Consider the following 72089-nt stretch of genomic DNA (forward strand, 5'->3'; position numbering starts at 1 on the left):
CAGGTGATTTCTAAGATTTTCATATTTCAAATCTGGGCATTAGTATCCAAGTAGGAAATGGACCTCGTTGACCACACATTCCCCAATTCAATCACTCAAAACCCTGGATCACTGTCTCTATGCACAGCCACTGGTAGTCCTTAAAACTAAAACTGTCAAATTAAGACTAGGGACAAAAATATTAGTGTTTGGGGTTTGAACAATCTTTTGCGGCTAAATAAAACATGCCAAAGCTAGAATATTATCCATTAAACTTTTCAACTCTGATTTAAGTCGGATTCATAGAATTTGAACTTTATCTATTCCTCCAGCTTCTGTTTTAATAAGTTGTATTGTAGATGTAAAAAAATGCAGCCTTCAGTATTTATAAAGTTCAGACACAGACCCCATTACGAATAGGACAGAGTGTATCTCCAAGGGCAATACCGCTCTAGTAAATTCTGATTGGCTTGGTGTTCTCACACACAGAATTATTGATGTAGATCCACCACTAGGAGTCATGGACTATAGTAGAAGTCACAGGGGCAGCCCAGTCCCCCCTTCATGCCCTCCTACCGAACTGGGGAGCATGTACACCCTAAGCTTCTTCTGATCCTATCCTGTTCATATTCCCATCCGACTTCCCAGTCCTCCTCACAGCACCTTGCTGAGGCCCCCACTCACATGTAGTACGACCCATATTTATACTTTTTGACGCAAAACTGCACAAATGCAGTTTTGAGTAAAAAAGTATAGTGCTGGATTGCGTCACTCCAAAGTGCCAGCCGGGCACCAAATTTATGGAAGGGTAGGCTAGTGTCTGGGAAAATGAGATTAGCTGGGTGGGGGTGGTGGTATGGGGGAAGGGGTTTTGCCTCATAAAACGATGCTAGGCTGGTTAGAGGCAGAATAGATGCACTTAACCAGCCCAACGCCATTTCCTGACCCAAAACCATCCATATCACATGACTCCTGTCTTCTAAAAGACAGGAGTCATGCCCACCTCCCCAGTGGCCAGCACAGGGGACAAGGGTCCCCTGGGCAAGGCCATTGCACCCAGTGCCATGTAGGGGGGCCCATTTCATGGCCTCCAATGGCACTTTAAAAATATTTTTTTAATACTTACCTCTACTTACCCAGGATGGGGTCCCCCATCCTCTGGTCTCCCGCTGGTGTGGTTGGGGGTGTTCCTTGGGCTTGGGGTGGGCACCTGTGGGCTCTTTCCATGGTATTTGACCATGGAAATGGATGCACAGGTCCAGTAACTCCTGCTCTGACCCAGGCATTAAATAATAGGGCTAAGCAGGCTTATCGCCATTATTTAGGCCTGCCTCCCACCGTGCACCATTTTTGCACAGGAGGATAAATAAGGAGCTAGGGGCTTTGAGTTATTTTTTGGACGGGAACGCCTACCTTGCATTTCATTGATGCAAGGTTTCATGCATCCAAAAAATGATATTGACACTAATATTTTGATGATAGACGGGTCTAGCGTCAAAATATGAGTATGGAATTATGTTTGCGCTGAATTTGCATAAAAAATTGCACAGATTCAGCGCAAACAGAGTGTAAATATTCTCTCAGCTACTTTAAGGTGATAAATATGAGATGAAAAGCACTTAAGAGCAAATTTATGGATACAGTAAATCCAGAGCATGGAGGTAATTCACCATTCAGGGTCCTACCGACTACACAACCCACCCCAGTATCTCCCCGCATTACTTCTGAAACTCGTAATGACGCCCCTAGTGTACATAGTTGAATTTACTGCGTAGTTTCCCATTTTTTCAGCATAAACCTAGTTTTGCAAATTCTTTGGCTTGCTTTTAGCTCACTATTTAGTTATTCTGCAAGAAGGGAAAACATGTTCCTTCTAACGCAGGATAACACCAGAATGAATTACGATTCGTGGATTCATACTGGGCTGTTTGCCTCCACTTACTTCATTGTTTTTCTTCAAAGTATCTCCGGTTCCACACTCCCATACAAGGAAGTTAGGCTCAAGGTGATGACACGAGCTGTCAATCAAAGCTCACGCTGTGAGGAAAGGTGAAATAGAAACAGCACCTGACTAATTGCATATAATTAGAGAAAGGAAAATAAAACACGAGAAACTGCAGTTTCGAGTTTACAAATAGAAATTACATTGACATGCACATCATATTGAGCAACCTTTAGGGTGTAATAAAAATCACACTTAGCGGTTAATTTGACATTAGGTTTATCCTGAAATAGCTTGTTGGTGAGAATATTTGGTCCTTTGGCTTTATAGCAGGTGCTGGCAAGATAAGTTCAAAAGGTGGTATTTCCTTCACATTCATCTTAGTGCATTTTTAAATATTTTTACATGAGCCCTGGCAACAAATGTTACTGTACCATGGAACAGTGGCCAATGTTCACACTTTGAAGAGCAACAGGTTGTTTTCGAGAGTCATTGTTAACAGTATATACGTTTTTCACAAAACACGTTCAGGCCAGGAATTTACATAGACATCACACAACACAGGTCATCGAGTAAAATCGCTGTACTATGTTGCCTGAATCAAAGAGAAGAACAGCACTAAATTTACTAAGAAGTGCAACTGTTCTGCTTTTTCTCTGAGCTAGCGCACTTTGGACTACCATGTGCCAATGAAGGCACGATGGTGACACAGTGAAAGGGTGTCTGTATTGTCTGAAGCATAGTTTTTCTTTTAGGAGGGGTCCCTAACAGTACACAAACTCTACTTTAAGGCGTTCTCACTTTGTGTGTGTGCTGTGCAATGTATCACAAATGCACAGTGAGAAAAACAAGGAGATATTAAAACAATCGTCCTCATTCTGTCTGCCTCGAAGTGGCTCAGGAAAAGGATTTTGGTACAAAATTGTGTATTCAATTATTTGTAGATAAAGATTTACATCACAACAGGTGGCTGCATCGGGACGACCATGCACCATCTACAAAACACCCCCTTCACACAAACTAAAGCAAGACAGCAGATTTCCCACCTTTATGTTACTTTGAGTTACAATCAAATGCAATTCATGATTTACGTTGGATTGTGAAATCCCACCTGAACGCTAAGATCAGGTTTGAGGTAGAAAAGTAACATAAACCTGACAAGAGACATTTATACATCTGGGCCTCATTAAGTAGAATTAAACAGTTTGCAAGGAAACGAGAAATGGGAACACACTAGCCACGTTTTGTGTCTGCCAAAGCTGCAATACATCCTAATTTTGCAAACAATCATCTTAGTTCAAGACATCTGTTTCAAAAAATCTACTTGTGACAAAATGCTTAAGACAAATTACTTTTTTGTGGCAAAATTATGGGGCATATTTAAGGGCCCTTAGCGCTATTCCAACACCACATTAGCATCATTTTGCGATGCTAATGTGGTGATAGAAGGCCAAAAGCACTGCGCCATATGTACAAAATGGCGCAATGCATGCATTGCACCACTTTTATAACCCTTTTCGCTACATAATGCCTGTGCCAGGCAAAATGTACGCAAAGGGGATGTTCCCCCATTGGTGGGGGGGGGGGCAGAAAAATGGCACAAGGAAATCCAAGAGATTTCCTTGCGTCATTTTTATGGCACTTTTAAAGCCTGCTCAGAGCAGGCATTAAAAAGAGGCATCTATTGGTTACAATGGGCCTCTGGGTGCTTTGTAGGATTACTGTTAATATTTTTGATGCTAATTCTGCAATGCACCGGACTAGAGGCAAACATTTTGATGCTCGTCCCCTAACTACCGCATGGTGCACCGTAGTTTAAATATGACGCACACATGGTGGCATTAGGGAGACACTAAGGGGCACAATAAAAGTGGGGCTGCACTGTATGCAGTGCCACTTTTCTAACATATGCCCCTATATGCCTCAAAAATGTTGAGTTGTAGTGAAGGGATTTAGGATTGTTTCCTACCTTTGATAGTTTTACAAAAAAACGTTTGAAGAGCATATATGGTTTGGTTGCTGAATCTTTAGCTGTAGGCAGACCTATTGTTTCCAATACATTAAGTGAACACATAGGGGGTTATTACAACTTTGGAGGAGGTGTTAATCCGTCCCAAAAGTGACGGTAAAGTGACGGATATACCACCAGCCGTATTACGAGTCCATTATATCCTATGGAACTCGTAATACGTCTGGTGGTATATCCATCACTTTACCGTCACTTTTGGGACGGATTAACACCTCCTCCAAAGTTGTACTAACCCCCAGAGTGCACTATGGGTGAGCCCCTTAGTTAGGACTGAATGACTCTATTGCGTCTCTCACTTCACTACTCCTGATTTAATGAAATATGTCTCTATTCTTATGTTTGTTTCACAAAGGAATATTTAAATTTTACAGCATTTTGATTGGCTCAAGTCTCCTTCCTCTGTCTTTTAATTTTAATGCATGTCATGCACTATTTTGTCTTGCTCTCTCTCTCTTGGTCTCAGTCTGAGCTCACCCTCTCTTTTTACTCCATACCTCTCTTTTTTGCCCCACTCCAGGTCCCCAAACTCATGGAAACACCGGACCCCTTCAAAGTCATTAATTGGGACAGAGAGATTCTCCCCAACATTTGAAGATGACTCAGCCAAGGATAAATAATGAGGCACACAGACAAACATGCATGAGAGAGTAAACATAAGTAGAAACAATTTCACCATGGGATAAGACATGCAAGAGACACCCTTGCATCACAACTACTAGGTGAATGAAATGTCATGCGTGAAACATCTGTGCAACCCAGATACAATAGAAATCAGAGCATGAAAAGACAATGTTCTGAGTGAGAAGGTGATTAACAGAATACCACCAGATGTTTACATAGACAATACAATGAAATAACACAAAACTCTAGACCAACACCATGTGCTCATCTCCACCGTCTCTCAATAGAGCAACCACCCAGAGACCAGCATAAATGGATTCAAACACTACTGATATCCCATCCATGGATTTAGGGGCCCATTCTACCAATTTCATAACCCAGACATCAAACCAAAAGGCATGAGTGTGGACTGAATGAGAAGTATTCCCAGAACTAAAACACCCATTCTCAAAAAGAGAAGCAAACTCAAAGAGAAAACCTTAACAAGTTATAAATAGGGGACAAAAATCCAGGATACACAAATAATCTAAAGATTAATACTCAGATCCCCAACTGCATGGGAAATGCATTAAAAAGTATAATTAACTAGTCAAACAATAAGTAGATATTAGATGATACCCACGTCAAGAAACAAACAAAAGGGTCTAAAGTAATCAGGCAGATGGCCTAAGGCCATTCCCAGTCCCATAAACTAAAACACATAAATATCTAATAGCTACAGAGAAAGATAATGCATGACCAGCCCCACCTCCTAAGAAGTGAAAAACATAATTACTAAAGAATGAGGGGCATATTTATACTCCATTTGCGGCGGAATTGCGTTGTTTTTTTGACGCATTTTTGACGCAAAACTAACTCCATATTTATACTTTGGCGTTAGACGCGTCTGGCGCCAAAGTCCATAGAGTTAGCGTCATTTTTTTGCGTGGACACCTACTTTGCGTTAATTATATGCAAGGTAGGTGTTCCCGTCTAAAAAATCGACTCCGAGGCATGTGCGTCGGATTTATACTCCCGGGCAAAATTCAAGCCCGGGACTGGGCGGGTCAAAAAAAATTACGTACGGCCGCTTTTGCGCCGTTTTTTAGCGCCTGCAAAAGGCAGGCGTTAAGGGACCTGTGGGCTCTGAAGGAGCTCAGAGGTGCCCTCCCATGCCCCCAGGGACACCCCCTGTCACCCTTGCCCACCCCAGGAGGACACCCAAGGCTGGAGGGACCCATCCCAGGGACATTAAGGTAAGTTCAGGTAAGTGTTTTTTTTCATTTTTTTTTGTGGAATAGGGGGGCCTGATTTGTGCCCCCCTACATGCCACTATGCCCAATGACCATGCCCAGGGGACATAAGTCCCCTGGGCATGGCCATTGGGCAAGGGGGCATGACTCCTGTCTTTGCTAAGACAGGAGTCATTTCTATGGGTGTTGGGAGTCGAAAAAAATGGCGCAAATCGGGTTGAGGCGAAAAAATTGCCTCAACCTGACTTGTCCCATTTCTTGACGCCCAAGCCCCATATCCCCCTACGCCGGCGCTGCCTGGTGAACGTCGTTTTTTTACACGCACACCAGGCAGCGCCGCCGGCTAACGCCGGCTAACGTCATTGATTAAATACGGCGCCCGCATGGTGCTTCAGAATGGCGTTAGCCGGCGCTAATTTTTTTGACGGAAAACTGCGTTAGCGCAGTTTTGCGTCAAAAAGTATAAATATGGCCCTGAATTTTAAAGGGTACTCACATCCCTTTATGCCATCAACGTGGGCAACACAGTAAATAAGTCTGCAATCAGATTAATCTCAGACTGGATCTCAATGCTCAAAACTCAATGGAGGGGTGGGAAAGGCAAAAAGGAAGGAAATCACAGTGAAACAAATGCAACCCATAATTTTCCTCCATCAAAACCTATTTCAGTATACACACACTTACTTGAGACCCAAAACATAATCAAGGGAAATGGCTTCCAAATCATAGGCTTTTTAAAGAAACAAGTCAGTGTCTTCTTTGTTGTTCAGTTACATCTGCAGGGTTCCTAACCAATCCAGAAAGAGAGGAAATCAGGTAGAGGAGTGATGTTGGAAGCAGTATTTGCCATGGAAGAGCTATGGACTCAGATAAAAAAAATCCAAACAATTTCTTGAAGGTTAATCGCAAACATGTTTTGTCCAGAGTCCACTGTCATACACCTGGCTACACTAAGGGCCAGATGTAGGAAAATCCAATTTTGCGACTTGCAAATTACGAGTCTGACCGACTCGCAATTTGCAAGTCGCAAAATGGGATGTAGAATGGTGTCTCAGACACCTTCTGCGACTCGCTATGGGGTCGCAAAGACCCACCTCATCAACATTCATGAGGTGGGTCGCATTCTGCAACCCCATAGCGAGTCCCTGCACTTACAGGGATGGTGGCCTGCTGTAGTCAGCAGACCTCCATGTCTGTGACTGCTTTATAAATAAAGCAGTTTTTTTTCTTCATTTTGCAGCCCGTTTTCCTTAAAGGAAAACGAGTTGCAAAATGAAAAGTAAATCAAAACCATTTGGTTTCGTTTTTTTCAGAGCAGGCAGTGGTCCATAGGACCACTGCCTGCTCTGAATTTTTTTTTTTTTCGACATTCACAAAGGGGAAGGGGTCCCATGGGGACCCCTTCCCTTTTGCGAATGAGTTACCACTAGTGTGACACTGGTGGTAACTGCGAGTTGGTTTGCGACCGCATTCGCGGTCACAAAGCAACTCTGAATTGCGATGCAGTCACAAATAGGAAGGGAGCACCCCTTCCTATTTGCGAGTCGCATTCCCAAATTGCGAGTCGGTACCGACTCGCAATTTGGGAATGAGCATCGCGTTCGGCCGTTTGCATGCTGCAAACTGCGATTGTTGCAGTTTGCGACATGCAAACGGCCTACTACATCTGGCCCTAAGTTATTTATGGATTTGATTCTCAAGTTGATGCTACACCTACAGATGAGGACCTCTGAAAATATTTCTAATTGTGGGCTTCATCCTAATGGTAGACAAGCATGAAATTAAATGTGGACAACTCTGGTGGTGAACCTGGAATACCTGGACTTCAATAAAATTTTGTGGGACCTACAGATATAGCAGGACACACTCTGGACCTAAGTAACTAAATTAAGCACTCAAAATAGCAAGGTAGGAAATGTTTAGTAAACCACCATATTTTGTCATGTCCATCACTGGTAACCTACGACTTATCAACATGAAACACATCCAGTTGTTTCTCAAAAAACAACATGTTTTCAGGGGCTGACAGATTGACAAAATACAAAAAACACTCCCAGCACATATACAATCTCGTCCAAAGTGAGCCAGCAGATCTAAATGAAACATTGATTGGAAACTCTCTATTATATAATATATGGAGCACTTTAAACAGAATGTCCTCCTTCATGATGGGAAAAACAGAAAAAAGACAAATAGTAAAAGGAAGAAGCCAACATGTAGATGAGAGAAATGAGTGTGAAACAAACATGGCAAGGCAGGCAAAATCTGATAGAAGAGGCACAGTGGAAGCTAGAAGGTGAATACTACACCAGCAACATTAATGAGATACCTTATCAAGCAATCGAAGTCTTTAACAACATCTGCAAACCAATCAACCACAAAGTTATGACAAATACCATATCTGCATAACAATCATCCATATAGGAGAACTGAGTTGTTGCCTATGGTTAGATGGTGCACACATTAAAAAAATTGTGATGGCTTAAAATTCTCCTGATTTTCTTACAGTACCAATTGATGCAGTAATTCCATTGGTGCCGAAGAACAGATAGCCCAGAAATGTCACCCTATCCAACAATATTTGCTCCACCCTTGAAATCATCATTCTGCACTTTCAAATTGGTAAATGTAGATCTGGTAAGGGAACTGTTAGACATAATCAAAGCCTCCAACCAGTCAACAAATCCATGTACAACCACATTATCAATACATCTGCATAAACAGTTTCTCAAGAAATTAAAAGCGTCACCAAGGCATCTCTGCTAAGATACTTGCATCTGAACATCTCAAACAAGCATTTGTCATCATTTGCTTGTAGAAACCAACAGTGACAAAAGCAGTCCCAAAAGTTACAGGTTTGAACATAAAATCAAAGAAAGTAATAAAATAATTCCACAAATACCAAATCCAAAACATGATATTACACAGTTGACAACTGATATTCAGTTCCATTCCAGGAAGAAGAAACTACAATGGCTGACATTAGAGAAGACCTTCTCAACACATATTGCGTGGTCAATTAAGAAGCGCTCATCCTCTTGGACCTTTATGTGGTATGTGATATGAATGATTACGTCATCCTTTTCTGTAGAATAAAATATAGGCAAGAGTCACAGACAAAATGCTGTATTATATCTGATTGTTCCTTCTCAACTTTGACTATTAAGAATTTGTTCTATGCTTATTTATCAGGCAAATCTTCTGAAGTGCAACCCAAGAATAATATTTATTATCTCTTAGGACCTCTATTTTTGAAGACATATTTGTTTTACTTATAGTGAGTAACTAAACAGTGCTGTCTACATTCCACAGTGCGTTGGGATAAGCAACATCACAGAATCTCTGACCCACAGCTACTATTAAATGGGAGAAAGCTCTATGTGACAACAGGTTTCCCTGAAGCAAATGCTCCCATTTTCATGGTCACTTACTCATGGAACTTATAAACTCCACTAAGATATATGAGACATGTAGGAATAGCTTTGGTTCAAGTTTATTGTTAATTCCTGAAGAAAACATGGCAGTGAAAGCAACCAAATACAAATATCACTGTTTCCCCTGGCCGTACCTGTACATCAAACAGAATGCAGGGTGTAGTTCACCAGGACACTAGTCATGCTTCACTTTGAACATCAAATTGGCGTCTACATGGGTTGAACCAAAAATATCTGGACCAACTATGACACAGGAATTAAGTTTATCCCTTAATGTGATGAAACAGGACTACATCAAAACCTATAAGCACTGCAGACAATATCTATTTAAGATAACATCACAGAAGCATTCTAAAAAATAGAAGAAGTGTGCTGCATGCCATTTAGGAACCTCTTTTTAGAAAATTTACTGATTGCTGCTAATCAAATTTCTAAGGGCTCAAATGTAGAAGATGGTCCCTATGAGTGCAAGGCCCAACATTATTGAACACTCTTCCTTATATCACTCAGGTACAGACACATTATTTACTCTTTCTACTTAATACAGAGCCATTCAGCCTTTCGCATGATTGAGATCCATTCCATCAGATATCCAGGTGCCTGCTGAGGTATGAAGGGTGTGAGAGTTCTCTGATATTTAGCATGCTTCGTTTATCCATCCTATGGACGATAACAGATTCCTCATCTTCATGCTTTTTTGGAAGAGAGACAGATCATCTATTTACCAATGGAGAGAGTCTTACTCTAAAAACAGTGGTACAGCAGTCGTTTCTAAGAAGAGTCCTCTTGTACTCTACTTAGCATTGATGATATGGTATTGTAATGTCCAATGATTGGTGGGTGGTGGTATTGTTGACCCAGGCTGTGCATTTATTTACTTTCAAGAACCCTTGCCCATGACTGCTGGCAAAACGCTTCTAACTATCAATCATATCACATGCATCTCTTCCCCGTCATCATAATCACAACTTAATTCATTTTCTATTGTAAAAAAACAATAGCTAGCCCAGACAACAGTGTCAAACCTGGAGCACTTGGTGCTCAATGACACACAACCTCTGCTGTTGATGCTGGCTTCATAAACATCCCAACTGTAGTTTCTAGTAGCTGCTCATGCTGGCTGAAGCCCTCTCTCAGTGCACCAACCGCAATGCAACTTCAGCTTCCCTGAGTGTGTGACAATATTCAGCAAAGTGCTTTTTACACACTGGGTCCTGTGCAGTACAGGTAGCATAGTGGTAGAAGTTGCTTCATACAAGGCAAGATCAGTATGTTGCTAAAGAGCGCATACTAATGCATACAACAAAGAGTACCATAATTGATCACTAGATAAATCAGCTAAGTGCACCTTAAACACCAGACATCGGTGACACTACCACTAGGCTGGAGTGGCGATGTTTCAGAGGGAAACCTGTCATGAAACTATAACCAGTTAGGAGAGGAATAAAAGAAAGGAAAAAAAGCAGCCACTTGTGACCAACAGAATGGACCGAGTGGATGGAAGCAATGTGCAAAGAAAAAAAAAAGTTTAAGATGAGCCTATTCCTAAAAATCAAAAGCGATACATTACACAAACCTAGAAGTAAATTTTTGTATTGGCTAAAGTCCCCAAAATGACTTAACTGACAATATTCACAAATGTAGAAATCAAACACAATTATACAATAATGGGTGGGCTTTAAACACACCTTTTACACATATTATCATTTGTATCATCTAAATTGCTTTCTGCATGGAGTATTAACTAATGCCACACTGAAACACATGAAACTTACTTCACTTTGTTTTCATTGTCACTCGATAAAGATTGAGACGTGATACGTTTACTGGCTATGTCACCTGAGGGAAGGAAGGGAGAGCAACAGTGAGTAGCGAGGGGCCTAGCAGCAGTGTGCAAATGCTGGGCTCTCACAAAGAAAAGGAAGTGGCTATTTACACATCTGTCAGCCAAACAGTACATAATCTCTGGTATTTACCCAGTAGCCAGCAAAATACATATACGCCAACAGACTCAATTCAGGCAGGAGACTCCCAATTTTTCAATGAGGAAAATTCATCCCACTGCTATTTTGTTTTAAATCTCCCTCTTTCTGCTGTCCCAAGGTTGGCATGTATGAACATTACATAACCTCTACTCTTTAGCTGCCACTGGCTAAATAGGAGAGATTATGAACAATTTGACTGGCTGCCAGATAAACACTGTGGAGATATTTATTTAGCCAGCCAGAAAGTCCAGACCTAGTGTGACCAGGATTACATGGTACATGAGGGTCAGAATCAGGGGATCCTAAATGAGGGTAACAAGGAGTAGATGAACCAAGTTGACCTGCAACATAGGAACTAGGAGTACTAGTGCAAAAGGGATGAAGAAGATCAGGTCCAGGAGGACCATTACTTGGAGGACCATGGCAAGTGGACCAGGCTCAGATGGTTAAGAAGAAGGTGGAACAGGCAAACCAGATGACTGCGAGGACTAGTAGGACTGGAATCGAGCAGGAGGAAACAAGGCCAATTGGACCACATCAGAAGACCCAATACATGAGGACCAAACAAAGGAGGACCAGAGCTAAAATGAGGAGTACATGGGCCACGAGAAGAAGCAGAAGAATTAGGAATATGTCAACCAGAGGACTAAGAAACCAGGGAAACAGACCCAGGAGGATTGATGGACAAAAATTAGGGTGAAGGAGATGAAAAGGTCCAGGACAAGGAGACAGTGAAATATGGGACCCAGAATCCAAGGATTAGGTTTTGGATTACGTGAGAATGATTGGCTAGACCGACAAGTAAGTACAGGGCCAGAGAGGTCTAGGACTAGCATGAACAAGAGATCAAGGAACATCAGAACTAGAAAAGGCTAGGACAATCTGTGGTGGTCCAGAACATGTTTTGTACAATCTTGAGGCAAAGAGCAGAAAAACTATGGCCAGAAGGATCAGGACCAGATGGACAAGCACAATGAAGATCAGGACCTGGAGGGCAATTGCCAGCAGTACCAAAAGTCCAGGATAATTAGGACCGGGAGTAGGAAGATCAAATGAACAATCACCAAGGGCACTCAGAAGACCAGAGCAAGGAAGACAAGGTGACCTAAAGGCATCATAAATAGGAGGCCTGTAAATAGGGCTTAGCTGAGCAAGAAAATTAGGACCTAGTGGGACAGAGCAATCATTACAAGTAGCAGGACCATGGTGAAGAGGATCATATGTAAGAAGGTCAACTAGAATATTAAATATCAAGGAGAATGGCCAGTAGTTGCCAGGATGACCAAGACCAAAATGACCAGGAACAGGAGGAGTTGAAAAATTAGAAGCTGGATCAAGAGAGTCAGATGTAATGGCTGCAGTACCAGTAAGCCTAAGAGGACAAATAACAGATCCAAGAGGACCAGGAAGACTCAAACCAGGAGGACAAAGACTAAGAGGGCCAGGACATGATAGGCTAGATGGTCGAGATCCTGTGATATCAGGGCTAGGAGGTGCAGGGTGAGAAAAAGCAGGACAAGATGACCAGGGCTTAGAGGACCAGAAAGAAACAGAGCCAGATGGGCCAATACTGACTGAACCAAGGATGGCTAGAATAGCTAAAAGGCAAGGTTTCTGATAACAAGACAAGAAGGACCAGGATGAGCAAAACCAAGGAGTCTGAGTCTGAGACTGCATGTGGACGGGGTGCATGAGAACTAGGCCTAAGAGAGATCAAACCTTAAAGACCAGGACCAAGAGGTTCAGGGCCAATGGGCACATAATATCAATAATGAGAAGGACTTTGAAAATAGCATAAACATCACCAGGAGTGTCAGCAACCAGAGCCAGAAGACCAGGAATCAAAGGAATAGGAGGACCAGGGAGATTAGAGCAAAGAGAATTAGGACCCTCAGCACCAGGACTGGACTGGAGGACCAGGGTGAGGAGGAATGTTGAAGATCAGGATTAGGGACATCAGGGTGGAGATGACCACACCCTGGAGTTCCCAGCCACAGGGCTAGGGTCAAGGTGGTCAGAAATGTGAGAAACAGGATGGCCAGGCCCAGAGTAAGAAAGACAATGATCTGTTAGTGTAGAAGTATGAGGAAAAGGAGCAGGAGACTCAGGAGTAGACCCCAGAAGACTGGGACAATTAGAAGCATACGGATTATGGCCAATAGGCCCAGGGGACCACAATAAGCAAAAATGATGAGAGGGCAGTCCCAAGGATACCAGTAGGAACATCAACAGAACTGGAGCATGGAGGATTAGAAAGACTAGCCCCAAGAGGTCTGGGAACGGGCCTAGGAGTGCCAGCAGGACCATGACCATAGGACCAGCACCCATAGTTGCACATGGGGCAGACGACCAGGACGTGGGGAAGCAAGGCTAGGGTGAGAAAGATCAGGAATACCAAAACAACCAGAGCCAAGAAGTCTAAGCGGACTAGACCTCGATGTCTAGAAGGACCTGGACCAACATGACAAGGCTTATAAGGACCTAGAAAAAGAGAACCAGGATAAAGAGGGCCCAGACCATAGGATGTAGTGCTGGAAGGATCATGAGGACACTGCAAAGGGCAGGAGGAGCAGGATGATCAAAATCAGGAAGATAACAGATAAGAGGGCAAGGCCTAAGAGGACCAGAGCACAAGAGGCCAGGTGAGATGAAAGGAGCAGAAGGACCAGGAGCTGATGTACTAGAAATCAGATGAGCAGGTTTAGAAGGATTAGAATGACCAGGTCAAAGGGACGAGGGCAAGTAGTAGAAGAACTAGGGGGCATATTTATACTCCGTTTGTGCCGAAATTGCGTCGTTTTTTTTTACGCAATTTCGACGCAAAACTAACTCCATATTTATACTTTGGCGTTAGACGCGTCTAGCGCCAAAGTCCATGGAGTTAGCGTCATTTTTTAGCGTGGACACCTACTTTGTGTTAATTGTATGCAAGGTAGGCGTTCCCGTCTAAAAAATCGACTCCGAGGCATGTGCGTCGGATTTATACTCCCGGGCAAAAATCACGCCCGGGAGTGGGCGGGTCAAAAAAAATGACGTACGGCCGCTTTTGCGCCGTTTTTTTGCGCCTCCAAAAGGCAGGCGTTAAGGGACCTGTGGGCTCTGAAGGAGCCCAGAGGTGCCCTCCCATGCCCCCAGGGACACCCCCTGTCACCCTTGCTCACCCCAGGAGGACACCCAAGGCTGGAGGGACCCATCCCAGGGACATTAAGGTAAGTTCAGGTAAGTATTTGTTTTTAATTTTTTTGTGGCATGGGGGGCCTGATTTGTTCCCCCCTACATGCCACTATGCCCAATGACCATGCCCAGGGGACATAAGTCCCCTGGGCATGGCCATTGGGCAAGGGGGCATGACTCCTGTCTTTGCTAAGACAGGAGTCATTTCTATGGGGGTTGGGAGTCGTAAAAAATGGCGCAAATCGTGTTGAGGCGAAAAAATTGCCTCAACCTGACTTGCCCCATTTCTTGATGCCCAAGCCCCATATCCCCCTACGCCGGTGCTGCCTGGTGTACGTCGTTTTTTTTAACGCACACCAGATGGCGCCGGCGGCTAACGCCGGCTAACGTCATTCAATAAATACAGCGCCCGCATGGCGCTTCAGAATGGCGTTAACCGGCGCTACTTTTTTTACGCAAAACTGCATTGGCGCAGTTTTGCATCAAAAAGTATAAATATGGGCCTTGGAGTATGGGCCTGAAAGGACCAGGATGGTCAGGAAGAACAAACCAAGAGGATTTGGCAGACAAAGACACCAACAATGAGGTCTAGAAACAAAAGAATCAAGCCTAATTGGTACAAAACAAAGAAGAGAGCACAAACTGTGAGGCTCAGGAATAGGACAACTAATGCAAGGCAAACCAGACTGAGAGTGAGGAAGAATAATAGAACAGGAGCTGGAGAATCAAAAGGAGATGGGCAGGCAACCAAAGCCAGCAGGACAAGAGTTAAGAGAACCAGTGCAAGGAGGACGAGTGGGACCGCAATCAATGGGGAAAAGAAACATCAAGTCACAGAGGCCCAGGAGAACCAGAAGCTGGCATACCAGAACAAGACGTATTGGGTTGAGGAGGAAATGGAGGACAAGGAGGACCAGGAATACAGGAGTCAGAATGATTAAGCTGAATGGCTAAGAACAGGATCAGCTGAACAAGGAGTGTTAGCAATGGGTGAACAAATTAGTGAAGAAACAGGATGACAAGTGTTGGAAAGTGGATTCTTGGTAAGGGCAGGTAGGTACCTACACTTAGCAATAGGCTACAAACCCCAGCTAGGTCCAGTCAAAGTCTCAGTAAATTAATCCTTGCTCATCACTTGGTAGCTTGGCCCACGAGCAGTTAGGCTTAATTTAGGAGACAGGTGTGTAACACATTTATTATCCACCATACAGTAAATAAGTAAAACACAACACACATTGACAATTCAACAATAATTGATAAAAATGTGTAAATATTTTTAGCTTTAAACTGACATTAAACAACAAAACTCCAATGCAGAGAACCATATATATATGATTTTTTGAAGATTAATTGTAAAACTAGAACTTAGAAGCAAATAGCGATGAAAGGGTTAAAAAAGGTCACACTTGACACGGACAAAGTCCAGAGTTCAGGCCACCAGCCAAGGGTTCAGAGGCTCTGGTTTGCCTCTTGGGGTCTAGGACTGCACCTCTTCAACTTATGGAGTTTTTTGCAACATTTGCTGCCAATGTCTCAAAACGTCGGGATCTTCTTACAGAGGTCCTTTATGGTCCTTCAAGTGTCCACAGACTTGATCCAAGATTCCAGAAGCTCTAAGCTGCTCCTTGGGATTTGGGACTACAATTCCCAGAATGCACATGGTCAGAATCCTCAAATGGCCACTGGATGCTGGTCAGCTGGGCTCTTCTTGCAGGACTTTATGTGGGGGACTCTGGCCAGCTTCTTTGTACCTGCGGCTTACAGGGAGTCTACTGCTGGAGTTGCAGAAGCAAGCAAAGTCATTTTCTTGTTGAAGCCCAAGGTGTGCAGCTGGTGCAGTCCTTGTGAGTGCAGTGTCCAAGTGCAGGCCAGGGGTCCAGCTGGGCAGTCCTTCTTCTTCCAGTGTCTTCTTCCAGCAGGGATCTGAATTGTGGGGCAGATCTGTCATATTTATCCTTGCTCCTGGAGGTGGGATGCAGGGGGGTGCTCCTGTCCAATTGAGTGCAGGCCACCACCCTCTTGAGTGACGACTTCCTGGGAAGTGTGGCAAAAATCAGTCCCAGGGATCAACATTCATCAAACATCGAAGATGCCAAAATTCAGTCTTAGAGTTTAGAACTGGCTGAGTCCATCCACTGGTGTAGCTAAATTCCCCTTAACACACCCCTTTTCAGTCCCTCTCCTAGTCATCTAATCCGGAAGCCCCTAGCTGTCTGCGGCTGCAGGAAATGGGGGAGGTCCAATTTCTGTCCCAAGTGGCTTTTCCTCCTTTGGCTACTTTCCCCCCATCCTGTTCTGCAGATTCTTCCTTTGTTTCAGACCAGGTCACTTCACGCTTCATCAAGGCAACCTGGCTCAGGCTGCCAGAGTCTGACCATTCAGGAAAGGGCACTACAGGGCTGAACTTGTTAACTTTCAGAAAGAGTTCTAGAACTCTTACCCTGTGCTAGTTATATTAAATTCAACAAAAGTTGTTGTATTTTTTTATAACAGTTAGGGGCTGATTTTAGAGACCCTAGCGCCTCCTTGCTCCACATTAGCGTAATTTTTTTTTACACTAATGTGGCCCAACAAGGCCAAAGTTGCTGCACCAAATTTACAAAGTGTCTCAATGCATGCATTGCACCACTTTGTAATCTTTTGCACTACAATTATACCTGCACCAGGTAATAATTTATTTGCGTCATTTCTTTCAGCACTTTTAATGCCTTCTCAGAGCAGGGGTTACAATGAGGCATGGTTTGTTTTCAATGGGCTTCAATGAGCTTTGCAGTATTAACGTTAAACTTTGTGACGCTAATCCTGCAAAGCTCTGAACTAGCATCAAAAAGCTTGATTTTTTGATTATTCACTAGTTCCTCTAAATACCGCCATGGTGTGCCGTATCTTAGATACAGCACACACATGGTGGCGTTAGGGGTGTGCTAAGGGGCGCAAGCAAAGTAGCGCTGCACTAGGTGCAGTGCCACTTTTCTTAAATCAGGGCCTTAATTTGGAACTAACCTTGCAATATTTGGCTCATCCCTATGTAAAATAGGACTTTATTATATTAAAATAAAGTCTCTCCATGTTAGCCTATGGGGCACTTTGATTACAATGGGGAAAACACATCTGTCTGTTTTTCCCTCACTAGGATGTATAAAACATCTTTTATAAATTCCCTGCTCATAGTTACACTGCACCCAACCCTGGGGGCACCTAGGGCAGACTTTAGGAGTGACTTATATGTAAAAATAAAGTAGTTAGGAATTTGGGAGTACTTTTAACTCCAAATTCGAATTTGGGGTTAACTTTAAGTGAAAAGCGGCCAGCAAAGCAGGCCTGCCTTTAAAATGACACCAGGGACCACAGTAGTGCGCCCAGGGTGCCCTATCTTCTCTAGGATCCCATAACCTACATGCCCTACCATATACTAGGGACTAATAGGTAGGTTGTCATAGCCCATTATAATTATGCTTAATTTGCATATACCATTTTGAACAGTGTACTGGCCCTGGGACTGGTTAGCAGTGCCCAGGGCACTGTCAGAGTCAGAAAACACCAGTAGCAGCTACAAATGGAGGCAAAAAGTTAGGGGGCTTCTGCAATCAACAATATTTTCCCACATCAAGGAGCAGGAAGACCAGGACCAAGAGTATCATGAAAGCTGGAGGAGGACTATGAGGACTAGACAGGGCAAGAACAGGATGATTAGAGACAGTAACACCATCAATAAAATTAGGAAGATTAGGTAGATTAGAAGGACTAGAATAAGAAGGACCGGAACAGGGCTTGGCAGACCAGAGGTGTCACAACCATGGGGACCAAGACCTGAAGTACCAAGTGTGGCAGAAGGACCAGAAACTGAGATAACAGGACCAGGCTAGTTAAGCTCAGGTGGACCAGGGCAATCAGACCTAGAAGTACCAATTAGACCAGACCAGGACAACAATCAACAGGTCCAGCCCAAGAGTACCTAAAAAGGAGGAACAGGACTCATTGATGCAGTACCTAGTGGACCATGAAGACGGGGACCAGGGCAAGGAGAATGTGGATAACCTGAACCAGGAAGACTAGGGCCCATATTTATACTTTTTTTGCACCGCATTTGTGTCATTTTTGTATGCAAAAACAGGGCAAACTTCCAAAATACAATTGTCTTTTGTACATTTGAGCCGATTTTGCATACAAAAAATGGCGCAAATGCAGCGCTAAAAAAGTATAAATATTTGCCTAGGAGTGCTAGATCTAGGAGAATCAAGACAACCGGGTTAGGTGCAGAAGGACCCAGCAGACAAGCAGGACCGGTGTGAGGATCAGTAGTACCAAGATCAGGAGGTCCAGGAAGGGCAAAGAGAAAGGCTAGGAAGATAAGTGTGAAAAAGGATTAGTACTAGGAACACCTAATTCAGGAAACTATTACCAGGGTGACGAGAACTAGTTTGGCCAGAACCATCATGAGGATCAGGAGGACTAAAACAACTCAGAAAAGAAGGACTGAGAACTGGACCTCAAGTAGAACCATTACCACAAGTGAAGGCATGAAAGAACCATGAGGATAAGGAAGAAGACTGGGTACAGGAGGACAACTATGCAATTCTATGCCACCAGTATTATAATATCCCTTTTATAAACCATTCTCATCCATTCTTCTTATGCTGTCACCTTCAACAATACCCCACCTTTTTTAGCCCACATACAGGCTGGTAAGTATTTGCTGATAATTCAGAGCATGTAAAGTGAATACAAACCTATCTGATGGTGCCACAGTAGTTTGAGGCAGGATATGAGGGAAGATGGACTGAAACATTCCAGAGGGCCTAGAGATGGGTGAGTGATAAGGATTGTGGCCCATCAGGAATGGCAGGAAGGATTTCAGAAACTCAGATTGTTGAAGTCAGCAAAAGTGGTAAATGATTATCAAAGAGGGTCAAAGGGCTATGGAATTTAGCAAAGGGCTAACGATGAGCAGAAAAGGAGGTAAGGGAGGATCCAAATAGATCATCCCAGATGCCTCAAAGAGGGATTCTGAGTAACAAAGAACTATGATTGACAGCTGTGATAGGTCTGGAAATCAAGACTAGCAGGGACAACTTCAATATTAAGTGCATGGACCATTGGCATGCAGGCCATCAGCAGCCCTTGGTGAGAGCTTGGCATTGTGTGCGCTGCAGTACAGGGGAGCAGACGTATAGAGACCCAGCTGATGCACCGCTGGACTGACATCCTGGATCGAGAGCAAGACCTGCTCGACCTTCTGGGTGTAGAGGTTGCAGACCATTCTCAGAAAATTCTATTGTTTTTCAAATAGAATGCTCACACTCATAGGTAAGTTCCGTTTATGTGATTGACTAAATATATTTATATATATATATATACTCACTGAAAAGACTAAAGTAACAAGTGCCAGTGCCAGAAAGTAACTTTGGGCAATGAGTTATAGTTTTTAACATAAGTATAACTGTAATTATAACTGCTGAATGTCTATGATTTGTATGGGTAAAACTTCAGCCTAACTATAACGCCCCTGTAACCTTTTTTGTTTTCAGTGAATATATATATATAGGAAGTAGAATTAAAAAATCTAGAAAATCACTGAAAAAAAACAAAGTTTACAGGGACATTATAGTTAGACTCACATTTTACATGTACAAAACCAGTGAATTTCAGCAGTTATAGTTAACTTAGCTAACTATAAGTTGCACCCCCCAAAATGCACTGCTTATGACCTCACATATTACATTACTCATGACATGGTCTGTGACATAACTGATGACATCACTGATGACATCTTAAATGGCATGACTGATGACATTACTGATGACGTTATTCATTGAGTTTAAGTGGTTGTATAGATCTGTGAGTCTGAGTGGAAGTGGCTGTACAAGTGACTGAGGGCGTGTTTGCTTGTATGAGTGAGCGACAGAGTGTGATTGTGACTGTATCAGTGAGTGAGTGAGTGAGTGAGTCAGTGACTGTACAAGCAAGTGATTGGATGTATCACAAGGTATTTGCATGAGTGTGTGGATGTTTCAGTCTCTTCATGAAACAGTGAGTGGATCTGTAAGTAGCTATATTGGTTACTCACTAGATGTTTTTAGCAACACAAAAGGATGATGGAAGGAATGCTGAAACTTTTCAACCACTCACCCCCAGTCACTGATCTGGGTTTAATCCATCGTTCTTTTGCTCACCATGCCACCTTAGTTTGGACCCAGCCATATGCTAATCAGTCTTGACACTGTTCACCATGGGAACAGTCCAGTCCAAACTGCCAGGCCAGGTCCTCTGTGGACCGGAAAGAAGCTTCCTGGGACCGGTTTCAGGGTATCACCCTTCATCAGCCTGGCCAGCTTGAATCCAGTGGCACAGTGAGCAAAGGACCCACGTCTGGGCATACTCTTCCCACTTAGAGAAACTTTAGCAATACAAAAGGATGATGGACAGAGTGCTGAAACCTTTCAACCACTCACCCCCAGTCACAGATCCGGGTTTAATCCATTGTTCTTTTGCTCACCATGCCACCCCAGTTTGGACCCAGCCATATGCAAATAAGCCTTGACCCTGTCCCCCATGGGAACAGTCCAGCCCGAACTTCCAGGCCAGGTTCTCCATGGACTGGAAACAAGCATCCTGGGATCGGTTTCAGGGTATCACCCTTCATCAGCCAGGCTAGCTTGAATCCAGTGGCACAGTGAGCAAGGGACCCATGTCTGGGCATGCCCTTCACACTTAGGGCAACTTTAACAACACAAAAGGATGATGGACGGAGTGCTGAAACTTTTCAACCACTCACACCCAGTCACAGATGGATGGGTCAATGTATGCATTCATGAGAGAGTGGGTGTAAGGCTTTCTGCATTGGTAAGTAAGTAGGTTTGTGATTTGTTGCAAGGATGATAAATGGTTGTTAGTGATTGTATTGGTTTGGGAATGGGTGAGTGAGTAACTTTATGGGTGACTAAGTGGGTGTATGAGTGGCTGCATACAGAAGTGACAGGGTGCATCACTGTCTGGAGAGTGAGTGGTGTGTTACTGTCTGAATGAGTGACTAACTGGGTGTGTCAGTGATTGCACAAGTGAGTGACTGGGTGTGGTAGTTGTACAGGTGAGCTACTTTGTGTGTAAGATCTGTCTTGAAGAGTGGGTGCTTGTGTATGTGAGTAGATAGGTTAGTGTGTGGGTGTGTAACTGCTTGCATGGGTGGGTGTGTGGTATATTAGTGGTTGTGTGGGTATGTAATATGTTTTTTTAGTACTTCTTCAGGTGTATGAGTTGGTGTCTGAGTGACTATGAGTGTGTGTGAGTGGGTGTATGAGTAGCTGTGTTGCTGTATGAATAGCTGAGTTAGTAATGCATGGTGAGTGAGCCGTTGTGTTAGTAGCTGTGTGAGTGAGTGAGTTTGTGTCTGTCAGTAGTGTTATTGGGGTATAAATGAGTGTGTGAGTAGTTTTGTAGGTGGATGTGCAATTGCTTGTATGGGAGAATGTTTGAGTTTTTTTGTGGATGATGTAATCAGTGATGTCATTTGAGACGTTATCAGTGATGTCAGTGACTGTGTCATGAGTGATATAATATGTGAAGTCATAAGCAGTGCATTTCAGGGGTGCATTTTATAGTTAGCTGAGGTAACTATGACTGCTGAATGTCACTGGTTTTGTACTTGTAAAATGTGACTCTACCTATAACGTCCCTGTAACCTTTGCTTTTTCAGTGAATTTCTATGTTCTTTATATTAAATTCTCTAACTATAACATCTATCTAACCTTTGATTTTTGTGTGAATTTAAATGGTTTTTAAATTCTATTTCCTTATTATAACGTCCCTGTAACCTTTGTTTTTTTCAGTGAATTTCTTTGTTTTTTCAATATGTTGTAGTTTTAATTTTATACAGATCTAAAATATAGGGCCTGTCTCTGTGGGTATGAGATAGCTGTGGAGGGTGGCTGTGGGTGTAAGTAGGTGTTAGAGTGTCTGTATGAGTGTGGGTGTGAGAGAATTGGTGTGTGTATATGTAATGAGAATATGTATTTATTTTTTCAGATGTGTAAAAAATTTAGAGGAAGAGCAGTCTTCTTTATAGAAAATCAAAAAATGTTTTGAGCATAATTGTGATTATGGTATTTCAGTATGTTGCTGTACTAGCATATATTTATATGATTAATTCAATAGTGAAATTCACTTTTTAGTGCTTTTTTCTTCAATCGCGTCGTCATGTAAGTTGTGTTCTTCACGATTAATCTCAACATTGGCGTATTTTTTAAAAGTTTCAAGTAGTTGTATACAGACTTTTTACTCAATCTGTGACAAAAGTAGTTTATTAACTAGTTATGGAAAATGTTGACTGTAGTTTTTGATTAACTGAAAAAGGTGTATTTGCTGTAGTTTGTTTACTCGCGTCGTCGTCAGTCATTGCGTTCATTGCAATTAATTTCGACGTTAGCATGCTTTTAGGGAGTTGTAATGAGTACTAAGTCAACTTCCTACTAAAAGTTTGACATGATTAGTTTAATAATCAGGTTTAAAAATGTTGTCTGTGGTTCTTATTTAAATAATAAACTTGTTCTTGGTTTCTTATGTCTAATCGGGTCCTCGTCGGTCGATGCAGTGCTCGCGCATAATTGGAAAATTGGCATGGTTTTGGAAAGTGGGAACTACTTATAAACTTATTTTCAATGTAATCTTATATATCAGTATTTTATTATAGTGGTTAAAAACTAATAATAGTGTGAGTTCTTCAATTTTAAACAAGTTCTTTGCTTTCTTTTTCGTTAAATCATGACAACGTAGTTCATCGAGATTGCATCATTATTCGTGACAGTCACATGATCTCCAAATGAAGAGCTTTGATTGGACAACACTGAATTCAGTCAAATTCTAAGGAAGACCACATTCTGACTTCACATTTGGTTTCAACCTGCAGCGGGAGAGGAAGCTGCTTTTTGCTGTGCTCAGTCTACTGATTATCAAGTAGCTTTTGTTTATTTTTTTTGTTTATTTATTTTTTATAAAAATAACATCTGGTACTTCCCAGCACTTAGAGGAATAGCTATATGAGCAATCTTCTTCAGATGAAGAGCTTTCCCAGAGGAAGCAGTCAATTGTCTGGAAATTCTTTGTAATCCCTTCAGGAGAGAAGACAGTGGCCAAACTGGTAAAATGTACAGCTTGTGAAAAAATACTTTCAAGGGGATCAAGCAAAAGGTATTCATGCCCAACAACAACCATGCTTTAGCATCTGATGGCGTATCACAACAGGCGGTATGTAAGAGCTGCAAGGGAGAAAAAAGCTGGAGAAACATCACCTTCCATTGGACCAAGACCATCTGTAGGAGAAGTTGTGCCACCACAGATAGATACTCAGCTTGAAGATATTGCTAAAGAATGTAAGGAGTGGGGAGCTTCTTCCATGATTGTAAAACAATACCAACTGTAGGTGACCAGAACAAATTACAAAAGTTTCTGAAAATCACAAAAAAATGTAAAAACGTTCCAGAAATGGAAAAAAATGGTTCTCTTTAGAAACCACCTTCCTTGGTCAAAAAAATATGAGCTATATGTGTGCATGTGTGTCTGTATGCAGAAGAATAAAGTAAAGAGTGCTTGAGTGAATATATGGTTGGGTGAGTGCATGAGTGCATGAATGATTGAATGTGTGAGCAGCTGTGTGCTAACATGTTTGAACGTGTGAGTGCATGAATGTATGTATGAGTGAATGCATGAATGTGTATATGAGTGACAGACTGAGTGTATGAGTGTATATATGGGTGATTGCATATCTACATGAGTCCTTGTATGAATGAGTGACTGATTGCATGAGTGCATGTATGGCTGAATGAATGGGAGTTTGAGTATATACATGATTGAGTGGTTGAGTACATGAGTGTGTATATGGGTGATTGCTTGAATGGATGGTTGCAAGTATGGATGATTTAGTGAGTGCATTAGTGTGTGCATGAGTGAGTAACTGAGTGTCTGAATTTGTGTATGGGTGATTTACTGGGCGAGTCAGTGAGTGCATGAGTGCATATATAGATGAATGAGTGAGTGCTTGAGTGCATGAGTGAGTGACTGAGTGTATGAGTGTGCGTATGGATGATTAACTGAGTGCATATGTGACTGAGTGAGGTCATGAGTGCTGCATAGGTGAATGAATGAATCTATGAGTGGTGTATAAGTAAATAAGTAGTTACATGAATTGTCCTTGGGTAAGTGACTTTGGTGGTCATTCCAACCTCGGCGGTAAAAGGCGCTTACCGCCAGACAGAAGAACGCCAAAACACCGCCGCGGTCGCGGTAAACCGCCACGGTCATTCTGACCCACACTAGGCAAACCGCTAAAATACCGCCATCCACAAAAGTCCGCCACACCAAAGGTAAGCGATAAACTGGCGATGACCGAACCTCCACCGTCACGCCAACAGAAATACGCCCATGCCATTACGACCCACGAATCCACGCGGCGGTCTTTCAACCGCGGTATTCTATTGGCGGTACACACCGCTGCGGTCGAAATACACATACACCTACAAAACACTATCACATTGGACAATTCGAAATACACACACCTGATACACATACACACACCACTCCCACACACCCAATACATTATAAAACACACACCCACATCACCCACAAACCCTTACGACTAGAAATATCGAACGAAGACCAGAGAGAGACACCACAATCTACAAACAAGCATCCACAGGCACACAATACCAATACCCACAGAACTTCCACGCACCTCACACAACACACCACTAAATAGCACCCCACCTATCACTACACACTCCACCCCACACATCATCCACACCACCCCATGGCATCTCAAAGACACCCCAGGTTCTCAGATGCTGAACTCAGGGTCATGGTGGAGGAAATCCTACGAGTAGAGCCCTAGCTGTTCGGGTCACAGGTGCAGCACACCACCATTGCCAGGAAGATGGAGCTATGGCAAAGAATAGTCGACAGGGTCAACGCTGTGGGACAGCACCCAAGAAATCGGGATGACATCAGGAAGAGGTGGAACGACCTACGGGGGAAGGTGCGTTCCATGGTATCAAGGCACAACATCGCGGTACAGCGGACTGGCGGCGGACCCCCACCTCCTCCCCCCGAATTTACAACATGGGAGGAGCAAGTCTTGAACATCCTGCATCCTGAGGGCCTCGCTGGAGTATCTGGAGGAATGGACTCTGGTAAGTCTCATCTTCACTACTTCATCCCCCCACCCCACCTGCATGCCAACTCATACCCCCACCCTCACCCCCTTCACAACTACCCCTTGCAAATGTCTCACCATCACAACCCACCCATCCCAAAACTTAGCCCTGCATGCGGCCCCAAAGCATGGACACCCATCACCAAAGCATGCCCAATGCACGTACCCATCACCCCCCCCCCCCAAAACACTGTCACAACAGCCCCCACAAAGGAATGCCAGCACTGGGGTACACGGGCACCCACCCATTGCACGCCATTGGCACACACAGAAGCAATAACCATACTTTTATACCCCTGCAGGACCCGAACGCCAGGTCACCGCGCAGGAGGGTCCACAAATGTCCCCTCCACCCCCAGAAGAGGCCCACAGTGATGACAGCAGCTCTGTCTCCCTGGATCTAGATGACCAGCCCGGTCCATCGGGGACCTCTGGACAGTCGGTTCCCCTCAGACAGGCACAGGCCACAGCAGACCTTCCCCCCTCTGGGAACACCAGCACAGCACCCACCCAGCGGGCCCATACCTCTGTCCCCAGGACACGTCAATCAGCGGTGTGTCCACCCCTACAGGGAACCCAGGCTAACCCACCACCCCAACAACAACAGGGACCTGGGGGCAGTGGTAGTGGGCATACGGTCCAGGTTACGGAGGCCCAAGGAAACAGGGGAACTGGGAGGGCAGCTGTGCGACAGGGGGGGACAGGCCTAGGGAACCCACTCTCCACGAGGCCCTCTCCTCCATCATGGGAGCATACCACCACTCCCAGGAGACGATGGCGACGGTCCTGGCCAGGTTTCAGGAAATCCAGCTTCTGCAGGAACAACAGTATATGGGGTTCAGGGAGGAACTGAGAAACATCAGTACCGCCATGGGTACCATCGTAGTGGCCCTGAATGAGTTAATCTCCACATTGCGGACCACTCTGGCACCTTAAAGGGCCCCTGACACTAGCATGGACCAAGAACTGGCTACCACCTCCGCCGGCGCTAGTGGACAGGAGGCCCCGACAGAAGACCAACAGGCCACCAGAACCCCACCCCCTGCAGAAGGAGAACCACCCCGCAAGCGGGCCCTGAGATCCAGGAAGAAGACAGAGTAACATGTCAAGACCCCCGCCAGCAAAGGATACCGCCCTGATTGTCATCCCACTGTCCCACATTGTCACCCTGTCCAACCTTAAACTGCCCCTGCTCCACTTCCCACAGGCATTTGGACAATGCACCTGTGAACCTGATAGTCTGGACTCTGCCATGGACAATCCTCCACCATCACCCCTCACCGATTTCCAACCACCCATCCAAATTAGAGCACTTGAATAAACACACTTATTGCACATAAACAATCTGGAGTCTGTCTGTGATTTTAACAAATGTATTAGACATGACAGTGCCAAAATTGTTATTCACATAGTGATGCAAAAAAAACGCTGTCACACAGCTGTAGTCCATGGAGAAACTAAGCAGATGTCACGCAGTGGGGTCCACAGCTCTGAAAACGGAAGGGAAAGTCACAACACAGTTACCATACACTGGGGAAAAAGTCAGACAGTAGAGAGGTAGGAGTCTTTAAATAAATGTAATATGCCGGTGTGTACTCTTACCTGTGTGTCACTGAAAGTATTACTCTATTACTGTGTTCCTGTTGTCTATGTCATCCTCTTCGGCTTCCTCTTCTTCACTCTCCACAGGCTCCACAGCTGCTACAACACCACCATCTGGACCATCCTCCGGCAGAAAAGGCACCTGGCGGCGCAAAGCCAGGTTGTGAAGCATACCGCAGGCCACGATGATCTGGCACCCCTTCTTTGGTGAGTACATTAGGGATCCACCTGTCATATGGAGGCACCTGAACCTGGCCTTCAGGAGGCCGAAGGTGCGTTCTATCACCCTCCTAGTCCGCCCATGGGCCTCATTGTAGAGTTCCTCTGCCCTGGTCCTGGGATTCCTCACTGGGGTCAATAGCCAGGAAAGGTTGGGGTAACCAAAGTCCCCTAATAGCCACACACGCTGCCTCTGGAGTTGCCCCATCACATACGGGATGCTGCTATTGCGCAGGATGTAGGCGCCATGCACAGAGCCAGGGAACTTGGCATTAACATGTGAGATGTACTGGTCTGCCAAACAGACCATCTGGATATTCATCGAATGATAACTTTTCCTGTTCCTGTACACCTGTTCACTTTCTCTGGGGGGTACCAAAGCCACATGGGTCCCATCAATGGCACCTATGATGTTGGGGATATGTCCAAGGGCATAGAAGTCACCCTTCACTGTAGGCAGCCTGACCTGTGAAGTGTGACAATGGGATGTGAGGTCAATGCGCTGGCGTGCACACCGTGGCGGTAGGCGGTCGAAGACCGCGGCGCAAAGCCGCATTGGTTCACATTGAATCCTATGGGTTTCAGGAGCCAATGACGATGTGCGCCGGCGGTCGCGGTACGCACCGCCGCGGTACGCACCGCCGCGGGCGTGACCGCCATTTTCTATCAGCTTAATCACTCGATACCTGATCTTCCACAGGAGAGGACCTACACTGCAAGTGCTGCTGTGACCTCGGTCTGGAAGAGACAATGGCTGCTGCGACTGGGGAAAGGGCCCCTGCCTTCACTTCTGAAGAATTGGAGAAACTCGTGGATGGGGTCCTCCCCCAGTATGCGCTACTCTACGGTCCTCCAGACCAACACGTAAGTACACTGGGACCATGCTTTGGGGGCAATGCCTGGGTTGAGTCGGGTGGATGAAAGATGGTGGGGAGGGGAGCGATTGAGTCATGCATCAGACGACAGATGAGAGCATGTGCCACATGGCAAGGGTGGGGATGGGGGGCCACTCACATTGAGCATGCAGAAGGTGATGACAATTTTTCTCTCCCTGTACATGTCACATAGGTCAGTGCCCACCAGAAAATCGTGATTTGGCGTGCCATCGCCAAGGACGTCCGGACCCTGGGGGTCCACAACAGACAGGGCACCCACTGCCGGAAGAGGTGGGAGGACATCCGCCGCGGGAGCAGGAAGACGGCGGAGGCTCTGCTGGGGATGGCCTCCCAACGTAGGAGGGGTGCCAGTCGTCAATTGACCCCCCTAATGTCCTGGATCCTGGCGGTGGCCTACCCCGATTTGGATGGGCGCGTGAGGACATCACAGCAGACACAAGGGGGTGAGTACAGTCTCATTCTGGTGACTTTGCGCGCAGTGGAGGTGTCTGGGTGGTGGAGGAGGGCTGTGGGTCTCCCTAGGCCAGGGCGAATTCTGTAGGCTGGGCCCCTCCGTAAGGCATGGCCCTGTGCCCCCACCCCCCACCTCTGTCGGGTGCCAAGTTCAGGTATCCATGGCCCTGTGTCATCTATGTGTGCAGTTGTCGTCGATAGGCTTGTAGGCCATGTCCCACGGATTGCGTAGTGGACCCCAAGGGCGCGGCGTAGTGCAGGGGGCTTCTGTGTCTGTCTTGTCCGCCAACAGTAGCGGTAATCCATGCACTCAACATGTCTTTATTTCCCCCCCCCCTATTTTGTGGCCTTCCTGTTCATGTGTGCATCAGCATCATCAGGCGGAGGAGAAGTGGCATCGGAGCACGAGGGAGCTGCATCTCACATGGCCATGGCGGGCCATGCAACTGAGTCGGATTTCACCAGTGAGACGGAGGGCGAGGGGAGCTCCACAGCGGGGACTCGTGCTGATGTCAGTGGCAGCGACTCGTCCTCTGAAGGGAGCTCCCTTGTGGTGGCGGCAACATCCGTGCCCCCTGCAACAACAGGTACAGCCGCCACCCAGCGCACCAGCACCGCCCTCCCAGCAGCCGCCCCTCAGCCTTCGCCCCGTGCCCGCTCACCCAGGAAGGTGGGCATCTCCTTCGCCCCAGGCACCTCCGGCCCAGCCCCAGTCACCCCTGCTGCCCTCAGTGAGGAGGTCATTGACCTCCTGAGGACGCTCATTGTTGGGCAGTCTACCCTTTTGAATGCCATCCAGGGTGTAGAAAGGGAGGTGCACCGGAGTAATGCATACCTGGAGGGCATTCATTCGGGTCAGGCTGCCCATCAGCGATCGTTCAACGCTCTGGCCTCAGCACTGACGGCAGCAATTGTCCCTGTCTCTAGCCTCCCCCCTCCAACTTCCTCCACCCAGACCCAATCCCCTGTACCTCTGCCTATCCCAGACACACCTACAGACCAGCCTGCACACACCTCAACACCCAAGGGAAGCTCATCCAGACATAAGCACCACACATCACACAAGCATTCACACAAGCAACATCCACATGCAGACATACCAACAGCCACTGCCTCCACTGTGTCCCCCTCCTCCTCGTCTCCCTCCTCCCTCCCTGTGACGTCTCCACTCACACTTGCATGCACAACATCTTCAGCCAATACGTCCATCACCAGCACACCCACCAGAAGGGCCACAGACGACCAGGGAAGGGTGAGAAGGGCAGCACGCCCGACAAGTCCGGCAGCAGGCCAGCTGCCCAGGAGTGCCCCACCAGCCCCCTCCCAGGTGTGCAGGAGGACACCCAGAGGCCCGGTACGGCAGCCCAGGAGGGCCCCGCAAGCCAACGGACAGATGGGCAGGAAGGCCCTGCCAGCCACATGCCAGGTGGCGAGTGACACCCATGCCTGGGCCGGAACCGCTGAACTGGGCCCTTTCAATCAAACACCACTGAACTGGGCACCGCCGTCTCAAGCACCGCTGAACTGGGCACAGCCGTCTCAAGCACCTCTGAACAGGGCACCGCCGTCTCAAGCACCGCTGAACTGGGCCCTTTCAATCAAGCACCGCTGAACAGGGCACCGCCGTCTGAAGCACCGCTGAACTGGGCACCGCCGTCTCAAGCACCGCTGAACAGGGCACCGCCGTCTCAAGCACCGCTGAACTGGGCACCGCCGTCTCAAGCACCGCTGAACTGGGCAACGTCGTCTCAAGCACCGCTGAACTGGGCACCGCCGTCTCAAGCACCGCTGAACTTGGCCCTTTCAATCAAGCACCGCTGAATAGGGCACCGCCGTCTCAAGCATCGCTGAACTGGGCACCGCCGTCTCAAGCACCGCTGAACAGGGCACCGCCGTCTCAAGCACCACTGAACTGGGCACCGCCGTCTCAAGCACCGCTGAACTGGGCCCTTTCAATCAAGCACCGCTGAACAGGGCACCGCCGTCTCAAGCACCGCTGAACTGGGCACCGCCGTCTCAAGCACCGCTGAACTGGGCACCGCCGTCTCAAGCACCGCTGAACTGGGCCCTTTCAATCGAGCACCGCTGAACAGGGCACCGCCGTCTCAAGCACCGCTGAACTGGGCACCACTGTCTCAAGCACCGCTGAACAGGGCACCGCCGTCTCAAGCACCGCTGAACTGGGCACCGCCGTCTCAAGCACCGCTGAACAGGGCCCTTTCAATCAAACACCGCTGAACTGGGCACTGCCGTCTCAAGCACCGCTGAACTGGGCACCGCCGTCTCAAGCACCGCTGAACTAGGCACCGCCGTGTCAAGCACCGCTGAACAGGGCCCTTTCAATCAAACACCGCTGAACTGGGCCCCGCCGTCTCAAGCACCGCTGAACTGGGCACTGCCGTCTCAAGCACCGCTGAACAGGGCACCGCCGTCTCAAGCACCGCTGAACTGGGCCCTTTCAATCAAGCACCGCTGAACAGGGCACCGCCGTCTCAAGCACCGCTGAACTGGGCACCGCCGTCTCAAGCACCGCTGAACAGGGCACCGCCGTCTCAAGCACCACTGAATTGGGCACCGCCGTCTCAAGCACCGCTGAACAGGGCCCTTTCAATCAAACACCGCTGAACTGGGCACCGCCGTCTCAAGCACCGCTGAACAGGGCCCTTTCAATCAAACACCGCTGAACTGGGCACGTCGTCTCAAGCACCGCTGAACAGGGCACCGCCGTCTCAAGCACCGCTGAACTGGGCACCGCCGTCTCAAGCACCGCTGAACAGGGCCCTTTCAATCAAACACCGCTGAACTGGGCACCGCCGTCTTAAGCACCGCTGAACTGGGCACCGCCGTCTCAAGCACCGCTGAACAGGGCACTGCCGTCTCAAGCACCGCTGAACTGGGCCCTTTCAATCAAGCACCGCTGAACAGGGCACCGCCGTCTCAAGCACCGCTGAACTGGGCACCACCGTCTCAAGCACCGCTGAACTGGGCACCGCCGTCTCAAGCACCGCTGAACTGGGAACCGCCGTCTCAAGCACCGCTGAACTGGGCCCTTTCAATCAAGCACCGCTGAACAGGGCACCGCCGTCTCAAGCACCGCTGAACTGGGCACCGCCGTCTCAAGCACCGCTGTACAGGGCACCGCCGTCTCAAGCACCGCTGAACTGGGCACCGCCGTCTCAAGCACTGCTGAACAGGGCCCTTTCAATCAAACACCGCTGAACTGGGCACCGCCGTCTCAAGCACCGCTGAACTGGGCACCGCTGTCTCAAGCACCGCTGAACTGGGCACCGCCGTCTCAAGCACCGCTGAACAGGGCACCGCCTTCTCAAGCACCGCTGAACTGGGCCCTTTCAATCAAGCACCGCTGAACAGGGGACCGCCGTCTCAAGCACCGCTGAACTGGGCACCGCCGTCTCAAGCACCGCTGAACAGGGCACCGCCGTCTCAAGCACCGCTGAACTGGGCACCGCCGTCTCAAGCACCGCTGAACAGGGCCCTTTCAATCAAACACCGCTGAACTGGGCACCGCCGTCTCAAGCACCGCTGAACTGGGCACCACCGTCTCAAGCACCGCTGAACTGGGCACCACCGTCTCAAGCACCGCTGAACAGGGCCCTTTCAATCAAACACCGCTGAACTGGGCACCGCCGTCTCAAGCACCGCTGAACTGGGCACCGCCGTCTCAAGCACCGCTGAACAGGGCACCGCCGTCTCAAGCACCGCCGAACTGGGCCCTTTCAATCAAGCACAGCTGAACAGGGCACCGCCGTCTCAAGCACCGCTGAACTGGGCACCGCCGTCTCAAGCACCGCTGAACAGGGCACCGCCGTCTCAAGCACCGCTGAACTGGGCACCGCCGTCTCAAGCACCGCTGAACAGGGCCCTTTCAATCAAACACCGCTGAACTGGGCACCGCCGTCTCAAGCACCGCTGAACTGGGCACCGCCGTCTCAAGCACCACTGAACTGGGCACCACCGTCTCAAGCACCGCTGAACAGGGCCCTTTCAATCAAACACCGCTGAACTGGGCACCGCCGTCTCAAGCACCGCTGAACTGGGCACCGCCGTCTCAAGCACCGCTGAACTGGGCCCTTTATCTCAAGCACCGTTCCGCTGGGCCCTTCATCTCAAGCACCGCTCCGCTGGGCCCTTCATCTCAAGCACCGCTCCGCTGGGCCCTTCATCTCAAGCACCGCTCCGCTGGCCACTGCCGTCTCAAGCACCGCTCCGCTGGGCACCGCCGTCTCAAGCACCGCTGAACTGGGCTCTTCATCTCAAGCACCGCTGGCCCATTGGCGGAAGGGGCGGGCCCGGATCTGTGTCGGGCAGGGCTGCACGAAGCACTCTGGGCACTAGTCCCCCTCCAGTACCAGTGGAGACTGTTATCCACTTGAGAGACTGTGGCTTTGCACTCCCCAGGATTGGACAGTGGGCAACCCACACACTGTAGAGACTTGAGAGACTGTGGCTTTGCACTGCCCAGGATATGGCAGTGGGCAGCCCACCCACTGTAGAGACTTGTGAGACTGTGGCTTTGCACTCCCCAGGATGGAACAGTGGGCAACCCACCCACTGTAGAGACTTGTGAGACTGTGGCTTTGCACTCCCCAGGATGGAACAGTGGGCGACCCACCCACTGTAGAGACTTGTGAGACTGTGGCTTTGCACTCCCCAGGATGGAACAGTGGGCAACCCACCCACTGTAGAGACTTGTGATACTGTGGCTTTGCACTCCCCAGGATGGGACAGTGGCCATGGAGGCCCCTCGTGGATCTGGCGTTGTGTACTCATGTGGCTGAGGTGCCCCCCCTTCCCTTCCCCCTGAGGTGCCTGTAGTTTTTCTATCTGATGCCCCTGCAGTGTTCTCTCCGTTTAGGTCAGGTATCTTGTGTGGGCCTTGCCCATGTGATTTGGGCCCAGTGGTCCACGGACAATCACAGCTAGAATTATCGAACTTTTAATATTTATGTATATATTAGTTTTAAATGTGTGATATTTTTATAAGGCAATAATCCAATATATTCGACTGTTTATGATCTATTCCTTTTGTCTTTGCATTCTTTCGGGGGGGCTTAGGGGTTGTAACAGTGATGTATTGCTATGCATTGATGTGTGTGTTGTAGTGGGTGGGGGTGGGTGTGTCGCGTATGTGTGTCCCCGTAATATTTTCTCCTCCCCCCTCCCCTGTGTCGTAGGTGCAGTACTCACCGTTGTCTTCTGCACCGGCGTTCGTGCTCCTGGTAGAGGAGCAGGAATACAATAGCTGGTAGGATGTGTAATTCGGGTTCCATGCTGTTCGTGGGGTGTATGGAGGTGAGTGTTTTCGGTTTGAAATGTCTGTTTCTGCCGTGTTTTTATCGGCGGGGCTACCGCCCCGGAAAAGGTGGCGGATTGGTGGGTTGTGATAGGGTGGGCGGTACATTGTCTCCCGCCTGTCTGTTGGCGGTGACCGCCGCGCTGTTTGTTTGTCCCACCGTGGCGGTCGGAGTGTTAAAGTGGCGGTCTCTGTTGGCGGTTTCCGCCAGGGTCAGAATTCCATTTTTTTAACCGCCAGCCTGTTGGCGGGTTAGCCGCCGCTATAACACCGACTGCCAGGGTTGGAATGAGGGCCTATGTGTGTGAGTGGATGCATGGATGAGTGAGTGAGCACGTAAGTGGTGCATGATGCATTCAGTAAGCGTACAAGTGCATGCATGGGTAAGAGAATGAGTGTGTGAGTGGTGTATGTGTGACTGAGTGACTGCAGAAGTAATGTATGGGTGAGTGAATGAATGTATGGGTGGTGTTTGCATGAGTGACTGATAGCACAAATGTTGCATGCGTGACAGAGTGTGTATGACTTCATGTATAAATGAGTGAGGATGTGCATGAGTTGTGCATGGTAGCTATAAGTGAGTTCATGAGTGTGAATATGGGTCAGTGGCTGAGTGTATGAGTGCTGTATGTATGAGTGAGTGAGTGCATGAGTGGTGCATAGTGCACTAAGTTAGTGCACGTATGAGTGAGTGAATGAGTGCATGAGTGTTGTATGAGTGAGTGACTACAGAAGTGCTGTGTGGGTGAGTGAATGAATGGGTGTATGCATCAGTGATTTAGAGTATAAATGTTGCATGACTGACTTACTGTGTATAGGTGCATGTATGGAGAATTGAGAGAGCTCATGAATGTGCATGGTAGCTTGAGTGAGTGCATGAGTGCATATATGGGTGTGTGAGTGTATGAGTGCTCTATAGGCGAGCAAATGAGGGCAGGAGTGCTGCATGGGTGAGTGAATGAATCTATGCGTGGTGTATAAGTGAGTAAGTAATTGCACAAATGGTGCATGTGTAGTTTACTGTGTGTATGAGTGCATTTACGGATGAGTGAGTGAGTGCATGAATGGTGTATGTGGCATTGATTTAGTGCAGAAGTGCATGTATCGGTGAGTGAATGAGTGTGTGAGTGGTGTATGGGTGACTGACGGACTGCAGAAGTGTTGTATGGGTGAGTGAATGGATGTATAAATGGTGCATGCGTGACTGACTAAGACTACAAATGTTGCGTAGGTGACTGTGTGTATAAGTGCATGCATGGATTAGTGACGGAGAGCATACGTTGTGCATAGTTGCTTTACTGAGTGCATGATTATGAATATGGGTGAGTAACTGATTGCATGAGTGTTGGTATGGCTGAATGAGTGAGTGCTTGAGTGTATACATGAGTAAGTCACTGACTGTATGAGTGGGTGGGTGATAGACTGAGTGTATGACTATATTTATCGATAAGTGAGACAGTGCATGAGTTTGTCCATGAGTGAGTGACTGAATGTCTGAGTGTTTATGAGTGTTGTGTGGGTGCATGAGAGTGTCAATGAGGGAGTAAGTGTATAAATGTGTGTATGCCTGACTGACTGAGTGTATAAGTGTCTGTATGGGTGAGTTAGTAACTACATGAGCGTATGTTTAGGTGAATGAGTGATTGCTTGAGTGCATAAGTTGTGCATAGTAGCTTTACTGAGCGCATGAGTATGAATATGGGTCAGTGACTGATTGCATGAGTGTATGTATGGCTGAATGAGTGAGTGCTTGCGTGTATACATGAGTAAGTCACTGACTGTATGAGTGTGTGGGTAATAGACTGATTGTATGACTATATGTATCGATGAGTGAGATAGTGCATGAGTTTGTTCATGAATCAGTGACTGAGTTTATGAGTGTGTGTCTGAGTGTTTGTGTGAGTGCATGAGTGTGTCAATGAGTGAGTGAGTGTATACATGTGTGTATGCCTGACTGACTGAGTGTATATATGTCTGTATGGGTGAGTCAGTAACTGCATGAGTGCATGCATAGGTGAATGAGTGAGTGCTTGAGTGCATGCATGAGTGAGTAATTGAATGTATGAGTGTTTGTATGGCTGATTGGCAGAGTATATGTGTATGTATGGGTGAGTATGTGAATACATGTATGGGTAAGTGCTTTCATTTGTTCATGAGTAACTGAGTGTTTGACTGTGTGTATGGGTGATTGTATGAGTGCTATAGTGCCTGTATAAGTACGTGAATGAGTATATGAGTGCATGTATGGGGCATGACTGCGGGCATGAGTGAGTGACTGAGAGCCTCATTGTGAGTTTGGGGAGCTGCGGCAGCCACCCGCCAAACTCTTTGGGTCGGAAGAAGACCACCAGTTCGATTTTCCACCCGCTGGCCCTATTATGATTATTATTAAACAGCATTCCTGCATTCTGAGCTAGCAGGAAACTACCCACAACATTGCTGCCAGCTCGTAATCGAGCCGACAGCAATGTTGCAGTGCCTCGGGTGCGACAGCACCCATTGTGCTTTTCACTGCCTGTAAATCAGGCAGTGACAAGTAGGACAGGGCTGCCCATGGGGGCCCCTGCACTGGTCATGCCATGTGCATGGTCAGTGCAGGAGCCCCATGGGACCACCGGCTCCCCGTCTCTGCCAGCCTTTGCATGTCAGAGGAACCACCATGCAAATTGACGGACACTGGACTCGTAATCCCCAGGGCAGCTCGGCTTGCATCGCTGTCCTGGCAGATTAAGACTGCCAGCACTGCCAGGCTCTCGGCTGGTGAAAAAATGCCGGTGCCGGCGGTTGGACCGTGGCGCTTCCACCATGGTCATAATGTGGCTGTCAGACCACTGCATTGGTGGTGGTCCGACTGCCACCATGAGTCTGGTGGTCCTAGGACCACCACACTTGTAATTAGGGCCTGAGTGTATGAATGTGTGTATGGCCATTTGAGAAAGTACATGAGTGCTTCTATGAGTGAGTAAGTAAGTGCATGAGAGCATATATGGGTGAGTTAGTGAGTGTATGACTGTGTGTCTGATTGACTGAGTGTATGAGGGCATAAATGGGTGACTAAGGACATCTACAAGGGTACAAGAGGGTCTGTGTGAGTTTGTGAGTGGGTGCATCAGTGTCTGAGTGGGTTTGTGAGTGGGTGCATCAGTGGCTGAGTGGGTCTGTGAGTGGTTGTGTCACTGTCTGTGTGGGTCTGTGAGTGGGAGCATGAGGGTCTGAGTGGGTCGGTCAGTCGCTGCGTCAGTGTCTGAGGGTGTGTGTGAGTAGATGTGTCAGTGTTTGGGTCTGTGAGTGAGAGCGTGAGTGAGTAGGTTTGTGATTTTGTGTGTGAGGGTCATAGTGGGTCTGTAAGTGGGTGCGTCAGGGTCTGGGTGGGTGTCTGAGTGGGTGAATGAGGTTCTGACTGTTCAATGAGTGGGAGTATGAGTGTCTCAGTGTGTCTGTGTGTGGCTCCATCAGTGTCTCACTGGATCAGTGAGTGGGTACATCAGTGTCTGAGTGGCTCTGTGAATGGATGCATGAGTGTCTGAGTGGGTCTGTGAATGGGTTTGTAAGGGTCTGAGTGGGTCTGTGCTTGGGTGTGTGAGGGTTTGAATGGGTATGTGAGTGTATGCATGAGATCTGAGTGGATTTATAAGGGGGTGCCTGAGTCTGTAAGTGGGTCTGTAAGTGTATGTGTCAGTGTCTGAGTGGGTCTGTGACTGACAGCATCTGCATCTGAGTGGGTCTGTGAGTAGGTGCATGAGTCTCTGAGTAAATGGGTGCCTAATTGTCTCAGAGGGTCTGTGAATGTGTGTATGAGGCTCTGTGGCCAGACCCTGCAGCCAACCTCCCTAACCACCCAACCCTGGAAGAGAAAGTGAGTGATTGAGAGAGAGGGACCGGAACTTTATCCTTCATTTAAGCCGTCCCCGGGGCAATCTAAGCCCGGAAAGGAGCGGGGACCCAAGTGAGGGCGCTGGGCCGCGCCCTGGAGAGGTCCGGTGCGCGCCTGCCCCTGCGGCTGCACGACGCTACGGAGGGGCATCCCGGACTGGAGCCGGAGCCCGAGGTGACCCCCCCGCCCTCCCGGGGTCCGTCGGTGAGTGGAGGTGCCCACGGGGGAGCTGCTGGTGAGAGGGGCGGGGCCGACGGAGGCCTGGGCTGCGGACGGGTGGGCCCTCCCCACCCCCTCTTCGCCCGGATTCGTGGGGGTGTGCTGAGGCCGGGGAGAGTGGGATCCGGCTGCCCTGGCCCCTGAGGCGATTTAAGGACCGGGGTGGGGGAAGGCCTAGCGGAGAGCTGGGGCCCCTGCCGCGGCGACTGCGAAACAGGATTGCCCTCCTTGGTGGAGGAGAACGCTGGGCATGGTCCAGGGAGCGAGAGGCGAACAGGAGGCACCGCTTATCCTGCGATAGGGCCTGGGGCGGCACCACGTGAGAGCGGTGGAGCTGATTGGAGGCCGGGCCCTATTTGATGGACCCTGAAAGGAGAGGCATCGGAGCAGGCCCGACGACGCCCCGGGGGTGAGGGCACCTGGGCCTACCCCGGTGCGGACGAAACACTGAATTATGACGGACAGCCCCTGATCCAAGAGGAAGGTATAGTGGCATGGCGCGTGTGGTGACTCATTGGGAACAGATGGCATGGACCTGTGCACCCTTGTAAAAGACCCCCTGGGCAGTGACCTGTAATGTGAGCTTTGTCTATGTGATCCGTATCAAGCCCTGGGGACGAGACTGCTGCGAACGGGTTGGTGATACCCCCACGGACTGGCGGGGTGCATCCGTAGGCCTCTGATGAACTGGAGAGCGAGAACATTGACTCTGATGCCACTGGGCTCGGGCCTGGGAGCCATAGGGGCCTTGGATAGCGCTTGGACTAGGAACTGTTGAGCTGGTCTCTGGTTCATCCCCTAGTGGAGCGGTCGCCCACACGCCTAATGTCCCCTAAGAACCGCCACAAGGCCAGAGATATGGACGTCACGGCGGCTCCTGGTCATGGTGGGGGAGATGCGCAGAGCCCACCGCAGACCCAAATGCAGGACACCCTAGATAAAATCCTTGGCGCGATTGAAGATACTAAATTTACACTGCAACACGACATCAATCAGGTCGCGGTTGAGCTGGGCCTCCTGAGGGCCGACCACCACAAGTTGTCAGACAGAGCCAAAGAAACAGAAACCACGTTGGCCGACATCGCACCAAAACAAAAAGACCTGCAAGCCGAATTGACGCACCTCAGGGACAGAATGACACGCCTAGAGCAAAGAGCAGAGGACGCAGAGGGGAGAAGTCGTCGGAATAATGTGCGTGTGGTGGGTCTTCCGGAGGGGACCGAGGGTTCTAATATGGTGAAATTCCTTGAAAACTGGCTGAGCACTGTAGTGGCGCCGGATGAGCTGACCCCCTTCTACACTCTGGAAAGGGCACACCGGGTGCCCTCGAGACCCTTGGCTCCGGGCAGGCCCCCACGGGTGGTGATCGCAAGATTGCTACACTACAGAGACCGGGACATACTACTGCAAAGAGCACGAGAAGGAGGCCCGTTTAAGGTGGCAAATGGCGAAGTCACACTCTTTCCAGACTTCACTGTAGAAGTACAAAATAAGCGTGCGTCTTACATCACAGTCAAAAGGGCCCTAAGGAATGAAGGCATTCAATACTCACTGTTATACCCAGCCAGACTGAAGGTAATACTAGACGGTAAAACATAATTTCCTCAGTCCCCTGAGGAGGCATGGGAATTACTGGAAGCCCGTGGAGTACAGACGGAATGGCAGGTGAGGGGAGGATCACTTGGGGGAGGATCACTCCGACCCCCCCAAGGGCCACGTACCCGAAGTCGACACCGGGGGGCACCCTCCGGAAAACAAAAAGAGAGTGGCAGAAGAGCGGCATTGGAAAGAGCGGCCCGTGTGAGTGGAGAGGGGTCCCCCCTGGAGTGCTCTGGATGAGATGAGACCGTGATGTCGTCGGCGGGGGGCTCGGGCAGCTACGTACGAGCACCAATAGTGACCCCACAGACTGCAGACGAACTTTGACCCCCAAGGCTTCTTTGGACAACCTCGGGCGGCTGATCCTGATGTACGAGAGGCCCCTCCATGCAGGGCCACCCCCCCACTAGAATCTCGTCCGTACAAGTAGACTGGCGAGAACAGCAACTGAAAGTTGACACAGGTTGCACTGTTGCACAGGTTTGTTTGTTATGGGCAGCCTACTGTTTGAGAGGTGCCCTGGGGAGGGGGAGTTGGGAGAAACAGTTACGAGTTAAGATGGCAAGGGGTGGAGAATGATTGGAAAATAGTGGTATTCCATTACTGAACTGGGGGAGAGCTGAAAGTAAAAGGGGTAAAGTGCAACCGGCATAAACTTGTGAAACTCCAACATGGCAGAATACACCTTCTTAACGTGGAACGTTAGGGGGATGGGGTCACCGAATAAACGACACAAAATATTGGCTTACTTAAAAAGGAGGAATATACAGGTGGCAATGTTGCAGGAGACCCACCTGGCAATAGGTGAACCCGAGAGACTAAGACGGAGATGGAGGGGGCGGGTGTACGCAACAGAGTACTCAGCATTCGTGAGAGGAGTAATGATCTGGGTCCGAGCAGGGGTCCCGCTAGAGATTGAGGCCTCCAACATAGACCGGCAGGGGAGGTTTGTGATTCTGGAGGGTAGATTGCACGGTAAACCGATAGTTCTAAGTTGCATGTATGCCCCTAACCAGGACCAGATCCCCTTCCTAACAAAACTCTCGAGTCACCTCACACGTCAAAGGAGAGGCGAGCTCCTGATCGGAGGGGACTTCAATAGTATACTAGATGTAGACCTGGATAGGTCTACTCCTCCGCTGCAGGGTGCAATGACAAGTAAGATAGCCGGGAAGCTCAGTGAATGGTTGAATTAATGGGGACTATTGGATGTATGGCGGGAGCACCATCTGCACGACAGGGACTACTCATTCTACTCGGGTCTCCACCGACTCCATACCAGAATTGACAGGGTGGTGTGTACAGCAGACCTTATGCGGGGGATGGTCCACTCAGAATATTTAGGTCGCACATTATCCGACCATAATCCCCTGCTAGTAACATGGAGGGCGACAGAGGTTAGGCCCCCCATACCGACCTGGAGACTAACTCCGTTGGTGCTTGAGGACCCAGCATATAGAGACACCCTGAGGCAGCACTTGACTGACCACATTCAAACTAACAGCGGATCCACCACACTAGAGCAACCGAATGGGAAGCCCTTAAGGTGGTAACAAGGGGTTTTTGTATGGGACAATCAGTCGGAATCCGTCGAACACTTGAAAGAGAACTGACCAGACTAGAGAAGATAATACATGAGAGGGAACTGAGACAGGGGGCGGACACGACAGGGAATGAAGAGTACAATCAGGCAAGAAAGGAACACTCACAGATCGGAGAACAACTCAGATGCCACCATACACAAAAATATTTCACCTCCTTACAGTCAGAAGAGGGTAGGTCTGGGAAAATGTTAGCATGGTTGGTAAGACCGGGGGAGAGGCCGAGCCTATAACGAATGTGCTAGATAAGGAGGGGATAGGCAGAAGTGGACCATGTACAGTGAATAACGCCTTCAAAGAATACTACACCTATCTCTATGCGAAGCCAGATGAAATCAGCACGGAAGTCTTTGATAATTACTTACGGCAGATACCCATACCAAGCCTGACGGCTGATGATAGGGCTTGCTTGGGAGGTCCAGTAACACTGTAGGAGGTTAGCGAAGCTATAGCGCAACTGGCCCCCGGGAAGACCCCTGGGACAGATGGCCTCCCCATGGATTTCTACAAAAAATTTGAGAAACAACTAGCTCCCAGCTGGTAGAGTTATACTCAGAAGCGCTACGAATTGGAATAATGCCGGGCACCATGAGAGAGGTGCTAGTGATTCCACTCCCTAAGACCAAAAATAAACAACCGTCAGTGACTGACTTCCGTCCCCTGTCAATGCTAAATAGTGATTTCAAAATACTAAGTAAGATCATGGCTAACCGGCTGCTTGACCATGTACCAACTCTTGTGCATGAAGATCAGAATGGTTTCGTCCCGAACCGCAACACCTCCCTGAACCTGAGACGTCTATTTGCGATCCTGAATATGCCTAGTAATGCGAGGCCTGCAGCGGGGGTGTTACTAGCGGTAGATTTTGAGAAAACGTTCGACTCGATCAGATGGGACTACCTGAGAGCAGTGATGCTCCGTATGGGGATGGGTGAGGGTTGGGTTAGATGGGTTGACCTATTATATACGTCTCCACTAGCGAGAGTAAGAACAGGCAAGACAGTATCTGACACTTACCCAATTTATAGAGGAACCAGACAGGGCTGCCCATTGTCCCCGCTGTTGTTTGCCCTGGCCATCGAGCCGCTGGCGTCCCAGATGCGACGGGATGGCGCGGGTAGAGGAGTGGAATGGGGACACCAAGAACATATCATCTCGCTATATGCTGACAATATACTTGTATATCTCCGGGACGGAGAGGGAGACCTCCCGTGGGCCCTGGGAGTGCTGGAACATTACGGGAACATCTCTGGATTACGCCTTAACCGTAGCAAAACATATGTGTTCCCCCTGTCTCCATGTGGTGAACGGCCGACAACTTGCCCCACGAACATTCAAATACTTGGGTATACAGGTATTTCATGATAAGACAGATCTGCGCGAGGGAAACCTGGGTAAGGCGTTATGATCACTGAAGTCCTCAGTTGGGTTCTGGCGATCGCTAAAACTAACGATAATGGCCAGAATAGCATTATCTAAAATGATCATGCTACCCCGTCTCCTATATAACTTCACCAACTTACCCCTTCTGATCCCGACTGCATGTTTCCGGGAGCTTGATGCTCTACTCAGGGAGCTTATATGGGATGATGGTCGGAGACGTACATCGCTCTCGATATTACGCAGACCAGCCCATCAAGGAGGATTGGGAGCCCCTGATTTCGAAGCCTATTACTTAGCTTCACAGCTGCAGTGGGTAGCCAGGTGGCTTATAGGTAGGGGCCAATTGGAGAGATTCATCGAACCAGGGGCCGAGGACATTAATTGGTTCGCCGCACGGTTGACATACAGGAAACTTACCCTCCACATGCACAGCCAGATGACAAGAGTTGCGCTGGCATGTTGGAAAAGATGCGCAAAAAGGGTAGGAGTGGGTCTCCCGTACTCCCCAGCCTTGTCCCTAGCGGCACTCGTGACTGAAACTGAAGGGAGGAACTTGAGGGACCCAAGTATTGGTCCCTGGAGGAGAGCCGGAATAGAAACAGTTGGAGACCTGTTCCATGAGGGAATATTGAGATCCTTCGCTAACCATGTCATGGACGGAATCCCCACGGTGCAGTTCCTCCTGCACCATAAATTGATACACACGCTGAAAACGCACTAGACCACTGTCAACGTAGAGCCATAGACCCATAGAATATTGCATCTCCTATTGACATTGGGCGAGGAGACCCATTTGATCACTAAACTGTACATCGCACGAATTGAGGATGCACTAGACTCCCATGGACCACTGAGAGAGAGATGGGGGAGGACAGTTGGCAGGGAACCGACTGATGCGGAGTGGAATAGGGCCCTGGCTTATCCCCGGAATGTCGCCTGCAGCACACGGTTGCGCTATATACAATACAACTACTTACACAGAACGTACCTTACTCCACATCGATTAACAGTAATTTATGGGGGAGACCACAGGAAGTGTCCCAGATGTAAAAACATAGACGCAGACTTTGACCACATGGTATGGTCCTGCCCTGAAATTCAGCAGGGATGGGGCGAGGTGATCTCTGACCTGTCCAAACTGCTAAATGTGAGCTTGAGCCCGACCCCCAACGTGTGCTTGCTGGGCTATGGGGATGAACTACCACAGGGAAGGGCCGAGATCCGCTTCCTGAACCTGGCCTTGGCCTTGTACAGGAGACAAATTGCGAAGAGCTGGAAAGCACAACATCGTCCGCCCCGGGCCAGATGGAGACAAGACGTTACAGTGTGGGCCAGGGCTGAACTCCAGGTTCTTAAGAGCGAGGAGGGGAAGGGTCTACGACGCCACCCTGTTGCACAGGGATGGGAAATAGCAGTGACAAAATGGAGCGACATAGTAAGGGCTACAGATGCGGATGCTGACGTGGACGCAGCAACAGGAGGGGAAACTGGGTAAATAATGAGAATAAACGGGCGTTACCACACTCACCAAAATGCAGATAGACTGGGCAAGAGGAAGACGGGAATTGAATAAGAGACGTACCACCAATGAACAGAGCCCAGACACTGAGTTACAGACAAATCAGACATAAGGGAACCCCACCCTCTCAAAACCAGACAAGGCTAGGAGCACTGATGCCATATAAATCCCTAAAGAGAGAAGGGAAAAAGATACAGCAAACCCTACATCAACAACCACCACCCCCCACAGTACCATCTAGTTTTTAGTTTGAGTTAATAACTGTTGAATAGACACCAACCTGGTTGCATGATTCCTAGAATCACACAGAGTCATTACACCCAACTTACAGAACATTCCACAGAAAAATTGAACTACCAATGGGATGCTCGTACAAAAGGACTAAAACACATTGGCTAACTGACCACGAGGTACTACAGTTAAACAATAGATACAGGGGTGATGTTAAGATTATCATGTACAAATGTAATGCACACTAAGTGATTCTGCTATTGTAACACTGTTTTATTAAATAACAAAATGTTAATAATTTTTTTTTTTAAATAGTGTGTTTGTCTGAGACCTTAAACACTAGACCAGAGGTGACTCCTTTCTGTGCATTGTCAAAAATTAGCTAGGACATTCAACCCACAGATTTTGAAGGGAAAAAGACTTAAATTTTCCATTACTAGGAATGTTGGAAATGGAGTGGAAACACTAGAAACAAACAGACACACTGCCAAGCAATGTTAGGATTTGAGCCTTCAGCCTACTGAGTGACAGCACAAGACCTTGGTGCCCTGCATCCAAATGTAGCTATAAAATTCTTACAAAACTTTTTGCTAGTCTGTCTTTTTGAAGTCATTGTATGGAGAGACCATAAAAATGACAATCTCTCTCTCACTCTTTAATCCCCTTATGGGATGGAAGAGAGAGAAAGAGTAACAGGACTGCGGGGAAGCCTGAAGATGCTCACGGTCCTAGCAATCGCCCCAAATCCTGCAGAAGCTGGCATTGCTCCCATAAGCACGGGGCTGCTTGAAATAGCAGCTCCCTGCTTGTGGGAGCAATGTTTTCATCTGTTTCTCGGCACAGATAATGCTTTTTCAGTTGAAACATGGTCCAAACTACAACTACCTTGCGACTGTATATATATATACACAGCGCGGCAGACGGAGACGGGGTCGCGACCCCCACTTATTTCAAAACAGAACATCAGCAACATTCGGTGCCTAGAACATCGGTGCCCCGAGCGTCGAGAGACAAATCTCCATCACTCCAGAGAGCAGAAATACCCACGTTTATTGGCTTCCAAAGGTGCATACGTTTTTACAGAAAACACTGGGCAGACCCATTGTTAGTTCTATTGGGTCGCTGCTTGGAAACACCTTGAGATTCATTTATACCTTCTTGGTGACTTCCATGCCTTCCTTTCTATGTGACACAATGGATTTTCTAGTTAAAATCCATGACATTCTTTGGCAAGAGAACTACATAATAGCAAAAAGCAATGTAACATCATTGTACACCTCCATTTGACAAGAAGATGGTCTAATGGCTGTTAAATAGTTGTTAAGAGCAAGATCTACTAGCTATTAGGAACATTCACACATGCTTATAGGGATGCTATCTTTCTGTCTTACACATAATATATTTATGTTTAATGGTGAGTACTAGTTACAAAGACAAGGCACAGCCATGGGGACCTCGTTTACTCCAACTTTCGCAAATCTCCTGATGATGTTTTGGGAGGCTGAAACAATTTGGAGAGAGGAGAACCAGAATATTCTGTAGCATGTTGTTGTTTGGACAGTGTTTATTGATCACCTAGCCTTGAAATGGGAGGTAGATATGAGAGATCTAGAAGAGTTTGTTATATCCCTCCATTGTAATAATCTTAATTTGAGTTTCACCCCCCACGTCAGGTCAGTACATGTAAAAAAATTTAATGTTGAGGTATTTGTGAAAGGAGTTTTGGAACAGGTAACAAGCAAATATATAACAAACTGGTCTTGTGCACAGAGCACTCCATTTGCTGGTGCTAGCACGGGGTTAAAGACTAAAATTCCCTCATACATTTTATCCACCAAAAATCATGCTGCACTCCCGAAGGTTATGTTATGGCAGTTCCCATTTATTTCGAGATGACATCTTTATGGCAGATTTCTTTTAATGCATTCCCTCAGACACCACAACATGTTTCAATTTCCATCTTCAGCAGGTGTTTCTGGTTTGTTATAGTTAGCCTTTCTTTTAAAACTGCAGAGGCATCCTGGTACTTGTAGTATGGGGGAGTGATTATTACACAAAATATATTTGTCAATATTCCTTAATGTTGGTACTGCGCCAGATAAAATCTTCTTTCATTTGTATAAAATGCACAGCGCCACAGTAACCCAGTTCCAAAAAAAGATACAAAATGGTGGATGACATATATATATATATATATATATATATATATATATATATGGTAGAGGGCTGGCCTGGTTTGTAGTGGGTACCTTGGGTACTTACACCTTATACCAGGTCCAGTTATCCCTTATTAGTGAAATGTAGTAGTGTTCTAGCAGGTTAGGCTGATAGAGGTGACATGCAAAGCTCCTGCAATACCACTATAGTTACATAGTACTTCTACACAATAAAAGACAATACTCAGTGTTACCAAAAGTAAAGGTACTTTATTTTAGTGACACAAGACCAAAAATATCTTAGAGGCAATACTCCTTCTGCAGGTAAGTATTATACACAATATATACGCTAGACACCAAAACGAGGTGAGTAAATAGTCATAGGATGGTGCAAACAATAGAAAATACCATAGAATGCAATAGGAAGAATAGGCCTAGGGGCAACACAAATATATACTAAGAAAGTGGAATGCGAATCACAAATTCCCCCCTAAGTAAGTGTAGTGTGTATAGGGGTGCTGAGAGTATAAGAAAACCACAAAGGTGAGTGAAATACCCCACCCCAGAGCCCAGGAAAGTAGGAGTAAAGTACTGCAAGGTTCTTCAGGACACACTACAAGTCATGATTAGAGTTATTGCAAGAAGCAAGCAAGACTGCAAGCAACAAGTGGTGGATTCCTGGACCTGAAGACCTGTAAAGAGAGGATAACAAGTCTAGAAGTCGCAGAAGATTCCAGGAAGGACAGGGGTCCCTGCTAACCTAGAAGATGGTGCAAAAGAGGATTCACCGGTTGGAAGAAGTCTGCCAAAGAGCACCAAAGAATATGGCCAGGGGTTCCTGCATGATGTAAAGGATGTCCCACGTGGAGATGTTGGATGCAGGTGAGTTGCAGTGCTGGATTTGTCCAACAAGCCTTGGTTCAAGCAATGTCGCGGATTGCATCTAAATGGCACTGCCCAGACCCACAATGGACCTGGGGGCCTCCACTTAGACTGAGGAGGCAGAGGGGGCTCCCAGCACTGGAGGGAACCCACAGATGAACAGGTAGCACCCGTCGAGGTCTGAGGACAGGGGGACAAAGAAGGTGGAAATTGCGGTTGCTGCAGCACTGCAAAAGAAGGTCCCACGCCGGCGGAGGACAGCTCAGCGAGTTGAGTGTCACAGGATAGAGTGCTGGAGACCTGGGCCAGACTGTGCATGAAGGATTCTTGCAAATAGTGCACTGAGGCCTCAGGAGGTGAAGATGATGCAGTTCACAGGGGAACTCCTCCACCTGTGTTCCAGGGAGCATGCTTGTCACCAGGAGAGGAGTCCCAGAGAACTGGTTGTCATCTTAGAAGGTGCTTGCTGGAGCAGGGAAGTGACTTGTCACTCCACTGGAAATTTTTTCGGTCCTTCTGGTGCAGGGTGAAGACAGGGAACCCCCAGAGCGTGCACACCTTGGAAACTGTTTCAGTTGCTGGCTGGATCTGAAGTTGCAGAGTCACAGTAGCCTTTCTGGCCACTTTGTAGCAGTTACAGTGGTTCCTGGAGCAGTCTGTTGTTGATCCAACGGTCAGAGGAAGTAGCAGGATTTGCAGAGGAATCTGGTGGAACCTTGCAAGCTGAATCTGCAGAGGAACTCACAGGGGAGACCGTAAATAGCCTAAATAGCCCTGAGAGGAGGATTGGCTACCTAATAGAGTATTCACCTATCAGGAGGGGTCTCTGATGTCACCTGCTGGCACTGGCTACTCAGAGATCTCTAGAATGTCCCCAAAACAAGATGGTTAATGCCGGGGACACACTGGAGGAGCTCTGGGTATCACCCCTGTGGTGGTGATGGACAGGGGAGTGGTCACTCCCTTTTCCTTTGTCCAGTTTCAGGCCAGCACAGGGACTGGGGGTCCCTAAACTGATGTAGACTGGCTTATGCAAGGAGGGCACCATCTGTGCCGTTCAACGCATTTCCAGAGGCTTTGGGAGGCTACCCCTCTGAAGCCTGTAACACCTATTTCCAAAGGGAGAGGGTGTAACACCCTCCTCCCAAAGGAAATGCTTTGTTCTGCCTTCCTGGGACTGAGCTGCTCGGAACCCAGGAGGGCAGAACCCTGTCTGTGAGGTGGCTGCAGCTGGGGCTGCGATGCAAGCCTCGGAGAGCTGGTTTGGCAGTACTGGGGGTCCATGGCGGAGCCCCCAGGATGCATGGGATTGGCCCCCCAATACCAGATTTGGAATGGGGGGCAATTCCATGATCTTAGACACCTTACATGGCCATATTCTGAGTTACCATTGTGAAGCTACATATAAGTATTGACCTATATGTAGTGCACGTGTGTAATGGTGTCCCCCGCACTCACAAAGTCTGGGGATTTGGCCCTGGACTGCATGAGGGCACCTTTGCTATTGCAAGGGTGCTATCACACTTAGAACCTTTGCACCTAGCCTTCAGTGAATGAAGGCTAGACATATAGGTGACTTAAAAGTTACTTAAATGCAGTGAAAATGGCTGTGAAATAGTGTGTGCACTATTTCACGCAGGCTGCAGTGGCAGTCCTGTGAAAGGGTTTGTCTGAGTTCCTTGTGGGTGGCAAAAGAAATGCTGCAGCCCATAAAGATCTCCTGGAAACCCAAAGCCCTGGTTACCTTGGTACCATATAGTAGGGACTTATAGGGGGGTCCAGGGTGCCACTTGGAATTGGTAAATGAAGTCACTAAACTATAGTGACTAACTTGGAAGCAGAGAGAGCGTATGCACTGAAGTTCTGGTAAGCAGAACTTCAGTGACACAGTTAAGCACTACTGACAACACACACATTAGGCCACAAACTATGAGCACTGGGGTCCTGACCAGCAGGATCCCAGTGAGACAAGCAAAACACACTGACAAATAGAGTTTTCACTATGAGTACTGGGGTCCTGGCTAGCAGGTTCCCAGTGAGACAGTAAAAACACACTGACACACACTCACAAACAGGCCAAATGTGGGGGTAACCATGCTAGAAAGAGGCTACTTTCTCATATATATATATATATATATATATATATATATATATAAATATACCCACACACACAATCAACTTCTCCTGTACATATGTATATATGTCCAACCAATTGCTCCTTTACAAGAATACACCTGTGCCTTAACATTGTAGCATCAAAGGCGCTTTATTGAACTTCAACAATCTGCAGCAAAACTTTTATCCCTGACATGTTTCGACCTTAATAGTGAGCTGTGTTCACATATAGGCAGCAAGGTGACCCATGTCCTTATAAGACCACGTTAGTGTGATGTGATCTTAAAGTCATTCCTTCATCACACGCTCAAAGATACATTTCACTCCTTTGTTTCCACAGCAATGTCATTAAAATATATATATTTTTTAAACACAGCTTTGCAACCTTATTCAAAAATAACAATCTCTATATGCTTCAAAACAAGTGTACTGCTTCAAAATGGTTTACTGCAGTGTATGTGTATTTTTATCCTCTGCTGCGCTTGATGACACCAACAATCAGTGAACGGGGAAACCATATCCAACATTCACCTCCCCTGCCTTCTTCCACTGTTCATTCCGGTTATAAGAATACGTAACTATTTGATAATTAGTGGATGCAGGCTTGTCATGTTACCTAGCCACATGGTAGTTATAGTTAGAACCTAGTTTTCATAGAAAAGGCAATTTTTGCTAATAACTTTGGCACCATTTGATGAATCTTCACAAAATTTTCCAAGAAAATAATACGCTAACTTCAGCAACTTTCTGGAAAGTTTAAGGGTGATATATCAAGCGAGGGTTGAGAAAGAGGGAGGGCCCCAAAATGCTTATCCCCATTTACTTTTCCACAGGGATTTTGAACAGGAATAGCGCCGGAACACCTGGACGGAATTACACCAAATTTGGCAGAAAGGTAGCTCCTGGTCAAGAAAGCACTTGTTCTGTTATTTGGTGTAAATCTGTTCAGCAGGTTTTGAGAAACTGAAGAACAAATTAATTAGTATCAATAGGGGAGCAGCGGCTCCGCAAACCCTCCTGATCTTGTGCTGAGATCTGATTTGCTGCTAACACTTCAACAAGGAAGTGCTGGCGGCAATGTTGTGACTCGATTTCAGTGAGTCCCAGGAAATAAGATTACAAATAAGAAAAGGGGCCAGGTTAGGGACACCCTGACCCCTTACCTCTGGTGCTGGGGTCCCAGAAGTACCCCCTCAGAGCAAACAATAATTTTTTTAACTGTTTGGTGGGAGACAAGGCAGATCCTTGGATCTGCCCAAAAATGTTTTAAAAACAAAGCCTGCACTTGTTTACATGCAGCCCCCGGGTGGGCCAGTTTCCGGAGGCATTGACATTTTGAATGTGGGGCAGTCTGTCCCAACTGCAGCCCCAGGGACCATCACCTACCTGGGGCAAAACCCATTATGGGTACAAGGGGCCACCTGGCTCCCCTTCAAATCTGGGGACCACCACCTCCTTTGGGCCAAAAACATTCTGTGTGGAACTCCCCTGCAGGCTCGGGTACCACCACCTTCTGTGGGCTTTAAAAAAATGAATGCTGGGGGGTCACTGCCCACCCCTCCACAGCCCCAGAGACTGCCACATCCCTTGGGCTTTAAACCAAATAGATGGGGGGCCACATGGTCCCCCCACAGACTCAGGGACTGCCACCTCCCCAGAGCATCAAACAAAATGAATGCAGGGGGACCGCTCGACCCCCAGCAGCCCCAGGGACCACCTCCCCGGGTATTCAAACACATTGAATGCAGGGGGCTGGCCAGCCCTGCTGCAGCCCTGGGGACAACCACTTCCCCAGAGCTATAATCATAATGAAGAGGGACTACACAGCCTCCCTGCAGTCTTGGTGACCACCACCTTCCCGAGGCTAGTTTATGTTGGCCCCTTCTATGTCCCAGGGTGCCTACCCTAAGGAAATAGCTGTTTGCTCTGACTTGACAGGAGTTGTCAAAGCTTCTGCCAAGTCAGAGCAAACACTCTGGTTTCAGCAAGTGAGAGCTGTCAAACAGCCGGTCAGCCTCTGGTTGCCTGAGCCAGGCTGCCTTGATGAGGGGTGAAGTGACCTGGGCTGAAACAAAGGAAGCATCTGCTGGAAGGAGAACTGCCTCAACAGATGGTAGAAAAGGACCGAACTTCAAAGGAGGGAAGGACATTTGGGATAGCAACTGGACCTCTCCCATTTCCTGCAGACCCAGACAGTCAGATGCCCCCTGATTAGATTCAGAAATCGGCTGGAAAGGGGTGTGTTAAGGGAAATGTAGCCACACCAGTGGGTGGACGCAATTTCGACGCAAAACTAACTCCATATTTATACTTTGGCGTTAGAAGCGTCTAGCGCCAAAGTCCATGGAGTTAGCGGAATTTTTTAGCGTGGACACCTACTTTGCGTTAATTATATGCAAGGTAGGCGTTCCCGTCTAAAAAATCGACTCCGAGGCATGTGCGTCGGATTTATACTCCCGGGCAAAATTCACGCCCGGGAGTGGGCGGGTCAAAAAAAATGACGTAAGGCCGCTTTTGCGCCGTTTTTTAGCGCCTGCAAAAGGCAGGCGTTAAGGGACCTGTGGGCTCTGAAGGAGCCCAGAGGTGCCCTCCCATGCCCCCAGGGACACCCCCTGCCACCCTTGCCCACCCCAGGAGGACACCCAAGACTGGAGGGACCCATCCCAGGGACATTAAGGTAAGTTCAGGTAAGTTTTTTTTTTTTTTGTGGCATAGGGGGGCCTGATTTGTGCCCCCCTATATGCCACTATGCCCAATGACCATGCCCAGGGGACAGAAGTCCCCTGGGCATGGCCATTGGGCAAGGGGCATGACTCCTGTCTTTGCTAAGACAGGAGTCATTTCTATGGGGGTTGGGAGTCGTAAAAAATGGCGCAAATCGGGTTGAGGCGAAAAAATTGCCTCAACCTGACTTGCCCCATTTCTTGACGCCCAAGCCCCATATCCCCCTACGCCGACGCTGCCTGGTGTACGTAGTTTTTTTTAACGCACACCAGACGGCGCCGGCGGCTAACGTCATTCAATAAATACGGCGCCCGCACGGCGCTTCAGAATGGCGTTAGCCGGCGCTAATTTTTTTGACGCAAAACTGCGTTGGCGCAGTTTTGCGTCAAAAAGTATAAATATGGGCCTAAGATTGGATTTTTTCGTCTTAGATTTTGAAGGAATGTTGCTCTTTGATATTGATTTTTGCCACACTTCCCAGATAGTGTGCACTCTAGACGGTGGGACACGAGCACTCCCTGCTTTCCACCCTAGGAGCAAGGATAAATATGGCAGAGCTGCCGCACACTTCAGATCCCTGCTGGAAAATGAGACAAGAAGAAGAAGGACTGCCCTGCTGGACCCCTGGCCTGCATCTGGACCCTGCACTCAGAAGGACTGCACCAGCCGCACACTTTGGGCTTCACCAAGAAAAGGAATTTGCCTAACTTCTACAACCTCAGGAAGGGACTCCCTGTAAGCAACAGGTACAAAGGGCTGACCAGAGTCCCTTGCATCAAGTCTTGCAAGAATAGCCCAGCGTCCAGTGTCCAGTTGCCATTTGAGGTGGCTGACCAGGTCCATTCAGGGAATTACAGTCCCAACCTCCAAGGAGCAACTCAGAGCTTCTGGAACCTTGGAGTATGTTTGTGGACCATTTGAGAACCCAGAGAGTACTTCAGGGAAGAAGATTCAGAAGTTTGGAGAAGTTTGGAGCAACTTTGAAAAAAAAGCTCTATAAGTGGATCGACCTGACGTTCAGAGTTGTGCTGGCCAACGTCAACTGCGAACAGGCCTGACTAGCAGGTTTGTCCAGTTAAAAAGCTCCATAGCTCAAGAATTTCAGGATTTGACCGGGGCCTCGCAGAACGATAATCCGATGAGGTTGCATCAAAATCGGCTTGCTGAGGACATGCACCCAATGTTGTGGAAGAAAAGCTCTAACAAAGTTTCTAAGTCCAACGGTAAAAGTTTGACTGAGGCATCCCACACAGCGTATCTGATGAGGGCTCCATTGTGGTCAGCCTCAACTTTTGACTTTGTCCCGGTCAGAGGAAATCTTCCTGAAAAAGTTCCATAGAGGGCTCCAGCGTGGTCGGCCTCAACTTGAGACTTCGTCCCAGTCTGAGGAAATTCTTCAAGAATTTTTCTTAGACAAGGTAAGCCTTTAAATGAGGCCTCCCACTCCATGTAACCAAGCAGGGCTCCATCGTGATCGGCCTCAAATTTTGACTTTGCCCAAGTCGAGTGCAGCCAGATGACCAGAGTGGCACTTTTGGTTTTTAGGCATTAGAAAACATTTAGGGGGTCATTATGACCCCGGCTGTCAGTGTTAATGTAGCGGTAGTACTGCCAACAGGCTGACGGTACATACCGCCACATTATGACATTAGTGGGTTGGTTGAAGCCAACCTGCCAATGTCCCACACTGACCACCAAGGCGGTAGTAGGCGCCGGGCTAGAGACAACAATCTCCAATCCGGAGGCTGCTACTGTCCCGCAGGCGGCATTATGACCCTGCCTACCACCATGGTTTTCAGGGTGTTCGTAACGGCATAAAAACCATGGAGGTAGACCCTACCAGTGACAGGGAATTCCTTCCCAGTCACTGGTATGAGGTTAACACTCCCCAGACAACCCCAACTCCCCCCATCCACGCTCCTCCCTTCCAATCCCCCATCCACGCACACTGGCAGCCACACACCATGCATTCACGCACTCACTCACACAGGCATACACGCATTCGTACACACATGCATCCATTAATTCATGCACACATCCGTACACACATACAAACTTACATGCAGACACACATTCACATTTGCATTCATACATGCATTCTCACACATGCACACACACACGCAAGCAACACTACACACTCATTTGCATGCACGCACATACGCACACATTCATGCAAACACCCCCCCACACACAGACAACACCCCACTCCCCTATCGGAAACCCGACTTACCTGAATCCAGGGGATCTTCCGGCAGGGGACGGGACAGGGCACTGCTACTGCCAGCAGCACCTGCCAGAAGAACACCGCTAGGCCGTATTATTTGTCTCCTGGTGTCTCCTGGTGGTAGCAGCGCCACCTTAACACCGTCCACCAGCATGGCCACAGCTAGATTTCCGCCCTTCTTGTGACGGAAATATGGCTGCGGTCATAATATGATGGACAGTCTTTTGGTGCCCGTCACCGCGTTGGTAGGCTGTACTTACCGTCAATGTTGTAAAATCATTATAAATTCATATCTCTGGTTCCCTACATTGGATTTTTGTATTTTTGGTGTCATTTTAAATATAGGAATATTTTTTATTTTTATACATTTGTGTTGGATTTATATTGTGTGTTGTGATTTACTTATAGACTATTTTGTTGATGTTTAATGCTTTACACAGCTGTCTCCTAAGTTAAGCCTAACTGCTGGTGGGCCAGGCTACCAAGGTTTTGAGCAAGGATTAATTTACTGAGACCTTGACTGTACCTAGAGGGTGGTTTGAAGCCTACTGCTAAGTGTAAGTACCTACCTGTCTTTGCCAATAATGCACTTTACAACATATATATAATATAATATATATATATATATATATATATATATATATATATATATATATAAAATACATATATGTACATACATACACACATATACACATACACACACACACACACAATACATATATGTACATACATACACACATATACACATACACACACACACACATATATATATATATATATATATATATATATATATATATATATATATATATATATATATTATATTATATATATGTTGTAAAGTGCATTATTGGCAAAGACAGGTAGGTACTTACACTTAGCAGTAGGCTTCAAACCACCCTCTATATATATATAATACATATATGTACATACATACACACATATACACATACACACACACACACATATATATATATATATATCTCCTTTCTGGTTTCTCCTGCCCCGGAGCCCAAGCAAAGAATACTGCAAAGAAAGCCGTAAAATCCTCTAAAGCTTACAGTCACAAAGACACGCACTAAAGTGAAATGTGTTCGTGAAGAAAAATTTACGGCTTAAAGTGACAAGTTTCAACTAAACGGTCTTGTTCACAAAAGCAATACCTACCACATATAATTCAAAAGTTAAAGAACATAAACAAACGTAATGACTGTCTAATTTCTGCCTCATTCAGAGGTTCTCAGTCCACAACGGTCAATGGCCTATAAAAGGCCAAAGGTAACACTCACCCCTTCCCAAATAAAGTCCATAATACATCAAGGGCCATATTTATACTTTTCGACGCACAACTGAGCCAACGCAGTTGTGCGTCAAAAAATCTAACGCCGGCTAACGCCATTCTGAAGCGCCATGCGGGCGACGTATTTATTCAATGACATTAGCCGGCGTTAGCCGGCGGAGCTGCCTGGTGTGCGCAAAAAAAAATGACTTACACCAGGCAGCGCCGGCGTAGGGGAATATGAAGCTTGGGCGTCAAAAAATGGGGCAAGTCAGGCTGAGGCAAAATTTTCGCCTCAACCCGATTTGCGCCATTTATTTTTACTCCCAACCCCCATTGAAATGACTCCTGTCTTAGCAAAGACAGGAGTCATGCCCCCTTGCCCAATGGCCATGCCCAGGGGACTTATGTCCCCTGGGCATGGTCATTGGGCATAGTGGCATGTAGGGGGGCACAAATCAGGCCCCCCTATGCCACAAAAAAATAAAAATATATATACTTACCTGAACTTACCTTAAGTTCCCTGTGATGGGTCCCTCCATCCTTGGGCGTCCTCCTGGGGTGGGCAAGGGTGACAGGGGGTGTCCCTGGGGGCATGGGAGGGCACCTCTGGGCTCCTTCTGAGCCCACAGGTCCCTTAACACCTGCCCTGACCAGGCGCTAAAAAACGACGCAAAAGCGGCTGGACGTCGGTTTTTTTGACCCGCCCACTCCCGGGCGTCATTTTTGCCCGGGAGTGTAAATACGGCGCACATGCCTCGGAGTCATTTTTTAGAAGGGAACGCCTACCTTGCATATCATTAACGCAAAGTAGGTGTCCACGCAAAAAAATGACGCAAACTCCATGAACTTTGGCGCTAGACACGTCTAACACCAGAGTATAAATATGGAGTTCGTTTTGCGTCGAATTTGCGTAAAAAAAAATGACGCAAATCCGGCGCAAACGGAGTATAAATATGGCCCCAAGTTCTAAGGTCAAATGCAAATATTAAGCAAAATCTAAGCTCATTGTGAAATAGCCCTTCAAGACGACCAGTTGTCGTTTGAGAAGAAAAGGGTTGGGGAAGGGGGTTGACCAAGCCATTGAGCCAGTCTTCCAGGGTGTCTGTCTCCACTCCCCTTACTCCCCTTCCTGTGAAAAGTGAGAATTGAAGTGAAGGTTAAAATTTGTAAAGTACACAATTACATGATAATCAATTCAAAGAGAAACAGAAACTGCACAGAGATAAGGTTCTTATTAGTTTTCCAAAAGCACCCTCAATTCCTTTTCCGTATTCAAACACTTGCACATTTAAGTAAATACATACATATGTGCACACACACACACATGCACGCAAACACATACATATTTCTATGATTATTTAAAAAAAAATCGAATTGTACAAATAACATATTTCACATCAGTTGATAAATGTGTGCATATTCACTGTTCATGATCTGAGTAAGCATATGTGTAAATACATACAATATGTATATATATATATATATATATATATTACGAATTTGTTGATTTTGTTACAAATGTCAACATGTGGTTGTTACATGTGTTTATTTATGTATGTATACATATATATATATATATATATATATATATATATATATATATATATATATATCTCAATCCCTCTAGCCACAATATATATATGTGTTCTATAATATATGTATGTGTATATAGAATACATATATGGTTATATATAGTTATATCTATGCAACAATTATGGTGGGCACTTCATTTATGAGCATGGTACCATAATGAGGCAAGTGTTTTTTTAATTTTAATGGTAGTGTGTACCACTCATTGAAATAAATACACTTTTAACATCAGAGTCTGCTTGCAGATGTGTGGACTCTCTGAAAGAAGTGGCCATGCAATGTAATAGTCTATACACTTTGCTGAGCACATCGGGGTACAGAGCTATCAAAATGTATTTCATGCAGTACAGGGAAGCAAGACAGCTTAATGCACTGCATCAAAAGGAGAGGGCAGGAATGCAATATATTTATTAACCTATCAAGCAAAGTCACATTTCTGTTCTTGCACTATGCTGGTGCAACCCATGCGGCCTACCGCACCACCGCAGACACTGTTGCACCCTGGTGCAAGGTTGCCACATACATTATATGGCACCCAGGTTTGTTCATGCAGGAAAGGGAAACCCCACTGCACAGGACTACACAAAGAACAAACCATTGATAAATCTGGGCCCTGGACTCCAAGTGGTGCATGGTGTCAGCCTGACAGGGAGGGTGTTGCATCATGAGAATAGAGTGGATGTCAAATGAATGATAGGGTCTGGATTCTATTCCACCGTGAGCTAGCTAGGTGCTCAGCAGATGCTCTTGCTTGGGCTGATTAAAGAAGGGATGTTGACTCCTGTCACTGTTAAATTAGTAGTATATCAGGGTGTTAGCATTCTCGCTGCTTTTATGTAGCTCATACAGTCTCAGTTTTCTCATGTGTGGTATTCATTGCAAAGGGAGACTGACTTGAACCACCCAAGAAGGTGTGCAAGCAAAGTTAATTTCTTGCAATGCATGAATAGTTCAATATATAATTTTAGCTTTAGGAAAATAGGAATAGGGTAACTGATTTAAAAAGTATAATAATGTACCTGTCAAAGTTTGTTTTAGAGAGTACCACTAATCATTTTAATCTTCTTTATGCCTTATATCTGCACCCAAGGGCAAGAGGGAGAAACAGCTGTCACCCTCAGCGCCCCACGGAATCGGACTACCACCACCAGCACCACAGCTTAGCAGACGGCCCCAGTAAGTTCGGTTTATTATTATATCTCATTTTACAACTCCCCACTACTGAAATAATTTGGCCTTGTTTGTTTTAATGCTATATACTGTTTTTCAACTCCCCTGTCTAATTACCCCTGTATTACCCAGTGTTTCTAGATTACCTGTTTCCGCAGGTGACTTTCTCCTGCCTGTAGCTTTCTTCTATTCTATTTTTTAGTAAGCTTTACCTCACCCCTCTGTTATATGTCCTGTGGCATAGTTAGAATTAAGAGAAAAGATTTATGTACTGTAAAGAAGATTGCCTTCCCAAGTAAATCTTAAACAAATATGTTGTTTGAGGAGGCTTTCTTGATCAAAGAGTCAAAAAAAGATATGGACTGTCACTATTGTCTTATTTATACAGTATTCTAGCAGTTTTCAGGAAAGTGCAGGGTGACAAAAAGGAATGAGATCCCATTACCAGCCAATACCATATGTCCTTCATTGACCATTTCCTTTCAACCCTTCTTTGCACTTCTCTCTCATTCTTTCATAGCTCTGGCCTTCCACTATGAGAGGAAAGCTTTTGGTTGACTTCAGTACCTGGCTTTTTTAACATGTTGTCAACCAACAAGCTCCCAAAGTTATAATTTAATGGAAGATACTGCTAACCAAACTGCAGTGAGGTATTGCTAACCAAATTGTAGTGAGGTTGTAATTTGTGCAAAATTCTTACTTAGGTGGCGAATTTGGTATCTAAAATAGGTAAAAATTGTTTTCATTCTAGCCTCAGAAACCACCACTGCCAAAGCTAATGCCAGCAGCCAGACAGGGAGTGGGACAAGAAGGCCCAGGCTGTTGGATGGGGAGCAATCCTAGCTTTGGCAGGGATACGATATAGGTCACCTTGCTTTCTTATTGACAATACTGTATTTGTTAAGCAAGGCAGATATCCCACCCATCACTTCACTGTTCACAGCATTTTGCTACCTAAAACTTCAGCATGGGTTAAGTTGGTGCTGCATTGTAAGCTGTGAAATGTGCATCTGCTTCAGTTAACTGTGCAACATTACAAAGTTTACAATGTATTACACACCGAACAGTGGGGCATATTTATGCTCTGTTTGCGCCGGAATTGCGTCGTTTTTTTTTACCCAAATCCGACGCAAAGCTAACTCCATATTTATACTTTGGCGTTAGACCCGTCTAGCGCCAAAGATCTTGGAGTTTGCGTCATTTTTTAGCGTGGACATCTACCTTGCGTTAATGATATGCAAGGTAGGCGTTCCCGTCTAAAAAATGACTCCAAGGCATGTGCGCCTTATTTAAACTCCAGTGCAAAAATGGCGCACGGGAGTGGGCGGGTCAAAAAAAATGACGTCCAGCCGCTTTTGCGTCATTTCTTAACGCCTGTTTTTTTTTTTTTTTTGTGGCATAGGGGGGCCTGATTTGTGCCCCCCTATATGCCACTATGCCCAATGACCATGCCCAGGGGACAGAAGTCCCCTGGGCATGGCCATTGGGCAAGGGGGCATGACTCCTGTCTTTGCTAAGACAGGAGTCATGTCAATGGAGGGTGGGAGTCAAACAAAATGGCGCAACTCGGGTTGAGGCAGATTTTTTGCCTCAGACCGACTTGCCCCATTTTTTGACGCCCAAGCTCCATTTTCCCCTACGCCGGCGCTGCCTGGTGTGGGTCATTTTTTTTGACGCACACCAGTCAGCTCCGCCTGCTAACGTCATTCCATAAATAAGGCGCCCGCATGGCACTTTGGAATGGCGTTAGCCGGCGTTAACATTTTTGACGCACAACTGCGTTGGCGCAGTTGTGCGTCAAAAAGTATAAATATGGCCCTGTGTGTTTCCCAGAGCCCACTCAGTCACCTACTATTAGTACTTCACTTCATCATTCTTTCCTTCTGTCCAAACCTACCAAAAAACTGAAAACTCCATCTTGGCATGTGCCACATTTTTCTGCCCAAGTGATTTATATTTCATGGCTTCCATGATGGATTTACACCTGATCCAATTTTTTCCTTCTGCCAAGTCATCATTTGTCAACCAATGTTACTAAGCAAAAGCATAGCACATGATCAGAGACACCACAATATTCTATAGCTACACCTCTAATTAGCTTAATCCCTCTAAATTTCAGTAGAGTAAATTTCCCTACTGCTAAATGTTGGTATTTGTTAAACATAATTAGTGGTGGAGGCTAGGGTGTAATGTGGTAATGTGGTACTTAGCCCCTGCATTAAAGTTTGGCAGCTGGGATACCCTAGGACAGCCCTGGCAAATAAAATATATCCCATTTCCTGTACTGCAGGGCCTCATATATAATCTGTGCACTGTTGACTTATGGCGGACGGGATATCCGTTATACATGTATGACAGAGTATTCACTCTGCCTCTAAGTTTGGAGTCAGGGTAGAATTGAAGAGGCAATCAAAGAAGAACAAGGTTATGGGAATTAATTATAACAAGTTAATAAATTATCCATTACAGCTGTCCCAAAAATATGTTGCAGAGTAGCTGACCCTCCATCAGTATTGCACATGTACTATTGAGTATTCTATTAACTGTTCAGCATTTATGCCTTATTCATTAATGAGACGTAATTCATAACACACAAAGGGGCATATTTACAAGCCTCTTGTGCCCCTGAGTGCCATCGTACTGTCATTTTCGTTATGCCACAGTGGCGCTAAACAGGCACTCACCATGCACCATATTTACAAACTGGCCACTTTGTAAACCTGCATGCCACATTACAACTGTGCCAGGTATTATGTATGCAAAGGGGGCGTTCCCATGCAGGGAGGCCCAAACAAATGGCTCAGTGAAATTTACACTATTTTACCACTCCATTCTAGTACCATTTTTTTATGTTTACCTTGTGATGCTAGGCTATTTCCTATGGGCCTCCCAAGCTTTGCTGGACTAGTGTCAAAATATTTGACGCTGGTCCAGAAAAACACCACAATAGCATAAATATTATTTACACTGTTGTGCTAACGTGCGACATGGTGCGCTGTATTGTAAATACATTGATATGATGGTGTTCTTTGGGGGCACAGGGTGGCACAAGGAAACTGGTGCATCTGAGGTGATGTACCAGTTCCTTGTAAATATGCCCCCAAGTTTCTGTTTAGTTTCACTATGAAATATTTTAAACAATAATCACTTTTTGATTATGGTGTTATTCTGGCTTGATTCCTTGCAGTCAGAGTTATTGCGTTATGTGATGCATGGGTGGAAAAAACTTAGCCCTGTGATTAAGCACATCAAAAGTGTCAATGGCCCTAGGGGACTAGCACTGTTCTGCTGCTGTGCCACTATACTATGAGCAAGTATTTGCAGTGAGCATTACAATTAGTTTTTTTCATTTTTTTTCTTTCTTGATCTAGCTTCTCTTGCTGTTGAAGTTTCTGCATCCCAGCAGGGGATAGCTGCCCGGCTGTGGTGCCAGAAGATGGAGGCCATCATAGATGAATATCTGGCCTCAGAGGAGGAGGAAGTGTATGCCTCCAATTCATTGGGCCACCAGCCTGTACTGCTTCCATCCCAGCCACACCAACACCAGTGCTGCCTGCAGTCAGGGTCCACTGTTGCCAAGCAGAACACCACCCCCTCATCAAATAACTTTTCCCTATTTTCCCTATATGCCCATACACATATCCTTTGAGCGTGTCTTTAAGTTGACTTTTTTGGTGGGAGACACTGTTGTGTGGGTAGAAAGGGTGGAAACCTGGAAGAGAAGTTGGTTTTCTTTTGTAAAAAAATAAATGTTTTTTTCTTTCCAGTGCATCTCACTCACTATCTGTCTTTTGTCTTTGCACTGCTATTTAGCATAGCTTTGTGTTGTTTTTATTGACAAAGACTGTCCTCTTAAATAGTCACATACTGTACATTGCCTTTTCCACCTAGACTTCCCCTACCTAAAATCCCTTGCTATGTATTTCCTCTGTAGGTTAATTTATTTACCTCTACATGCAGCTTAGTCCCCTCTACCAAAGTGGGAACAGAGTAGAACTGTTTGATTTATTGCTTGGTATACTTTTGCCACTTTTGCAGCACCGATCCACTTTGCAAAGTGTACACTAGTTGGTTAATACCCTCTGTAATTACTGGCTACTATGAGGTATGCCTACAACATACAAAAAAATGATAATTGTACTTATCTATCTCTGCTTTCCAAAAAAAACTTAAGTAATACATTCCTGACTAGTTTACATCTTAGTTCTTACCTCAATAGATTTAGGCCCTCATTATGACAATGGCAGTAAAAAACGCCTACCGCCGCGGTGACGGCTGCCAAAAGACCATCACTGCGGCTACCAGCCATCCTCCGTTTTATGACCACAGCCAGATTTCTGCCACAAGAATGGAAGAAAACCGGCTGTGGCCATGTCAGCGGAAGGCGGTAAGGTGGCGCTGCTGCCACCAGCAGCACCACACCCATAGTCCGCGGTCAGCTGTATTATGACCCATAATACGGCCTGGGGGTGTTCTGCTGGCGGACGCTGCTGGTGGCAGCAGCGCCCCGTCCCGTCTTCTGCCGGAGGACCCCTGAACACAGGTAAATCAGGTCTCCAACATGGGAGGGGTGGGGGGTGTTGTGTGTGTGTGGGGGTGTGCGCATGTATGTTTGTGTGTGCATTGATGCAGGTGTGTGTTTTGCTTGTTGGATGCGAGTGTGCATGTATTGAGGTGTGAGTGCATATATGTTGTATTTTGTGACTGTGTGTCTGAGAGTATGTTAGCCAGTGTGTGAGGGTGGTGTGAGAATGGATGTATGCATGAGTGGATGTTTGTGAGAATGGGTGTTTGTATGTGTGTGTGTGTGAAGGGGTCGTGAATGTACAGGGGTGGGGGGCTTTGGAGCGGCAGGGAGGTGGGGAGGTACCTGGAGAGGGAGGGGGAGACCCCTATCAGTGACAGGGAAGGACTTCCCTGTCACTGATAGTGCCATGAAAACCACGGCGGTAAGGAAGCCGCGGAAACCATGGCGGTAGGCAGGGTCATAATCCCACAGGCAGTAGAGTGATGGCCGCCGGGCTGGAGATTGATATCTCGAGCCCGGCAGCTGTTACCGCCGTGGCGGTCGGTGTGGTACATTGGCGGTTTGGCTTGAGCCAAACTTCCAATGTCATGATTTGGTGGAAAGTACCGCCTGCATGTTGGCAGTTCTTCCCGCCATATTACCGCCGACCGCCAGGGTCGCAATGAGGGTCTTTGTGTTGACTGTTATCTCTCTCATTTTTTCAAAACCTTAATGCAGGGTTTTCCAAAGGGCATTCCTAATGGTGGTGGTAGTAGTGGGCAAGCACTAACCTGGAAGATACCACAAAGGGAGTTCACACTCCTACCTATTCTGAATGAGGTTAGTTCCAACTGTATGCTTATTCAGAAGGATTATCAATCACAGGCAACTAAACTGAAAGAAACTACAAAGTCAATGGGTTATTAAAGACTGAGATAAGACCACCACGACAAAAACCTCATATTAAAAATACCAGCACTAGTAACTTTTAAGCAATCTTGGGGCTGATATTTCATTTATTTAGACAATTAAAACGAAACACATGAAATCCTCGAGTCAGGAGTCAGGACTAAGGAGAAGGTTAGCTAATTAAGCAACACATGGCCTGATTCAAAAAGGTAAAGTATGTTACACTTTTGGTGTTAGTTGACTCTTGCAGTGTACGTTTACATTGAGCAACTTTTCCATTAGTAACTTTACTAATAGTAACTTTGCAAGTAGTAAGTAATCCCTATCACTTTAAAAGGAGCTACTATTACTACTAGTTAGTTACTACTCATAAGGTTACTACTCGTAAAGTTTCTGGTAGTTCAGTTAAACTGCAAGAGTAAACCTACACCAAAAGTGTAACTTTATCTTTGTGAATCAGGCCACATAGTACACACTAGTACTACCTATTGTAGCATACTGCACAATAATGATGTCTCTTTCATGTCTAGGTGGTCAAGTAGGTCTAGCTTGAACTACTTTTCAGGCAAGAAGATCCCACAGTGAGTTGGTGTCGCTTACACCACATCTGCCCCACCAAGTGCTTGAGCCATTCATGGTGTAAATTTGTAAGTCGCACCTCAATATATCAGGCAACCTGTGGAAGAGGTTTAGATGTTTGATGAATGGATGAGAACGGGGATTTGGAAAAAGGTGTGGCTAGGACAAACACAACACTCATCAGGTCGATTAGCAGTACATCATCATCAAATCTGTTGTGGGTAGAAATGAAGGAATGACACAGTTCAGTTAATAAATGCTTTGCAAGGAGTCTTTTAGCCCCCAAGTCCCAAGTTATCTAAATGTTCGGACTCCTTGGTTTGTAAAATACAAAGTCAAGAGGACTCATAGTTCTACAGATTAAGGGGGTCATTACGACCTCGTCGGTCTTTTTGCAAGACCGCCGAGGGACCGCCGTGTGGAAGACCGCCTGTGCAGGTGGTTTGCCGCTCGGCGTATTATGACTGTTGGCTGCTCTCCGTCGTTATTCTGATGGAGAGCCGCCAACAGCCATACTTGCGGGCGGCGGGGAAGAGGAGGTTGCTCCACCTCCACCGCCACGCCAACAGAACACCGCCCAGCGAATCACGTCCTGTGATTCGCTGTAGTGGTGTTCTGTTGGCGGTGTGGTGTCGGCGGAGCTGCCCCCATGGCTCCCGTCCCCTCCCGGAGGATCGACGGACCAGGTAAGTCGATCGTCCGTTAGGGGAGGGGGGTGGGGAGGTGTTGTGTGTTGTGTGCGTGCATGGGGGTGTGCGTATGTATGTAGAGGGGGTGTGTGAGTGTGTGTATGCTTGCGGGGGTGTTGTGTGTATGGGAATCAGTGCGTGTATGGCTGTGGGTATGTCTGTATGGATGTGTGCGTGTATGTTTGAATGTGGGTGTGCATGTCTGACTGTGTGTGTGGATGTAGGCATGTATGTCGGGGTGTGTGCGTGTGTGTGTTGGTGGTGCCTGCCCGTGTCGGGTGTGTGTGAGCAATGTTATGTTGGGGTTCAGGGTGGGGAGGGGGGCCCTGCCACCTTTGGGGGGTGGCAGGGGTGGTGGGGGGTGTAGGGGGAGGGAGTTGGGTTAGGAGACCCCTATCAGTGCCAGGGAAGGAATTCCCTGGCACTGATAGTGCTTACTGCCATGGATTTCATGGCGGTTCAAACCGCTGGAAATCCACGGCGGTAAGCCGGGTCCAAATACCGCTGGCGGTATACTTGCGGCCGCCGGGCTGGAGATCCAGGTCTCCAGCCCGGCGGTCGTCTCCGCCCTGGCGGGCGGGACGGAGAACCGGCGGATGACCATGGCGGTAACCGCCATGGTCATAATACACAAAGGTAAGACCGCCAGCCTGTTGGCGGTCTTACCGCCGGTTCTCCGCCATCCGCCAGGGTTGTAATGACCCCCTAGATTTTTAAGAAACTAAAAATGTACTGTACATGGATACCTGAATGGCTGGTGCAGCTACACTCTTCTCAGAATGTCCATCTTTGGTGCGTGGCTGAACCTTCCGGTAAGCAAGAGTTTTATGAAGCTTTTGTGCAGAAGAGAAGAAGGCCTGTGAAATACAAAAAGGTAAATGTTGATATTGGAGAGTCAAGAAGAAGGTAAGCATCATAGTGGATTAGAAATGAGAGAGCAAGAGCATAGGCTGGTGAAGTCATGTGCAATCAACTAAGAAGTGAGAACAGTTTTATGACCAATCGCAGACAAGTAGCTGCCTGTAGCTGGCTGATCAATCTCACAACTGTCATAACACTGAGCCAAATTCATCTCTCATGTGACATGTCTCCAGTTACAATTCTCCCACCCAGACCTCCACCACGTTTTGGAGTTTGACGTTTGAGGTAGCATACTACTAATTGTCAGTCTGCTGAGCTACGGCTAGGAACACACCTTCCCATACCAAAAGACCAATGGGTTTTGATCCAGGTAGACCTGTTTTGTTCATCTAGATAGTCTTGGACCTTCATCTGAATGGTCATTGGTGCTGCTACTTGTTTGACCTTTGTTGCATACACATCTGCTCCTAACTTAAGCTGTGACACTTGAAACCAAGCCACTGCAGAGGTTGGATCTGATTCTTTGATTTCTGGTGTTGTTGATCGTGTTTTGCTGAAGTTGCTTATGTTGGCTGCTATGAGACTATAGCACTGCAATCTATGGAGGTTAAAGGCTGCACACAATGAATTCTGCCTGGGCCTCTAACTTCTAGCCTTTCTTCATTCAGTTCTTTGGCTTAGCCAACAAGTCTTGTATTGTGAAACATCCCCTTCTGAAAAAGCAATGAAAGTGGCCAGTGTTTTTATGTACCATGGACCAAATATTGTGGTACAGATGTATTCTTTGAAAGATGCAATTTCTCTTTGCAGCCTTGTAGTAACAGCCTAGTGAAGGATGAAGCTCTGAACCACCTCATATGCTTCTTAGATTACACAGGGAAACCTTTGCAGCACCTTTTTCAACTGGTCCTATAGCAGATACAACAACTGGAATATTTACATCATTGTTTATCGCACTGTCCTTTTTGCTACTAGCCCCCATTTTTCTATCTTGATGGTCATGCTTTTCTCAGTTGCATCCCTTCCTCTTTGAAGTACATAGTTGATGATCGGTCTGCACTGTTCAAACAGACATGGCAACATGTATTAGATTGAATTGTAATGTGTTGGCATTAACTGCTACTTTATTGGGATGTTGAATGATCCTCATCTGCTTTCTGCCTTTAAAATAATAAGTGAGAGTGCAGATTCTTCTGCAGGTGGCCAGTATGTTGCTGACTATGGGGGTCATTACGACCCTGGCGGTCTCCGACCGCCAGGGGTAATGTAGCGTCCGTACCGCCAACAGGCTGGCGGTACGGAGGCCCTTATTACGACCGCGGCGGTAGTGCCGCGGTCGCACCGCCGGGGCCGGCGGTTTCCCGCAGTTTTAGCCCCGGCGGTGATAATCCGCCAGGGCACCGCTGCCCTGGGGATTATGACACCCCTACCGCCAGCCTGTTTCTGGTGGTTTGCACCGCCAGGAAGAGGCTGGCGGTAAGGGGTGTCCTGGGGCCCCATAACAGGGCCCCGGCCAGCTTTTTACTGTCTGCATAGCAGACAGTGAAAAGCACGACGGGTGCTACTGCACCCGTCGCACGGCCGCAACACCGCCGGCTCCATTAGGAGCCGGCTCCTATGTTGCGGCCTCATCCCCGCTGGGCCGGCGGGCGCATACTTGGTCCAGCGGGGATGTCCTAATGGGGGCCGCGGGAGTGCGGCTGCATTGGCGGCCGCACAGCGGTTACTGCTTGGCGGGTGGCGGTAGCCGCCCGCCAAGGTCGTAATGACCCCCTATGTCTTCATTTTTGAGAATGTCCTGCACAATCAGGTTGATGCAATGCACCAAACAATGGACCCTGAAATATCTACCATTTACAATGGTCTTGACTATATTATTGCCATTCTCTTTGGCAACAATTCCATTACTGAGACCCCTAGGTCGAATCCAATCAAACACCTTGCTGTTTAAGTCTTCCAGTATGTTTACAGCTGTATGGGATTTATCCATGGCAAACAATGCTAGCATTGCATGCTGCTGAACACCTTTAAAACTTTCTTCAGTGCAGAGACCTGAAATTAGCTGTTGCCTAAGTCCACAAAAGAGATCCAATGTGCAGTGACACACATGTAATCAGTTTCTTGACAACTGGTCCACATGTCTGTTGTCAGGTGGATAGTGTGAACAGCACTCTACTGCAGAGCTTGCCCAGCCAATAGCAGCACAATATGATGGAGTGGTGGAACAGCAACTTCAGCAAAATGGGCTTTGCTGCAAACCTTCCATTTCAGGCAGAAGGTCATCACAAATTCTACAAACCCCACTCCTTTTACAAAAAAAAGAAAGGAGGCTCAGTGCTACCATTTGAGCCACTTCTCATTGTACAAACGTGCCATTGGGTCCTAGAGCACCTCCTGCCTAAACATGCCTGTAACATTAGCTTGGTTTTGTTTTTGTCCCACTGATGTGGGCGATTTCAAGAGAACCAGGAGGTATGAGACTCAATCTGCAGCTTGGGGGCATCACAGTGTAGAGCAGTGTCAGCATCTGAGTCTTGTGCAATTCAGTGGTTGCTGATGCAGGTGATGCTGGCACACTGTAGGTGGAACGATTCCTTTGTGTAAAGCTGTTATCCTTTTCCTCCTCATCACCTCCTTCTTCCATCACCATGATCAGAACTGCTTCCCCTCTCTCAACAAAACCACCAGCTATCTTTTAAGGTACTCCTCCCATCGGATTGCATTATGCTTTTTCATATGGAATGTTTGGCCTCTAGTACCATAGTGGGAACTTGGCTTACCTCAACGAACCCATGCATGGCAAATGGAGCATATTGGAATGTTATCATCCTGGTCGCTAATTATAAAGAAAGCCCAAACGGGGAAGGATAACATGTTTAGTGTGATATTGCCAATGCCTGAAGAATTGTTGTTTGCCTCTATGAAGTTCTTACTCTGACTGAGGTGGTGGTGGATGCAGTCTCAGTGGGAGCCTTATAAATATGGAAGCTGGCAGTGGTGGTGGCAGAACCACATCCCTCTGAGTAGGATGAAAAGGAGGTGTCATCTTGGTGTCCTCTGAACCGCCCTCCATGAGGACAATCACTGGCTCGTCCTCATCACTGTCACTTCCCATAATTCTATGGCTTTCAGGACTTTCCTTTTCCTCGTGGCATGTCTTTGACTCGACCAGGGTCATCAGAAGTGAGGGCCTGGTGAAGTCGAAGGAGTAACCTGTCTTTTTCTTCCTGGGATCGTTGCACAATTGGTTCAAGAGCCACATCTTGGTCAGCAGGAAGCTCAGCCTCTTGTTCTGCTCCTACTACAGAAAGAACAGTTGCTGCCTGTAGTCCCTCTTGTCTACTTTGCTCAGTCTTCGTCAATGATTAGGTACTTTGAAACTGAGACAGTTTCAATACAGACTCACTTCTCATTGCCATGACTGCAGTGACTGCCTCGCTGAGGGACATTGACATCACTGGTCAATTTCTGGGCAGGAACACCTTTCTTTGGGGGCATCTTCAAGTACTTAGCTCTGGCAGTTGGCAATTAGCTGCACACACAGAGGCAGAGAAGGGCTAATGGGGTGTAACTTGGCGCAGGCCTTCTGACTGGCAGTACCGTGGGTGATGTCTCTTGTGCACCTTAAAACAAACAAATGAGAAGAACATTCCAATCCAAACCATATCATAATATTTCAATAACATGCATATTCAAAGGTTTACTTTGTGTGGCATTAAGGCCTATGACACCTGTGGCAGGAATGGGATGTGGGGGAAAATGGAATAGTCAGGGGGTGCATGGAATAATGGAATAATCTTAAAACAATTAATGCTGTTGTGTGTCTATGGTTGTCATGAGTTGAAGTGGAACATGGAATAATCCTTAAAAATGTAGGGGCATATTTATACTCTGTTTGCGCCGGAATTGCGTCGTTTTTTTTTACGCAATTCCGACGCAAAACTAACTCCATATTTATACTTTGGCGTTAGACGCGTCTAGCGCCAAAGTCCATGGAGTTTGCGTAATTTTTTAGCGTGGACACCTACTTTGCGTTAATGAGATGCAAGGTAGGCGTTCACGTCTAAAAAATCAACTCCGAGGCATGTGCGTCGGATTTATATTCCCGGGCAAAATTCACGCCCGGGAGTGGGCGGGTCAAAAAAAATGACGTACGCCCGCTTTTGCGCCGTTTTTTAGCGCCTGCAAAAGCAGGCGTTAAGGGACCTGTAGGCTCTGAAGGAGCCCAGAGGTGCCCTCCCATGCCCCCAGGGACACCCCCTGTCACCCTTGCCCACCCCAGGAGGACACCCAAGGCTGGAGGGACCCATTCCAGGGACATTAAGGTAAGTTCAGGTAAGTCTTTTTTTTTTTTTTTGTGGCATAGGTGGGCCTGATTTGTGCCCCCCTACATGCCACTATGCCCAATGACCATGCCCAGGGGACAGAAGTCCCCTGGGCATGGCCATTGGGCAAGGGGGCATGACTCCTGTCTTTGCTAAGACAGGAGTCCTTTCTATGGGGGTTGGGAGTCGGAAAAAATGGCGCAAATCGGGTTGAGGCGAAAAAATTGCCTCAACCTGTCTTGCCTCATTTCTTGACGCCCATGCCCCATATCCCCCTACGCCGGCGCTGCCTGGTGTACGTCGTTTTTTTCCACGCACACCAGGCAGCGCCGGCGGCTAACGCCGGCTAACGTCATTGATTAAATACGGCGCCCGCATGGCGCTTCAGAATGGCATTAGCCGGTGCTAATTTTTTTTACGCAAAACTGCGTTAGCGCAGTTTTGCGTCAAAAAGTATAAATATGGCCCCCAATGCTGGTGTACACCTATGGCAGGCAGGGGTGCAGAGGATATGCAATAATCCTTAAAAACGTTTAGGGAAAAAAAGGAAAAAATAAAATGCAGATAAGCTTTGTTCATACATACTACAATTATCCTCAAGTACATTATACTCATATCCAAGAGAAAAACAAAAAATAATCGCAGCAAAAAGCACAACCCTCTTCTCTTGTTTTCCCCGGAGAATGGCTTTTAAAATTGAAAAAAGGATTTTACACACTGGCTGGTTACAGAAAAGGGCCACTGGCCACATGTTCAACAAGGAAAAAGACATAGACAACAAAGAACACATGCAGACCTGTAGCAAAAGCATACCGATTACTGCACCAAATGGCAACCAGCCACTTGTTCACACAACAACTAACAGGCAAGAAGGCATGGACAACAAAGAACACATGCAGGGCAGACTGGCCACCTAAAACAATGGCCTCTTGCTACATGTTCAAAAAACAGCAAGCAAGAAAGCATGGACAACAAAGGACACATTCAGGCCTGTGGCAAAAGCACACTGGCTGGCTACACACAATGCCCCCAAGCCACATGTTTAAACAACAACAAGCAAGAAGGCATGGACAACAACAACACAAATGTTTGCAGGCCTATGGACGCTGCATACACAAATTGACAGCTGGCCACATGGTTTGGAAAGCAAAGACAAAATAGTGCCCTAGGGTAAACACACACACATATTGGCCAAACAAAAAATGGCCACTTGGCCAGCAAAACAAAGGAGGCATGGTAAACAAAGAACAAAACACTACCATTAATTCAGCAATGGAAAAAACAAAATTTAAGTCAGCAATAACACTTTTCCAACAACATATCCTCCCAAGGCATCAAAACACCCTACCAAACTACACTTTAAAACTTTGCAGAAAACAAATGTGAGATACAAAAAGGCCTATGACATCTGTGGCAGGCAACCAGAAGGTGTAGGGGAATATGGAATAACCGTTGAGAAAATGATTTCTGCTATGTACTTATGGCAGGCAGGGGGTGCATGGTATAAGTTCCATACCTAAATCATAGATGCCTTAAAACAACATATACTACACAAACAGTTGTTTTATAT

This window comes from Pleurodeles waltl, chromosome 9 (genome assembly GCF_031143425.1).
Source record: "Pleurodeles waltl isolate 20211129_DDA chromosome 9, aPleWal1.hap1.20221129, whole genome shotgun sequence".
NCBI lineage: Eukaryota > Metazoa > Chordata > Amphibia > Caudata > Salamandridae > Pleurodeles > Pleurodeles waltl.